The sequence below is a fragment of the Triturus cristatus genome, chromosome 5_2 (assembly GCF_964204655.1).
Source record: "Triturus cristatus chromosome 5_2, aTriCri1.1, whole genome shotgun sequence".
NCBI classification, from domain to species: Eukaryota; Metazoa; Chordata; class Amphibia; order Caudata; family Salamandridae; genus Triturus; species Triturus cristatus.
This window is the reverse complement of record NC_140588.1, coordinates 927,771,941-927,844,029: the sequence shown is the minus strand read 5'-3', so window position 1 is coordinate 927,844,029 and position 72,089 is coordinate 927,771,941. Positions and strand designations below refer to the sequence as shown.

Below are 72,089 nucleotides of genomic sequence, written 5' to 3'. Positions count from 1 at the left end.
TGCCACATTGGTGTGTTTGAGATAAAAATAACGTTTAAAAACATGGTGTGAAGTCAACCAAACCATATGAGTTTAACTTACTCAAAATTGTCAACAACTGAAACTTTATTGAGAATGTCAAATAGTCATGACATAGTATGGAATCTCACTGTTTCACAATCAAAACTTTATTGAAAAAACCAAATAGTCAAGACTCAGTACGAAATCTCACTGTGAAAGTTAAAAATTAACTATGCTAAAAAAAAGTGACTATTTTACTTTTAGGCAATTGAAATTAGCTTTATGCTCGTAACATTGAATTACGAAATATTTAATGTTTTATGTTAACACCATTACAAGTCTGTTTTCTACGGCATTTGTTATCCACAATCACGTAATATGTTATTTAGGCAACAGCAACTGCTGTGTAATTCACTCTTGAACGCGTAGAGAAACGTTTTGGCACAATTAAAGCACGCTTGAAATTGCATTTGGGCCGCGGTGTGTTTTGTGCCTGAATGGACTTTGACACAACTTTTGGATATATAAATATATATGTATACGTGACACTGGTGGCAATAGCACCTTTGTAGTTATAGTAAGGTCTAAGTTACCAGTTATATCTGAGCACTGAGGCCAAGATTCAAAGCAGGGTGCCCAGGTACCAAAGTTGGCAGCTCTAGCCTGTGCCACATCTCCCATCTCCTTTTCTTAACAACATTGGCGCATTCCACTAATCTTTACAAAACATTTTTTAAAAGGTTTACCCACTTTGGGTCCTACACTGTTATTCACAAATTCGGTAAAGTAGGGTCCAAGAAAAAATAGATAGAACGGAACTATACAAAACTTGCCACAAACATAGAACTTTACTCAAGGGTTGTGGTTTATTGGATTGCTGTGAAACTGATCAGTAGTTTTTGAGAAATTAGTGTTCAAAGAGTTGCACGGGTTGGGTATGAAGAAGTTATATTTTAATGATTTCTTGATAGGTGGAAAGTTATATTTTTGATTTGCCCATAACTATAATGATGCTTTAAGAATTTGCACAACATTTAGCAGATGCCTAGTATTATTAGCATGCTCTATGTATTTTTAAATTTTTGCAGATTCGTGCCACAATGGTAGGCTAGCTTACACCTGGAACCGCTAGTCTAAATAAAAAATAAAGAGGGGTAGGCATCTGAATTCGGCCTTGCCCAGCAGGGGTTGGCTGCCTGCAGAAGGCTGGCATTCGTGCAGGCTTGACCGCCCTTTGAGGCATATGTACAGGGCTGGCCAGAGGCCACGACCTGAGACCAACCCCAGCTGCTCATTGACAATGGCCGTGTGCAATGGCAGTTGGCTGCTCATAGAGGGTTGAGCGAAGAACCTGGCCAGTGGGATGGCCATGCGGGCCAAACCCCATTCACAAGCTTAACTGTAACATTACCTTAATCACTTTACCTTTGTTTTTTTTAGTAAATACAAAAACACAAACACACTTGAACATACACAAACAAAACACACACACACCTATATATTTGTTGCCCAGACTGCTTCGAGTGGAGGAGAATCCGAGGCCAAGTATGCCAGTATCTCCCGACTCCAGTACAATACACCGTTATTTTACAAAGCTGCACCCCTTCGGCTACAGTGAGGCATACTCACCAACTCTTGCTACACCCTAAAGTGGGGACCGTAAAAATCCTGTGCATGAAAGCACGCCATCAGTTTTAGATCTCACTGCCGGACTTAGTTCTGCAGTCTTTTCTGAGGTCCTAAGCCCTTAGGTGGGTCGGGGAAGGAGGGCCAGACAGGTCTTTTATTCCACCGGGCATGTCCACGGGGGCTGAAGCCGCTGGAATCTGGTTTTGTAGGTCCAGCTCCTGGTGCCTCTTGCTCCTTCCCTTGCTCCCTGGGTTTAATTACAGCAGGCACAGGGAGGCTTCAAGAGAGAGATGAAGAGAGGGAGGGTTGGCAATGGTAGAGAGAAAGCGACAAGAAAGGGAAGTGAGAGAAAGGAGAGATGGCGAGAGAGAGAGACTGGATAGATAGAAAAAGAGAGATTGCACAAGGAGAATGAGGTAGGGCTGGTCATAGCATTTTAGCCAGGGTTGTTTTTGATTTCCCAGTCTGGCCCTGCAGGGAATGGAGCTAAGAACGGTTCTTCTGTTTGCAAAAACAGTTAGCAAATAATACCACATGTTACAACGAAGGTGAGCAAACCGTGACATAAATGCTGAATGAGAATCATCCCCCCCCGAGCAGTATCTTTTGATTGGTGAGCTCCCTGCTGAGATGGGATCTCTAATATAGTGGTATACTGGGTAGCCTCAAAAATCAGAAAGAGAACATAACAATTCTAATATACTTTTAAGGGGCACTGCGATCCAGCCACTTCAAGTTGCCATGGAAAGAACTTGACATAAAACAACTACATAAGTACCCTTGTCCAAACGTCCCCGTCCCAAACAATGAAAAAACACTATACATTTGTTTGAAAATATCCAGAATAGCAACAATGCTGATCAGTTCCCCATCATATTGAAAACAAGTCATTTTAAATAATTTCTTAATATAAATCTATATACCTATCCACAAAATGAAATATTCCAAATATTTGAGTTAGTCAGACTTTATAACATTGCAAACTGAATACTTGCTACTTGTAGGTATTCAAAAATCATAATGTTTCTCTTATTTCCTAGAAGCATGAGATCTGCCACCTAATAAAAAAACACTTTTAAAAAGGTTCATCCAAAAAAAAAGTTAATTGGTGCTCAGAACCTTTTTCAGATTCTCTTCTATGCAACATTTCAGCTGAAATCTATTATTCATCTATAGCTTTCACCAGGCCATGACTCATAACACATTATTTTTTTTATAATTGACAGCCCTCTCGTATAACACAGTTGGTATTATAACTCTTACTCAATTGAAAATAGACAGAACAACTTATGAAACTGACCTTAAAAGTATCACATTCATTGTTTCAATTTATTAAAACACCAACAGGCACATGCATCAAGCACAAAACCGGTCGCAAACGGGCAGATTCTCAGAATCTGCCCCTTTGCGACCGGTATTTTTGCATTTGGGATGCATCATCCCAAATGCACAAATCGCTATTTATGGAATCTCAAAATAGCGATTCCTTAAATAGCGATAGCATTTAAGGAATCCCTAATTGAGATTCCTTAAATGCAATGCATTACAGTTTTAAAAATAGCGATTTCACTATTAGCGTGAGCACATTACCATGAAGCTGGACTTCATGGTAATTTGCGAAAACTTAGAAAAATGCACTTATTTGCATTTTTCTAAGTTTCATGTTGCGCACACACATGCCCTTAGAGCATGTGTGTATGCAACATATGTGCAGAGTTAACATACATGGGTGCAATAGGGTGTGTATTTTGACACCCTTGCACCATCGAAATTGCGGGAGCAATTTGCGAGTACCTACTGGTACTCGCAAATTGCTCCCGGAGGCCCATAGGAATGAATGGGAAGACATTCCTTAATTGCGACTCGCAATTTGCTAGTCGCAATTAAGGAATTTGTGGGAATCGCTATTTCTTTAGCGATTCCTACATGCATAGGGTTTTGCTATTCCTTAATTGCGATTCCTTAATAATCGCAATTAAGGAATCGCAAAACCCTATGATGATGCATGTGCCTGTTAATGTGTCTAGTCCTTTTACATTCTGTCTCTATTTCATGTTCAAATTAAAAACTGGGCTTTATAGTTTGTTTGCAAGGAATATTAACTGGTGAGTCAGAGTGACTATTCATTGTGTCTTTCTTGTATTCTCTTTCTGCTTCACTTATAAGACCCTGCCACGTCACGTGAACAGAACCACGGTAATTAAAGGTTGAAAATGCCCAAATAGGACAAAACTCATAAACATAAAATTGGAAAAATAATGATAACTTCAATCTCTTGATTATTGAAGCTTAATATGCAAACGCAGACCAATGAAAAAAAAAGCCAACCCGCTTACGTTTACCGCTCCATTTAGTAACAGGAAAGTTGATTTCCTGTACCAGAGAAATGAAGAAAGAGAAAAAATATTCATTATAAAGTAGAAAATATGACGTGAAATAACACACATCTCAAAATGAGCAGACGGAAAACTATGATATTTTCTTGAAGACATCTACATTGCAATCTATTGGAAATCAGGTAAACATGCAATTTTAAAGGATTCAGATTCTCCTATGTACCAAAAATGTATACAAATGCAATACATTTAGTCGGACCAAGGTACACAGCAGTGAGACTCTGTTGTAAGGGAAACTAACTTCCAAATATTGCAGGCAAGAGTAAAAGCTTAAGTCAAGCTTTGTACCTCTCTTTGGGGACAGCCATCCAGTGGATACTAAAAATCTGTTGTCTGACTGGTAATTCATGGAAGATAGTGGTCTATTGTGGTTTTCTCAAGCTAATCATGGTCATCTTTGACGGTGGACAAAATACATCACCTAGCCTTCTAAAGAAACATTGAAAATCAAATGGGGTAACACACCTCTAAGTGTTTGCAGAGAATACAGCCATAATTGTTTGAAACCAGCCTGCCGAGATCCCTCCAGTCTAAGTTGGAGCAAGCTATCAACCGATCTGCGGCTACCACTTATCAGAAGGCTACTCTAACTCGCTACTAATAGGTACAGAAAGTCTGGATCCTGAAGCATACTTGTGCTCTTGAGAACAAATGGTGCTCTTCTACAATGTAGTCTGAAAGACTTCTGATGTCAACTAGTTGGTTGGTATAGACAACACAAGTGAACCCCAGCGCATCTTACTTGTCAATCGATTCAAACTATTTGGTTGTATTATTTGCTGCCACTGAAAAAAGACAGTGAGCTCATCTGCTACCTGCTGCAAGTTGAAGAGAAGGGTGGCAGAGTAAAGCTTGTCTCCAATCTGACGCCCACACAACAGACGGGATACCAGACAGTGTTGAGCCCCACTTGTCCAGCGGTATACATTGAACCCTGAGCCGATACCCGAAATAGACTCTCTGAATAGTTAACTAGGCAAGCCAAACAGTGACAAAATCATCCACAAGACTCGACACAAGGCTTACACAGAAGAGTATAGCGGAGCACAGTGAGAGTCATCCAAGTCATCTAAATAAGCTCCTTGGAACATCACCGAGGTACCAGACCTCAAAGGGGCTAATCAAAGTATGACAGGCCTTGTGAACGCTCTGTACCCATATGAACCCCGGAAATCTACTGCACAGCAAGTATTCATTGCTCCAACCCAGCAATTCAGTGCCTCTTTTAGTCAGTACCATGGCCTATGCCGAAGCACTAAATGTCCTGGGAAGTGCACTCTGCGGGGACGCTGAGTTCTACACTTTGTTCTACGCTGTGTACTATGTTGTGCACTATGTTGAGGGCTTAGTTGTGCATTGCATGTCTGTGCGATTTCTCTTACCTGCTGCTCAACCACCAACCAAGCCAACCAAGTAACCATACCAATCGCTTCCAATTCCTTCCAAGATAATTCTATACTAGTCTAAATCTCTACCATTGCAACTAAATTCCTTCCACCATGGCGGAAAAAGATTTCAAATCTCACTACAAATGCTCAAAAGCTGAACTATCTCCTTCAGACTCTCCCATCAAACCTAAGGCCGACTTCAGCAACACAATGGAAATGATTGTCAAAAAGCTGGCGGATGTACATGACCTGGCAAAATCGACCAAACAAAATACAGATGCTATGCAGTTAGAAATGACCGCTATCAGCGCTGACATCAGCACAATCAACTCTAAAATTTTCGCAGCAGAACAAAGAATTAGTGATGTGGAAGACTTTACCACTCGCTCCAACAAACACATAAATTCCTTACTAAGCGCTACCAATCTTATGAAAAGAGACATTGACGAATTGGAAGACTGCAACAGAAGGGGCAAAACTAGAATATTTGTTGTCACGGAGGGGTCGGCGGATTCAGCCGGAACTTGCATATCCTTTTTGGAGAACTGGATCCCACAATTCACCGGTATAAAATTCAATAAAGTTCTGGAACTAGAACAAGCCCATAAAAAACTGACCTTCAACTCTTCGACAAGGAATAGGACACGGCCAATCATCTGTAAGCCCCTGAGATTTCAACATGCTGAAGACCTCCTAACCTTTGCACGCAAAAACCGTCAGATTATGAGAAATGGTCATAAAATCACTTTCACGCAAAACTGCTCAAAACTAACCGTCGAAACCAGGAAAGGCTTCCTTGCACTCAGAGACAGACTACGAGATCTGAACATCCAATTTTCTTTTGCAGGTCCCGCCAAGTTTAAGATCACAGCAAATGGGAAACTACATATCTTCACTGATCCTCCTGATTTGTCCAGCTTCCTAGACAACCTGAACTTGCAGGACATGGAGCATGCTAATTCCTTTTCCAACAAAAGGAAATCATGATATCCTTTGCCCTCTTATGCGCCTATGCATCTCAGGCCCTCAGGATCTCCGATTTTTCCAGATAATGTTAGTCAAGTTTGTTAACGTCAGCTAGGGCCAGTTAATGATAGTTAAGGTCAGTTAAGACTAGTTAGGACTAATTAAGGCTTGTTAACGCTAGTTAATGCTAGTCAACAATAATTATACCCTCTTTCACTGGTCGCAAGAGGGATATTGTTTATACTAGTCAATGCTAGTATATCATGTTTAGTCTCAGCTATTTTTTCATGTTATTACATGCTACATGTATGTGCATATTATTTCTGTTTATTCACAACTCCTTTAAAATATCCTACAACTGTCATAGGGTATAGAGTCCCCAAAGGATGTAATTTAGTCTGTATGTCCACAAGATATAATAAGATAGTAAGTAATATTCTCTTTATTCCTGTAACTCTTAGGCATACATTTCTACACAAGTGTGGTCACGAACTCTACTAGCCCACTCTATATCACTCTCTAAACTACATACGTCCTTACTCTCAGACTCTCATACACTCTTATACTCTTACTCTCATACCATCATACTCTCATATTCTCATTTTAGCATATTCACATAACTTCGTAATTACATTTATGCTATAAGGTTCATACCTCGTTAGCGTCTATATCCCCCTTACCTCAAACCAACAGGTCGAATGTAGACTCCACTAATCTCTCCATAGGATTATTTTACTCAGGTATTAGTAGGCTGCACTTGGAACTAGCCATACTTCACTGCGTGCTGGCAGACAGACGCTCCTGCCGTCGCACCTCCGATGCTCTATGCCTTCAAAGAAAGAGAAGGGTGGGGGGGGGGATGGAATGGGGCAGTGGTTTTGGGGATTTTGGTTCTTTCTGTTTTCATTATTGTCATATTGATTATTATTCGTAGTATTGTTATCGGTTTTGCTGCCATCCACAGTTTCTTGATCTACACAGTAAACAGCCATCACACCATCTCTCGAAATCATATCTGCACAGTAAACATCCACAATACCAATGTTCGAGCTCATATCTGCACAGTAAACACCCACCACACCAATGTTTGTGCACATAAAAATCTGGGCTTATCTTCTCACCTTCTACTACCCCTTAAACAGAGCTGCTTCCCCTCCTGAGCCACCGCACTAAATGCCTTTTTTCGTGCATGGCAAAGACAATCTTTAATGGTACTAACTCCTATCTTCCTAGGAACAATGGGAGATCACAACAAAATACTCACACACATCTTTTCATGAGAACTCAATCACCTGCACTAAGTAGTGAAATTTGCTGTAGAATATATTCATTTTCTTCTGCCACAAATTTCCGCCCATATGATGACTGACAATTTTACAGACAATTTTAATGCGAAAGGGTTAAACCACCCAATCAAACGTCGGAAAATTATGGACTACCTAGCACAAAATCAATAGGAGACATCATACTCCTCCAAGAGACCAAACTAGCTAACAAAGATGCTGAGTTGCTCAAAAATAACTGGATAGTACATGTGTCTTGCTCTCCAGCAAACCACAAAAGAAAAGATGTAATTACCCTAATAACAAGAAAGTCTGACATCACCCTTGAATCAAACTCACCCGATGAGGAGGGTAGACTACTGACCACTAACCTATGTAGAGGAGAAGATTCCATTCATGTTGTAAATAATTATGGCCCGAATACAGATGATTTTTCCTTCTGGGAAAACGTATCTAATAAAATCGGTCACTTACCTCAGGATGACCTGATCATAATGGGTGGTGACTTTAATCTTACCCTAGACTTCATTCTAGATCTTCAATCCACCTGAAAATACTATACCTCGAGATCTCACAGCATAGTTCAGAAAATGTTCTCAAAATATAATCTTAAAGACACATGGCGACTACAACACCCAGACTCAAGAGACTACACTTTTTACTCAGTGCTACACAACTCATACACAAGGATAGACTACATACTAATATCAGACACTTACACCCATCTAATTGACCAAACTAACGTATCCCCAGCTCTTTTCTAAAACCACTCATGTATCAACACACTATTAGCTGGCAGTCATACAAAACCACTGTTAAAAAGATGGCGCTTCAACAATAAGGTTTTGTTAGACACCAATGATAGGACCAAAATTGAAGACTCAATCACAAATTAATAGAGAGACAATGATCGCCCAGAAACTAATATAAATACACTATGGGACGTGCTTAAAGCTACCGTGAAAGGTGTCCTAATAGAAATGAAAACAAAAATCAATAAGATACTCAATGCAAATTTATTAACATTAGAACAAGAAATAAAACAACGGGAGCTATCACACACCAATTCCCTAGACAACAACACACTCTCTCAGTTTACACAGATGAAATATAAATATAACAAAATCTTGAGTGAAAGAGCTGGTGTGTGGATGAATACATTTTAGGGCCTCAAATTATGCGAAGCTAAGAAATCGGGAAAAATTCTTGCCTCTTACCTCAAACACAAACAAAACTAACTCAGAATCTCATCAATCAAAGATGCCAAAAATCTGAACCACACCAATCCAGAGAAAATATTAGACACCTTTAGAAACATTTATGAACTCTTATACTGGAATGAACAAAACCTCGATCCACAAAAATGCAAGGAGTACCTAATACGTGTTAAAGCCCCTCATCTATCTGAAAAAGAAAGGAAGTCCCTCGGTAAGCCAATAACAGCCTTTTAAGTGGGCAAAGTTATTAAAATGCTAAAAGACAATAAAGCCGCAGGTCCAGAAGGCTTTACCGCCAATTTTTATAAATCATTTTCAGATCTACTACAACCAACCATGCTAAACTTATTCAACTATATTTCCAAATCCAGTAGCGTTACCAGCTCTATGTCTGAAGCAAACATTATTGTGATACCCAAAGGAAAGGAAAGACCCAACGCAACCAAAAAATTACAGACCGATATCTTTGATAAATGTTGACTGTAAAATCTATGCAAAAACACTGGCTACGAGACTTAATGAACACCTCCCTAATCTAATAGGAAATTCCCAAGTAGGATTTCTTAAACACCGTGTGTCGAATGATAACACTCGTCTCCTCTGTCTCGTCCTCGATCAGGAGAAAAATTCCAACTCACCATCGGTCGCTATACCATTAGATGCAGAAAAAGCGTTTGACAGAATATATTGTTTTTTTTTAAAACAGTGCATGGAAGCATTTGATCTTGGCGAATTGTTCATAAAAATGGTCATGGCTCTATAACAAAAAACCTACGCATGCGTCGCAATTAGTGGCTCTCTGTCCCAACCATTCCACTTGCAACAAGGCACGAGACAAGACTGCCCACTCTCCCCTTAATTATTTCTCCAAGCTCTAGAACCCCTCTGTTAGACCTGGTATCCTTGTCATGGTTTTCCCTGACTTTTTGCCTCTGCCTCCTGTATTTTTGATGCTTTTCTGGATTTCGTTTTTGCTGGCTTAGATGCTTTGGGCACTTTGCCACTGCTGATCAGTGTCAAAGTGCAAGTGTTCCCTGTGTAAATTGTGAATGTGATTGGTTCTTCCTGATTGGCATATTTTATTTACTAGTAGGTCCCTAGTAAAGTGCAGTAAGTGTGCCAGGATGGTAAATCAAATGCTACTAGTGGGACTGCAGCACTGATTGTGCCACCGACATGAGTAGCCCTGACTCAGGCCTGCCACCACGGTGCCTGTGCGCAGTTTGTTAACTGCCTTGTCGACTTGGCATGTGCGCCCACTTGCCAGACCCTAACCTTCCCTTCTCTTCCATATTAGCCACCCCTATGGACAGGGTGCAGTGTATGTAAAAGGCAGAACATGTGCTGAAGTGTGTAACATGTCCTGATAGTGAATTACTGCCAATTTCGTTTTTCACTATTGCAAGGCTGCCTGTTACCACAGGATAGAAAGGGGAGTTTGTTTGTAACATCTTATAAACATAACTGCCCCTGGAAACGAGGTAGGAAAATTAAGTTTAGTATGCCTGAACTCAGAATGTTAAAAAGCATCTTTTAGTGAAGGTGATTTTTACATTCTGCGTTTAAAAATACCACTTTTAAAATGTAGGTATTTTCTTGTTTTGTGATCCGGTGTGCCTCTGCTAGGATGTGGATTGCCTGTCTGGGTTTGGAGTGTCAGGGGCTGGGGAGGCGCATAGGCTCCAGAGAGCCTGATGAGTCAGGGCTGGGCTGAATAGACCTGGGCTGCATTTAAAGTAGGGGGAGGAGATTTCCTTTCACCTGAATGGGCCTGGCCTGCTTTCCACAATGCTATCTCCACCTCCTGACAGGAAGCTGCACCAGAGAGGACATAACTGATTTTGACTGGGCACAGGACCTCTCTGCACAAAGAGAACAAATACATTTTGGGGTATAAGTATTTTACCTAAAACCCCTGAACTTTAGACTACTTCTGGAATCAGGAGGAACCATTGCAGAGGAGAAGAGCTGGAGAAAATGAGGAGAATTACTGCCCTTGCTGTGTGTCTAGGGTTGGCCTGCAGTTGCTGTTTCTGCCACGGAAAGGAGAAGGACTTTACTGTGTGCTGTTTCCCCTGCTTGAGGAAAGTCTCCTAGGGCTTGAGTAGAGCTTGCATCCTATTTTGAAGCCTTAGGGACACAAAGACTTCACCCCAGCTCACCTGAACTTCCTTGCTGGGAGTTCTGACCTGCCAAGAGGTGCCTGTTACTGGGTTGGGCCTCTGGAGGTTGTCCTGCTATTGGGAGCTGTAAGAACCCTAAGAGAAGTAAGAAAACCTGTTTCCGACGTCATCAGCAACGTCGCTGTGATGTCGCACCTTGCACCGAGGCCCCGCTCCTAAAGTGAACGATGCACCGCTCGGCCTGCACCGCATCTTCGACGCCCCACGGATGCCTGCAGTTATCGGCTGTGCCGACGCCAGCACTCGCACCAACTCCGTCATCACCAGCGTCTGCAGACTGTTATCATGGTGCTAATAACCGCCGAGGGTGACTGCACGAACTCGCCGACTTCGCCTCGATATCGGCACCAACGCTGCTTCCTCGACACCGTGCAGCATCACAGACTTTGTTTCCAAGGTACTGTTTGTTTCGGGGTCTGTGTGACTTCGTGCCCAACGCTGCGCTCCTCACGGTCGGCGCCGTACTTTGGATTTATTGCTGCCACGATGTCGCCATAGCCCCAGTTGGTGCTATTTGTTTCTACAAGCTTGATTTTTGCAATATCCTTTTGAAAGTCATTTTTCTTAATACTTGTATGTTGGATTTTTGTCATTTTGGTCTTGCTAAGTTTAGATAAAGATCCTTTTGTGGTGTTTTCACTGTGTTACTGTGAGTGTTGGTACAAATACTTTACACATTGCCTTTGGGATAAGCTTGCCTGTTGGTGCCAACGTGAGCAGGGGTTATCTAGAGTGTGTATCCCCCTTACCCTGACTAGAAGCAAGGGTCCCTATTGAGACAAAGGTACCTACCTCTGCCAAATAGAGACCCGCGTTTCTAACACCCTCTACTGGACATAAAACAGAACCTCAAAATTACTGGAATTTGTTCTAATTAGAAATTTGTTAAATTAGCCGCTTATGCGGATGATATCCTGATTATCAGAGAATCCGATCACTTCCATCTAAGCCCTAATGCAATCTATAGAAGTCTACTCTGAACATTCAGGTTATAAACTAAACAGAGACAAATCAGAGGTAAAACCCCTAAACATCCATTGCACAAAAGAGGTACTGGGTACATCCGGACTAACGTGGTAATCTGTCTACATAAAATACCTGGGAATTGAGTTCGGAGCGGACATAGTAGACACCATTAATCATAAAGAAAACGGGGGGAGGAGCCAAGATGGCGACCGGGACGGCAGCGTAGACTCCCGGCTCCGTGAACCTCCGCATCCCGCACGGATATCCTGCACGAGATCCTCAACCTGTGCTACGCGGTCGTGTTTCTGAAGGAGAGTGGCACCCGACTATGTGACTCCGAGGTTTCTGGCTGCGGTATCGCCGGAGAAACGAGCATTTGAACTTTGCGGCCTGTGCGGCCCTGGAGCCGGGACCTCAAGTGGACGCCGTGGCCGGGTGGCAGTTCAACAACAGCGGCCTGTTGTGACTGGGCGGAGGCGGTCCACCGGAGCGGTGCCAAACTCGGCCTACATTTCGTCGTGGTCGTTTCTACTGTCAAGTGTAGCGGTCCGAGTGCATGCCCGTGGGTGCAATTCTCAGATCCTCCGGTGGCTGCCCCTGCCTTTGATGGTGAGCTGCCCGGCTGCCGCCCGTATCCTGCCCTGATCATTGCGGGCCGCCCCCGGCTTTTCACGGGAGCGGGTCCGTAGTGGGGACGACTGTTGCCCGTGACCACGCAACGGATAACTTTTCGCCTGCCCCCGGAACCCGGTCACCAGCGACGTGGCCATCGAGACGCTTGTCCCAGGGTCCCGGCCCCGGTGAGGGTCGGGCATACTTGGCGGCCATCTTGTTGCGATGAAGCCTACCATCCTGTCCGCTGGGTCGCAGCGGGCTTGTGAGAGTGCGACTTTTGGGAGTGTGGCGGCGCGATCGCAGAGAGCTGTGCTGGGGTACGGCGACCTCCTCGAGGCCCTTGGTGCTCTTCACTCCTCCTTGATTCATGGTGTCGGGGTCTTGGGGAGTAAGCTCGACGGTGTGGCGTCGGCGTTGGGGCAATGGCGGCCCGCCTGTCCGCACGTACATAGGGACTACCCACACTGCGCACAGGAGGACACTTTGGCGGCCACCCCTGAGGTTAGTGCACGGCTGGACACTCAGGCCAGTATGCTACAGTGTGTTCGTCCAGCTGAGGGCCCGATCTGTCCCGGAGGCATTGGTCCTGAGTGGGGTGTGGTAGCCTCGTCCCGTACGTGCCCTCCTGCGACCCAGGGACAACTCCAGCAACTATTGTCTGCTTTGGCTGCTTCTGCCTTCCTGGACCTTGAGTGCAGTGCATATCCTGGGGCAGCACTGGGAAGCCTGTTTCTCCACGCTGCGGACTGTGTTGATGCTCAGAGACTTCCACCCCACCTGTGTGCGTCGCTTCTCGGACGTTTTTGGACAATCCTCTACCTTGGAACGTCGGATATGGTGCTGGGTCGAGGGGTAGGCATGGGCAGAATTCCAAAGAGTGGTCAGGGATAAGGCGGATCCTTCAGGGGTGGTCATCTAGTGGACGGGCGGGCTCAGGGGTGGCGTGCTCTCCTGGCATAGCTAACAGCATAATAGGTGCATAGTGCTCCCCATCTTTCTTGAGAAGATCGCTTTTGTGCTGTTTATTGTTCACTTTGGGGGAAACTTACCGTGCGGGAGGGAGAAGCCGGGGGTATGTTTTGAAGGCCCTCCTCCAGTTTATTAATACTTTCTCCACCCCCCCGTCTGGTGGGGTTCTTTTCCTACTTCTTTTTCCCTCTTCTCCTATATTTCGGGTCTGGTTCCAGGGCGACAGGCACACTGCTGGGGGGGGGGCCGTACTCATCTGCAGAGGTGCAGGGTGGGGGGTTGGGGGAGGGGGTTCTTTCGTCTTTTATCTCTTTTTCCATGGCCTCCTTTTTCTTTTCTGATTCTTTTTGTTTTTCTTTTTCTGGGATCAGTGTGATACACCTCCTTTGCTATGACTCGTTGCCGCTCCATGTGTACCACAATTTCCGGGGTGCTCTCCGGGAGTTCTGGCGGGGGACTGCAGGCGCTACTGCTTATGATACTCTTCCTCATCCTGATGTTCTTGTGTTTGCGCCATTGACCTAATAGATTGCTGTAAATCGTTTACGTCTATTACTCTGCATACCTGTAATTGCTGTTTGAAAATAGTCTGGCACCTGATCCTTCTGCCTTGTTTCATTATAAAACGAAAACCTTTTTCTCCTGGTGCCCTACCTACGCTGTTCACAGTATTAGCATCACGATTCTGCTCCCCGATGTGCTGCCTGTGTTTATACTTGCCTGTTTTTGCTCTGATTGCTTAGCGGCCGGCCCCGGGGGGTTGTAGGCCCATACTTGTTCTCTATTGAACTGTCAATAAAGGTTTTCAAAAAAAAAAATCATAAAGAAAACATTACCCATGACAAAATTAAAAAAAACTATTGGACAAGTGGTCCCCTAAATTTACCACCTGGTGGGGCAGGATCGAGACAACAAAAAAGATGATCACCCCAATTGTCAACTACCTCATCGGTATGCTCCCTCTCTTACTATCAGAAGACTTCCAATAAAAACTGATCTCTAAATTCAACTGGCAAGACAAAAAAGCCAGAATAGCCCTAAAAAAACTTAGACTCCATAACTCACTTGGAGGAGTCAACCTGGCCAACTTTAAAGACTAACAAGCGGCTTTTTTGGCTAAACAAAGCTCCTATTGGCTCTACCCCCCCCCCCCACACACACACCCAATAACCACTCCAGTCTGGCTGGAGGTAGAAAAAGCCATTCTTAGCAATCTATGCCCACTAACTCTACTAACCTCCAAAACAACTAAGCTAGTTAGATCAAAATGCATATTTCGGAACACAAAAACAGCTATCCTAAAACAGGACAAGAAACTCCCCTCGAGCATAAAGATCTCAAACCTGGCTTCACTTTGAAACAACCCGAACATTAAATACAAAGGCAAAGCCATATACTACCCCCCATGGATAGACAAGGGCATTTTCTTCCCGCAGCAATTATGGTCCTCGGCATAAACCCTAACTTTCTCCGAACTCCAAGATAAATATCTGCTTAATAATATGGAATTATATAATTTCCTTAAAATCAGAGCGGTTATCACAAAACCCAAACATCTTAGAGAAAATTCCGCTCTCCGGAACCTTATACTGAAAATTAACATATCAGGGCACCAAGTCTCCCACATTTATAAAGTACGCTCCAAAGCCTCACAGCTAAACAAAAACATAACATCTTTCTGGGAACAACACTCATCTAATCCTTTGTCAGAGACCGACTGGTCTCATATTTAGAAATCGGTTACCTCTCAATAAATTTCTCCAGACAAACTAAACTATGGCTCATTCACAAATCATACTGGACCCCAGCACACCTCCAAGCTCAAAAATATGAGATGACCCCACGTGCTAGAACTGCAGGGAGGAGTTAGGTGACCTAGCTCACCTCATCCTTCGCTGCAAATTCATATCCCTCTTCTGGGACAAAGTATTTTCATTAATTTCAACCTTATTTAACTGCAACCTCAGAAAAGTACTTGCATCTCTGATTGCAGGGTTTCTTAGCGCTGATCTAGACAACCCATCTGACAGAGCTTTAGTAGACCTTCTACTTACATCAGTGACAAAAATAGTTCTAAACAACTGGAAAGATACACACAAGGCCTCCTTCAATTGCTGGATTAACTGGATCACTCATATTTGAGGCACAGACAATATCTCCCTCAAACATTCTCCATGGAGGGCCCCAATGAAGCCTATCTGGAGTAAACTGGACAACTACTTTGCCTTAATTAAACCACCTTAAACTCTCCCATATAGAACCCAACACCGCATACAGAATACTTAAACGCTCACCTCTAGCATTATATTAACACAAGACTCTACGGTGTCTCTCCCCTCTGTCCATCCTCACACTCTTCAACTCAACACAATGTATTAACATCCAGCTCTCCCATTTCTAGCATAAATCTGTGCACGGCGACTACACCCTCACACTACAGTTGGTCTCAATGTCTCGACGTACGTGCATAACCCATACCCAAAACAAATGACTGGTTCGCTCCTCCCTCTCCCATATCATCTCACCCCATACGATATCCTCTCTGCCTATTACTATCAAACTGTGTAAAACTCCCTTACCATATCTACACCCAGACTGATAAACCATTTCCCTTATTCTATTATTTTAAGTATTTCCTTTCCTTTACTCTAAGTATTTCTTTCACTTAAGTATCATGTACTTCATGTATTTTATGTAGATTCTTGGTATTTTTAGCTTTTTATAAATCATAATTTTTGAAAATCTCAAAGTTTTGAAGTAAAAAATAATAATACAATTATTGGCTTTTTAGAACTACAAAACAAATTACTATTCAATAAAACAAATGCCAGCGGCATAGAAGAAAAAGGGACAAAATGTTAAAACATGAAATTTACAGCATTCAATAGTAACAGCGACAATATGCCTATTGAGGAAGAATCAGCAGGGTGGGGAGGGAATGAAGGTCCCCAAAATTAGGAATCCTGAATAGCAGCAGTGTCTTAGTGCTACATCTCCATCTTAAGAAAGCCGGGCACTTCCCCAACAGTCATAAGACCCATATCAGAGGAGACAGACAAAGCAAGAACACAGCAAAACCTAAAGGTTTCTAGTGGGAGTTTCCCCAATTCGGACTCGCCGCCTAGTTCTCAGTGGGGGGTAAAGATTCCCTTAAGAGGGGCTTGACTACAACTATAAGGCCCTTGCATCCCACACGGGGACACGCCAAACAGTATAGCATCCCACGCGATCAGAATCGCCACTGCCCTCACCCCCCTAGCCTCCTTCTTGTACATTGCCTCCCTTTCACAGTCTGCTCATTTCACTAACTCCAACCACCATCTGTATACATAAGGACCTCAGATTTCTAACTCATAGTCAGTGGTATGCAGGCCAGGATCAAAGCCAAGTCCAGAAACCTGTCAGTAGTTTTCCTAGCTGCAGTTAGCTTATGTAGTCCTAGAAGGCACAATTGGGGACTAAGGGCCATATGTAGGTACCTCAATACCGGTCGGTAACGGCCGAAAATCGGTAAATATCCCGTTACCGACCGGTATTGAGGCACTTGAGATGTGGGTGGCTGATTTCTGGATTCGGTATTTACCGAATCGGAATTTTAAGAAATCGGTAAAATACCGATTCGGTAAATTACCGAATCCAGAAATACTATGTAGGGGGCACTCAAGTGAGTGCATTATTGGTGTCTGGATTCGTTATTTACCACCAACTACAAGTTGATGGTAAATGACGAATACCTTTCAAAAAGCATTTTTGTGCTATTTGTAAAGTGCCATGTGGCAGACATACATGCCCTTAGGGCATGTATGTGCGCCACATGTGCACACATGCACGAATCAGGGGTGCAACAGGGTGTCAATGTGACACCCTGCCACTCATGATAATGCCTCCCCTATTACCGATTCGGTATTTAGCGATTCGGTAATAGTAACTGGATTCCCATTCATTCCTATGGGCCTCCAGGCCCATAGGAATGAATGGGAAGGGATGCATTATTACCGATTCGGTAAATACCGATTCATAAATACTGATATTTACCGAATCGGTAATAATTACCGATTATTTACCTACATACTATTTACCGATTCATAAATACCGTACCGGTAAAATTCGGTATTTATGAATCGGTAAATAGTATGTTACCTACATATGGCCCTTAGTGTGAAGTCCATGTCTGTTGCCCCCCAAACCACCGGTATGACCTCCGTCCAGTAAGGTAGTAAAAGCAGGCAGAACCAGACTATGTGTAAGAAGCCAGCATCCTCTGCAGCACACCGCAGACACTTCAAGGTCACCACCGCGAACATGGCGTGTATGCAGCGAAAGTCAAATAGACCCGATGTAACTAGAAGAACTGAATACGTTTGAAGCAGGCATTTCTGGACACTTGAAGGCCAGATTCCAATATCTTCCTCCAGGGGGAATCATTTATAAGCACCCCAACTCCTCTTCCCATCGCGACCGTATGGCCATGAGAGCCGTCCTCTCCCCTTCCAACAAGGCCCTATAAAGTAACATGACCAGCTTTGTCCACCCCATAATGAGGAAAAGATGGCTTATACACTCATGTTCCAGGAGTTCCACAACACCAGAGCCCTACCACTCACGTATGTTGCACGTCAAGGCACCATGAACTAGAAAATTACCCATTGGGAGATCATAGGATTCTTGGAGGTCCGAAATAGGACACACTTACCCTCCTGCAAAAAGATCTCCCAGCACAGTAATCCGGGCCGCCGGCCACTCATGGAGTCCCGACCACCCCTCCAGGTGCTCCAGCGTCGAACTACCAGAAGGGGAAGTTCACGGGTATATGGGATCTGTGTCCAGGTCTGCTGCAAGGCTTGGGCTCAGAAATAGCACGTTGTCCTAATCAAGGCATTTAAAGTCTGAACCCTGGAGGTAGGCATTGGCTTCAACAGGATACCAGATAACAAATCTTTAGATGGAGAGCCACGTTCACATTTACCCACACCCTCCCACAGACAAGACTGCCAGTGAGCCACCCACTGGAGCTTTGCCGCCAAATAATACAACTGATGATCGCATGACGCCAAGCTCCTCATAGCCACTGGTAGGCAGAGTTTTGAAAGTGCCACATGATGATGCAACGCGCTCCAGTATAGCGACAGTAACAAGCCATCAAATTCCTCAAAAAAATGGTGTGACAGCTCTAACGAGAGGGCCGCAAACAAATGAAGGAGACAGGGCAGTATAATCATATTCGAGACAGCCACCTGGCCACTCACTGACAACTGTGATGTATTCCAAAAGGCAATCAAACGCCGCAAACACCCAACGGAAGTTCCCTTTATACAATTCAGGGGATCTGTAATAGCCACTCCCAGATACCGAATCGTATGATGCTCCCACCGTAATGTCAGAGCCATGGAAATAGGACTGTGCTTAGGCATATCACTTCATAGAGGATAGACACATGATTTTCCCAATTGACCTCCGGTCCCGAGTAACCACCAAACTCCAAGAATGCCGCCATCACTCCTCTGAGGTCAATGTCCTTCCCCCTCAAATACAGCAACATATCACCTGTATACAGAGAAAGATATGTGTAATCAGACGTAAGCCATAACCCGCAGTTTTGAAGGCCCGGCGGACTGTGCAAGCAAATGGTTCCATTGCCAACTCAAAAACCGCGTTGATAAGGGGCAATCCTGACGGGCGCCCAGTTCACCCACAAAGGCCTCTGATATCAGGGAACCAGTATGGATCCTAGTTAAGAGGCTAGTGTAAAGGAGTTTTGTCCACTTGACAAAGAGGAAGCCCAGGCCAATGCCAAACAGGGTAGCATAAAAAAAGACCCAATGGAGTGAGTCAAATGCTTTCCTAATATCCAGAGAGATGACCAGTGCCTCTACCTCAACCTCTCCTGCCGGCCTAAGTCCAGGAATAATTGACCAATATTATGCATTGTGCTACACGTGGGAATAAAGCCAGACTGGTCAGGATGAACCAGAGAGCACACATGAGGGAGCAAATGGGTCGCTAATATCTTACTCAAGATCTTGTAATCGCATTGAGTATGGAGAGGGAACAGTAAGAATCAAGAAGGAGAGGGTCCATATCCTTCCTCGGTAGTGATACAATATCAGCCTCCCGCAGTGAAGACAAAAGAAGACCACACGGCAGAGAATCATTGAAAAGGGCCACAACTCTAGGGGTGAGGTCCAAAGTGAATGTCACAAAGAATTCAATCGGTAAAGAATCAAGGACAGGCACCTTGCCTCTCGCCATTTCCTTAATGACCTCGTAAATCTTGCTCTGTAACATCTGCACCCAGTTGATCCACCACTGCAGGCTCAAGGGACATTGGTGAAGCATTTGCAATATAATTCAATATATCTACTTCACTACTCTTTGCATCTGAGGAATACAGATCCAATTCCAGATTCAAAAACACTGCATTAATCCCCTCCTATGTAAAAACATCTCATCCTGAGGGATTGTGCAGTTGGAGAATGGTGTGGTCACCCCTATCACCCTGTACAAGCCATGCAAGCATTCTCCCCAACTTATCTCTCTCAGCGTGGGCACTGGCTACATAAGCTTTATTATCAAAATGGCATCGGCACTCAACCATCTCAAACAGCTTCTCCCGCTCCTCAATCAGGCAGCTGCTCCCATTTGGAGTCCCCTGCAGCACGCAGGCAAGACCATCTAACACCGCCTCCTGGCGCTGGATATCCAAAAACAGTTGGGTATGCACCCCCAATATACTGGAAAGGCAATGTCCCTGGATCACCACCTTCATGGCCTCCCATTCCACCCCCATCGATAAGGATGAGCCCGGATTATTGTGCCAGTATTGCAAAATGCACTCCTGCAGCAAGATCCAAAAGGCCTGATCATCCAGCAGCGCAAGATCAAAGCACCAGGTAGGCACACTAGGGATTGGCAAGGACCATTGGAAAGTACCCAAAACGGGAGAATGATCAGAGTACGTCTTCACTAAATACTCCATCCCCACTACCCTGCAGTAGAGCCCCCCAGTAGAGCCCCCTGCTTGTTTAAAGTCTATCAAGCCAAACCTCAAGATCATGTAGGCATTAGCGGTATGACTATACACAAGCCTATTGGTGTCTCACCCACCGACAATCTACTAGATCACACTGTCCCACCCCAGAGCACATGGCCTCTGCCAGCAGGAATGCCACACAGAGGTGGGTGTGACCTATCCAAGCCCAAATCCACTACACAGTTACAATTTCCCCACCACTCTCCAATAGCAGACCATTAGCGACAACAGAGGGACCAATCCAGTGAGGAATGATGGTTGGTCCATATTTTGTGCATAAATATTCAATAGTGCAATATCCCTACCATCCAGAAATCCCAATATCAAGACATAGCGTACCTCAGGATCTGTAACTGCTCTGTATAACCGGAATGGGACCCCAGACCTTATCCAAATAGGAGCACCTCGTGAAAAGGCAGAGTGAGAAGTAGCATAGAGTTGACCCCATCAACGCACTCAAAGGGGTCGGCCCTCAACTACTGTGAGATAGGTCTCCCGGAGGAACGCAATATACACTTCTCTATGTTTCAAATAAGACAGTACATTATAATGCTTAGAGGGGAAAGAAAGGCCCGCACATTCCATGTAAGCAATTTTACTTGTGACGTCATGAGTAACGGGCCAAGAAAAGGTATGGACACTCGGGGACCCTACCATCATCTGCTTCCTATAAAACCAGGCGTGCCCTACCATACCAAGCATACAGTTCCACAGCCTCATACACTCCGCCGACAGCAGAAAAAAAAATGCAAAACAAAGCACAATACAATAAACCAACAAATCCCCCAACATCCCCCAAGGACTGAGACATACAACCATACTGTCCAAACAGCACAGCACACAGGACCCATCTAGGAGCCAACTAAGGGCCAAAAGGTCAAGTAGATCCATAACGGAAATCTATGCGTGGGAAAAGAGCCGCAGGCTACAGGTGAAAAACCGGCACTCTAGAAATAAAATATTTCAAAAGGATGTTTACTGCAAGCTACCCCCCTCCCCCGCTTGAATCCCCCATGGACCACTTAAACAGGAGTAGACAAATCAGCACATGAGCAATGAGTCATATGACCAACCTGCCTTCATAATACAATAAAGAAACAAGACAGAACATCCACAGAATGCCCAGATAGGCGACTCAGACCAAATCGTCCACGGGCCCCGGGTGACCCCGAGTAGAGTATTTTCAAGACCAGGGGATACAGAGTTCTCTGAGTCCTAAGCAGAGGTGAGGCATTCTGGGGACGGGCGCTGAAAGGAGTCCTCGCCAGACCCCAGTTAGGCAGCAGTCTGAACCACACTTGACTGCTCCAGTGCCACCTGCATTTTAGTAGGGTGGGTCGTCCCCCTGCGTTGAGGTCATTGGCGCCCTGGCCCAAATGTCGCTTAAGCTCTGACATCTCAGGTCGTGCAGTGCTCTGGTTGAAACGCTCAATCCAGTCCCATGCCTCCGACAGATCCGTGAAGAAGTGAACCTTATACGCAGTCTGAATATGCAGTGGAGCAGAGAAAAGCAAAGAGTAGAGCAGACCCAGGTCGCATAGCATCTACTTTACTGCCAGGAATGATGCCCTCTGTGTCTGATCCTGAAGGGTAAAGTCAGGGTACAGAGACACTTTGGTATTGTCTACCACAAATGGGCTATGCATTTGGGCCTGCTGCAAGAGATAATCGCTGCCCTGAAAATGCAGGAGGTGGGCCACAATCAGATGCAGTGGGGCTCCAGGGTGAGGCATCTGCGCCGGCACCCTGAGCACACACACCAAGGCATAGAATCTGGAGAGGCCCTCTGGGGCCACCACCTCCTGGAACCAAGCCTCCAGATAAGTGTTGGGTGGGTCCTGATGACGTGCCCCCCAAAATACCCCTCCTACCTCGGACGGAAGTGGCAGCCCATAAAATCAAGCACCGTTCAAGGGACACGTAGGCTAATATATGGTCCGGGCACTCATCCCTTCAGGCAAGTGGAGGCGGTCCAGAAGAAAATAACCAATTGTACAGCCCCCATGATATAGAAAAGGCGGAACAGGAAGGAGGAGGTCATCACGTGGACACCGGAAGGCGGATCCTGAGAGTGTTGCGAAACGCCAAGGAAGAAGGACCAGAGCAGAGGCGACGGGAGGACGAGGGAGCTGTCGAAGTTAAGGACGGTGAAGATGAAGAAGACGAGGAGTGGACCGAAGAGTGGTGGATACCCCCAGGAAGGACGAGAACGCCACCGCAACTCCAGAGAGTTGCGCCATGGACTGTGAGTGACACCGTACAGGAGTCGGGGTTAGGGGGGGAAGTTGCTGGAACTGGGAAGGAGTAAGTGGGAGTGGGGTGGGTGAAGAAAGAAGAAGCAAGAGCCTCTTTTCCGACTACACTTGTGGGTGAAACGTAGGATTGGGATTGCTGCTCGTATTTGTTTTCTACCCATTCCCGCCACAGTATCGTAAACCTTTTTATACGACCATTATCCCTCTCCTTATTGGTAAGTGAAAATCTTTCCTTAATCTACCAACATCTGTAACGGAACAGGCTACTGAGATTAAGCACTCGGGCCATTAGTCTAGAAAATTCTGACCCTATCCTGGGCACTGAGTATTTCCAAAACCTTCTTTTCACAACTGGTGTGATGGTGGAACCCTCCTAAAATTTGTAACAATCAGCCAAACTCCGTGCGGACTACTTACCGTCCTCTCTATTTGTTTTTTGAGCTTCCTGGGGGACCGCAGACTAATCAACGAAGCTCACCCAACAAGAACAGGGAAGGAAGGACCAGGGGACGACAATCAACAACTAGAAGCACGCTCCGACGTCTGTTTTTGTGGCAAGAACTGTAATAAACCCTAATCATTGACAAACCAATCAAACCTCCTAGCTTCTATTTCCGCACATCCCTCCCACAATAATCTAACAGAGAGTGGCCCTCAGAATGTTCACGTAGTCCCACAATGTGGACATTGACGCAATGGGCCCGCCCCTCCTGATCATCCTAGCAAGCAGCCATGAACTTGTGTGTACCTCAAGAGCCGTGATGCGATGGTCCACAGACTGAACAGGTGGTGTTAGGGTCTGTACCATGCCCTCTAGGGTAGCGACCCTCTCCAAAACTTTCTGGGAATCATATCAAATAAGAGCTAGCTCTTGCGGACAGAGAGTCAATCTTGCCCTTCAAGTATTCTCCAGAACATCAATGACGACCAAAGGTTTCTCAAACTTGTCATCCATGTATGCCATGTCCCCAACCCCAGTAGACCAGTCGTGCACCCACAGCCAGTGAGCCTCTAAAATGATAGGGAAGCAAGGCCTCCAAGCCACTATGAGACAGCAAGATTGTAGCAGGAAGCTCCGCCCCCTCTGTCGTTGCAGCCGTCCCGGGGCCCCCAACAAAACTCACCTCAGTGTCCATGATGGGAGAGGGGCATCAGCAGCAGACCGTTGGGCAGGGGCGCAAGGGCTCTCCTGGCCACCGTAATTAGCGCGGGCCGCCAGTATGATCACAGGCAAAGGCCGGGTGCGGGCAACCAGCTCCACTCACCTGCACCACAAATCCTATGCGGGCAAAGTCGCAGGGGCCCACTCAATCAAGATACCCGATTGAAGAGAGCAGGCAGGGGCCAACAACACCGCAAAGTTCACTGCTACGCCCGCATGCCAAATCCAATGTAGCCACCATTTTGGGACCGCTACGGCTCCAATACCAAGACTTTGCGGCGGCCCTAAGCTCCTGTCCTGCCCTATAAGCAGCGTCTGGGTGCTCCTCCAGGGACCCGCATGTCCAATAGTGTCTCCTGTTGGAGTGGGGTGGAGATGGCTGATAGTTGTTGCTGTGGGAGTCACGGGCAGCAAGTAACTCAGCCGTCCATGTCCTCAAGGCATGGTGGCTGTCTCCGCCCTCAACCCCAGAGTTCAAGGTTAACCCTTTGGTCAGATTGTTCCCGCTACTTACCAGCACTTGGCCAATCATGTCTTGTCTGACCTGAGTGGGTGTTGTCTACCTGGACAGTCTTGCTATGTTCAGCAATTCCTCAGGAAGACCATCTGGGCAAGTTGCTGACTGGGATGCAGGGGGCCAAACTGACCATCAAGACCTCTAGGTGTCAAGCTTCGTCAGTCCTCTGTAGTCCACTGCAGGTATCTACTGTGTGTATCAAATGAGAAATTCAATCACTGGAAGTGAATATCTAAGCAGTTAAGGGCACAAAGACCCATTATTCAGACCTAAGAGAGAGCCTTCTTGGGCCTAAATGGGTTTTATAGGAATTTTGTGACCAACTATGGAACCATAATCACCTCATTATCAGCCTTGAAGTAAAGAAGTGTCAGAATTTCTTTGAGAGATGAAGGTTGAACTTTGTTGTGCACCTGGTCTGAAAGTTCCTAAATATTGTCAACCTTCCTTGTCTTGATGGGTGTTTTAAATAAGAGATTTAGGGCAGTTTTTCCACACCTGATCAGGAAAGCGAACGAGCCCTTTCAACAGGGATGGGAAAGTGTCCTTTATCAGCTGTGCACTTCTCCCTGGGGAGCAGTACTGAGCTGCAGTTGAGAAAGAATGCTATGCAGCCCTGAGGGCCCTCTGGAAATCCAAAAAGTACTTGTATGGGACCACAAGCCATATATGGGATCATATGAATCACAAACATCTCAGGTGTCTGATGGCTATGGAGAGCATGCCATTTTCCTACAGGGACTGAACTCCACTCTTGAGTGCAAGGTAGGCTCATAACATTGGATTACAGACAGCATCATCGGGATGGGGCACCTCTTGGGACAAGAATCCTTTGCAGGGCTCTTGATAGCTGTGCTGCTAACTCATTTTTCTGTGTTACACTGTATTTTTACCTCAGTGAACCAGGCAAACATACAGACCATTAACATGCTCTGCCATCAAAATGGCATTCAAGCTCTGCTCTGGTGTCTAACTGACCACCCAAAGTACACACTTCTTTTGGAGTGTGGATACTTTCCTCTCTTCCCAGGCTGTAGAATAATGGTGGTGGTTGTAGTGTAATTAAAAACACAGACCTTATAAAAAATGTGCTTCATTTGAGATATTGCTTACGGCTTTCCCTGGGTAAAGTTTCATTTGGTACTCTTTAACCAGGCCAATGTATTGTGGAATATGGTTGAATATATAAAGGTTCTGGGTATGCTTGGCTAAGTGAAAAGTGGTTTCCACTGGCATCTGGCATCAAAGTCTATACACATTCTCCCTGGAGAAGCTCACACCGGTCCAGAAAAAGTTATTTGAAGATATTTAATTATTAATATTCAATTTGAACATTTATTTACTAACTTTTCCTTTTCTATAGTGGTGCTATAATCTAGAAGATGGTGTACAAGTGCTTTTCAAATAATACATGTGATTCAGGGTTTAAGAGTTCGTTCACCAGCTAGCAAAGCACAAAACACTAAGTTGAGTCAAATAAAGTTTGGTCTATTACTCAGTTTAGCAGTCCAACAAATGAAAGAGTCCTGATTGTTTCTTAAACTCCTATTGAAAGTTTCAATATAAAAAGAAAGGGGGACAAAAACACTATTCATTCACAATCTCACAGTTCGTTTCTGCCATTTCTGTTCCATGACAGCCTTTCGGTGGTATGGCATAGAGAAGGGGCAGGATCCTGATGACACCCTCAGTGGCATAATCACAGTCCAGCTTCTTCACCAGCATATGACCACGCTCCCCTTAAAAGTTAACAACAGGCAAATATTAATTGTGGTGCAAAATAAACAAAAAAGTTAGCCCATAATTTTCTCCCCAAACGTTTAGTTATTTCCTTTTTGGGGATATTCCGAATTCACCTTTTCTTCGGACGTGCTCTCTCTTTCTTTTTTGGGAGGGATTTGAGTATCCTATAGGCCTATAAACCCCTTTCTTGTTCCTTTTCTGGACCACAATCCTCTTTAAGGTATCTCTGTATTATCTCTTCTGTCTGTGGACCCAACTTGATAAACTGCTGCCTGTACTCAGACCTCGACAGGAGTTGGTCTCTCGCTGGTACTCCGTTCAAGGTTAGGAATAGAACAAGATATCCCAGTGCTTGTGTTGTCCGCTTGGAGACAACTTCTAACATCTAGGCACATCATTACATCAGAGCTGTACCTCTAACACAGTTGTTTATTATATAAACAGTGCACTGTATCTTTACAGGTCAGAAGGGCACTCCAGCACGACAGTCCTGGAACGACGGGTGTGTTTGAAATGCAGCTCTGCTTACGCTGATCTTCTATCCTAATCCTACAGAGAGGCATTGCCGATCCTACTCCAGACCAAGTCATCCAGGTTTGGGGTCTCAGGCTAACCTAAGAGATCAGGCAGAGGGTACACCCACCATGCTCTCAGATTAGGGGAAGTAATAGGGAGGGGTATATACATATACACATATAAATCAGACTACAATTGTTGGACTGTTTATTCTTGTTACCATGTTCGTAATGCTTGTTACTTTGCTTTGTTTTATTTGCCTAATAATCGCAGGTCATTCTATCTATGCAGTATTATAATTGTTTCAATAAATTATTGAAAACTTCCATCATATCTTTCTTATGTTTACCAAAGGCATCCATTAGTAGACAAGGAAAAGGGTAAGATCTGTTTCCACGATTCCTTTGGAGATCTGAGTGTCATGTTCGAGGTTGCAAAAACCACCTGCTACCCTGGAAAGGTTAGGGGTTCGGGTGAGGCACTGTGAGGTAGCTAGGGATTGGGCCAACAGTATCTGATGGTGTAGATGGACTCAGCCTCTGCATTCTGATGGATTGTTGTTCTACTACGCAGTCCTACCTTTTCTAGTGGGAACCGCATAACATGGCGCCATTAACGTTCTTAGGTCAGGTACTCCTGAGTAGTTCTTGGGTGTGCTCAAGGTATCCTAGTCACCTTTAAACTGAGACATCTATGGTGTTATGGATAAATCCTCCTCAGCATAATAGGAAGTACCTATTTTTGTCTGTAGGATGTTCAAGCTTGAATGATTAAAAGAATATCCCACTATAGTTATTCCCTCTTTGAATTCCATTCTATATAGTGGCGAATGCACTGAATATTCCTGCTAACTGTAGAGCTGCTTTTCCAGCATATTTAATATTGAATGGGCTATAAAATGCGGGTGGAGATGTTACCTTCGTGGTTGAGGCTCACGAAGCTTATAGAACATAAGTATTCTACTCATGGGTCACTATTCCAACAAGCTAGCACACAAACATTTCATACATACGATGAAGCTGCCTTACCAGGCCAACACAGAGCTTATAACGACTTAGAAATACCATTAACATATCAGAAACATCAACATTTGTTTCAATGAGCCCTACCACATACATTACACAACATTAATTTAATTTATTGTCCCATCAGTAATGATGGGACTACATGGCCAAAATTGGCTGGTTACACACAATTTCCAAATTTAACACTGCTCATTGCAGGCGATCTACGCACTATTTATACTGGTCTAGTTACACTATATAGATGTTTAACGCAGTTTGTTACGCGTACAATAACAACTGCCCCATCGAGGGCTGTTCAAGCTGTTCAACTGTTCAAGCTGGTAGCTGTGCCTGAGATTAGTCCAGTAACTATCAATGCTATTATGGAAAAGATTCTCACAAGATGGAAGGAAATTCCGTTATGGATTACACAAAAAACAAATAAGCTTAAAGCAGTGTTTCCCCCATATGGGACCACAGGATTAACATAGAATTCTCGCTATGTGCTTTCCACTTGGGATAGTTCTCACCATTGACAACTGTGACACTTGGGGAACAGTTTTTGCTGTAGTTTATACCATAATTTATGGTACACCATCACTTGCTGTTTTTTTTTACCGGAAGTGCTAAAATAATTCTAAATGAATAATGGGCTGCCCCTGGCCTAGATTTGGGAATTAAATTAATTGGCCATTTTGCTACAGTATCCTCAATCATATTAAATAATATTAAAAGGGAAGCAGCAGCATTGGCAATATGTCAACGCCTCACGCAGGTTGCAGTAGTGGACCTGGAGCGTGAACTACCAAACATTATTAAAGACACCGATACATCTATAGGTGGATATAATTTGGAAGCAAGACCAAATGAGCCACAGCTTAAAGATAGTTCTGAAAAAAAGGACATTGCCATACAAGCACTGGAATGTTCTAGGAAATGCTGGGACAAACAAAAAAATAAAGAAAAAACAAAATCAAGGGGTGGATCTCCGCAACCGGAGACCTCTGATAGATGTTACAGTTTACTTAATCGTGACACAATAAAACAGCCTGCTAGGTATCAGTGCACTGATACACGTCCTTCATGTTCCTTTCAGGACTTAGCAGACAAATGATCAGAAAGAGGGAGGTGATCAGAGTGCAACCAAGAAGAGTATGTGAAACTGAAAAAGGACTCACAATGCTCATCTGATGTCAGCATAAAAAAGGAAGAGAAACCTCTACACCAAAAACCACAATTCAAACAGATGAAGGTTGCGTAAATTTCGGCTAAATATGCCACACATATTGAGAACTGTCCACAGAACAAGATGTGGGCAGTGACTCTGCTAGCGAGTGTGGCAGAAGTCATGATAGTTCACCAGAATATGCTAGAGTTTCCGGATGCGAAAGCAAATGAGGACTTCATAGAAGTTGAAACACCAGATCAACACTTCAGCCCTCCAGATAGACTTTGGGCCTAATTACAAGTCTGGCGTTCCACAGACCCCCAGACTCATGGGGGCGTGGCAGTCTTCCAACCGCCCTATTACAATTAGGGTGGTCGCACCCCCATTGCCCCATCACAGCCACCAGGGAACTGCTGTTCCCTGGTGGTGTTGCGGCAGTCAGGAGGCCACAATATGAATTCTAATGTTTTTTTCTGCCAAAACATAGCACCTGAAAGCAGAGATTTGACAGCATTCTCCAAGCTCGGCTCACAATGCCGTTTTACCTACTCCCTCAAGGGTGTAAGAACAGTCCAGGATTGTTTGCTGCCCGAATAAAATCAATTCTACGTGATATTAACACAGAAGCATTGTCCTTTGTTGATGATGGATGATGAACTAAACACACACTTAGCCAGAGTAGATCACATTGTATTGGAATTTGCTGTACAAGGCTACACATTCAATTGCAAGAAAAAAAAATTGCCTTGCACAGTGTCCTATGTTTAGGATATGAGCTATTAAGTAAAGGCAGGAGCCTGCCGCCACACTTCCTGGATAAATGTGCTCTTTTACAACCATCAAACTCAATTAAAATATTACAATACTTGTTAGGGTTCTTCAATTTTGGCAGAACATACATACCAGATTATGCACAACGCATAAAACGTTTATACGATTTAATCCACACTGCTTTTTGCAGTACACACTGGACATCAGCACACACACAAATAATCAGATAATTACAGACTGACATGATTGCATTAAGACACCTACACACATGCCAACAAACCTAACTTGATCATCCATATAATTGTGGGTGCCATTGGCTTTGCATATGTCACATTCAATGAGGGTGACACAGTGCCGATTGCATATAAATCATATTTGTATTCTAATGCTGAAATGCGCTATGCAGCCACTAAAAAAATAATAACTGCAGTACAGATGGCTGTCATTAAGGAAAGACCACTGGCTCAAGGGAAACGCCTAATTGTCGTTACTCCCATCCCAGCCTTAGAGGCTGTTACAAAGCAGGGGCGGGTTCTCCATTAGGGCTGTGGGGCTGTGCCCCTCTGAAAATTCCTACATATTTACATGACATATTAAATAGATTTATTTATTTATTTAGAGATACGATCTCTAAGAAAATCGATGTATTTAAGTCTGGTCTGGGCTGCGTGTTTCAGGCTGCCTGCCTCGCCTTGCTCTGAAGCAGGAGACGGAAGCCAGGCAGTAAATCAACTTTTGGAACTGTGATGCAAGACACAGGGCTTTCTGTTTTAAAGACCTTCATTGCCATTGGGTCTATGGTTGCATGCCCTCTGTAGGCCAGTGACACAATTAGAGTCATGGTTTCGGGCATCGGAGACTTCATCCCTGCATGACTTCAGACGTATGTCATTCAAAGGCGTAGATCCCTCCCTATCGTCATACATGAGAGTGGATGCAAGCAAGCCTGATCCGGTGCCTTGTTCTCGGTAATTGTGAGTGTTTGCAAGCTAAAGCTATGTATATTGTGCTAAGACCCTTCATCACGCTAACTTCTCCGACTGTGAGACCCCAGGCCCTGACAGCACGTAGCTGGCCCCGTTAGAAGTGGAGCTGCAGCATTTGTTTCTCCGTGAAATGGGTCCAAATAACGAGCAGAATTCGTTCTTGTTCCCTTGCGCAGTTGATACAAATATCCGAGTCAAGCAAGGCGAGAAATATGTGCTTACAGTGGACAGTTCTCTAATATGTGCCCGTAAGTTAACACTGATGCCAAAAACATAGATTGACTTGCAAACAATGAATGTTAAAAACATTGAGGCAATACATTTCAGTGATTTAGTTCCTCTCTTATTTCTCATCTTGCATTCCCCAAGAGTTAGCTATTTTATAATGTTTTTGTTTATCTGTATTTTATTCTGTGCATACTTTGAGGCTTGAGCTATGCCAGGTGTTTATGAGGGGCTTTGATTGGGCATGCAGGCGCTAAGGCTGAAGCCAAACAAAGTGTATGGCAGTGGGTTGGCCTCTCTGCAGAGCACACAGAACAATGTTTGTGTATTCCATTTGCAACTGAAATTCTGTGGATGTGTGTGTAAAGGGGAACACAGATGTCAAAATATTTGCAAGGCAAAGGCAAGAGAAAATAAAGTGCTTACATTTGGGGAAGTGCAGTGTATGCTTGGGGGCACTGAATTGACAGTGTTGCAAGGAAGTGCATTCAGGGAAGAGTGAAAAGAGAATGTTAAAGAGGAAAGCAAGGTGATTGAAGATGTGCATATCGACAAGATATGCAGAGAAAAAGAGGATACATATCACACATAACTGAAGGCCAAAACTCCTTCCACAGGCCTCAATGCTATTTAATTCACAGACTCACTATTTCAGAATTGAAACATTTCCAATGTTAATTATTTATAACAAATCATTGTTGTTACTCATTTATTTTAAACAGCTAACACCCATTGACAAAGCCAATCGTAGTGAAATGTTTTAGGTGTAGATCAGTTGTTATGTCATTTATTTGGACAGAATTACACCTCAGAGAGAAACCAGTTAACCAAAATACTGATTGGTTGGCACACTATGGGAATCACAGAAATGTATTTGACATATTCCTTTATAGTTAGCCCCTACTTTGTTTTATCCCACTTAAAGACCTGTCTGCACATATTTCTATATGACTGGTTGCAGCCAGCAGCTGTGGGTGCTCCCGAACCCTGGTGGTTAGAGCATTTTTTTCCAAAGTTAATGCTACATGCAGTGCAAGACAGTGGGCAAGCACACATTTTAAAGTGCAAAAGTTGTCACGCTGTACAATGTACACATTACATTAACTGCTCAACATAATAATGCAGTAAGATATGGGGCAGTTTTTAATGTGTTTAATATTTCAAGACTATACTTTCCCACTGCTTTATAAGCCTTGCTTTATCTCTATATTCATTTGCTTTGACATGTACCATTTGGCAATCTTTTTTTCAGTTCTTTCTCAGGAGAGGGACCCCCCCTGGATCCCAGGTTTGTCCATTAAACCTGTTCACGTCACTCGCTATATAAAAGTCATGCCCAAAGTTTACGCCTCACCACTTTCAAATGTCAGCCTATTTGGTTTCTCACTGCTGTGAGGCTGCCCTCTCATAGGTTTGCATTGGGAATTCCATGATATGTACTTCAGTGGTAATTTCTGATATGAAAGGGATAGCCTGGCCATGTTTGGTATGTTTGGAATAGTAACAATAAATCCTGCTTATTGGTGAAAGCAGATTTGTTATTACTATTTTAGAAATGCCACTTTTAGAAGTGGGCATTTCTGTGTGCTTATGACTCTTTGTGCCGTGCCTGGTTGTGTATTCAACGTCTGGTTTAGACTGGCAAGAGAAGGGGATGTGCATTCACTCTAGACAGTCACAAGGGGGGTTGAGGTGTGTCCTTCCTTTCCTGGGTGACTGAGTGGTGGGAGGAGTTGCACCTGCACCTGAATAGAGCTGTGCCTGACATTCACAATGCTGTCTCCTCCCCCCAGTAGTGTGTCTGAAGCCAGGGCTTGGGATTCAATGGGGATGTTGAGCACTTCTGAAAGTTGTTTGAAATGCCCCCAGAAAAAAATACTTTTGGACTAAAAGTACAGAGGATATGACCCCATGATTTTAGATACTGCGTGGGACTTGCAACCAGATGCTGCTGGCTCTGCCTGCTACCAGAGGACTACCAGGAGGAATCACCTTGGGACTTGATGACTATGGAGTGCTGCCTGTTGGGCTTGAATAAGGACTTACACTTTGCTCTGAGGGAACTTGTGTTAGCTCGACTGCCTGCATCCTGCTGTTGTGGCCCCAGTGATCTCCAAGGAGTGCTGTGAGGCTCCTAGTCCCTGCAATCAGTGTGTGGAAAGCACAGAATTTTGGAGTGTGTTAACCCTGCAACGTGGCATGTCCAGAAAGTGCGTGAGGAGCACTTTCCCTGCCACAAAGGAACATGCCACGGTTGCGGCTTGGGGAGCACTTTAGTTTCTGAGCACTGTCCCGGGGCTCTGCCTTATTTTGGAATTCCTGGTGCCGTACCGGTGTGAAGAGCAGAGGATTTCCTAGTGTCCACAGTGGAAGCAGCTTGGCACTGAGGCCTGTATGCGGAAGCTGCAGAGGAAGCCAAAAGAAGGAGGAAGAACCAAGACCGAGAGCGGTGGAGTTCCGCTGATGTTGTGCAGCAGGTGGGTCTGGTGAGAAAAGCCGTCCCCACCCCTCCCTGCCGTGGATACTGGAGCAGCTACCCCGGGATGCGGGCACTGCTCCACAAGCACCGTGAAAGCAGAGAGTAAGTCAGGTTGCGGGCAACGCCCTCTCTGAGTAGTGGCACAGGTGTATTCCCCCTGCTGGGTAGACCAGCTTTGCCGGTAGCTGGGTGATGCTTCCTTGTCTTCCTGCTTGATTGCTCTCCGTGCTGTGGATGTCCCCCCTTCCCCCTTGTGTGCCTATTGGGGGGCACTGGTTCGCTGGTGACCTTGCGGGGTCGAGCCAGGGACGGCCCCCAATTTGCAACTGTCTGGCTTTGGGAGAAACATCACTGGGAGTACCATAATCTCAGTCGTAGGGGCACATATGCTGATGTGCCCGGTATCCCTGTGTAGCATACCGCGTAACATTTAAGACAAGCACAGGATCGCTGTCATAAGTTTCTTTCACATTTCAGGCCCTGATGGTGGTATATGTATTGTCAGGGCTGTTTGTACCATTAGGCAACACTAGGCGGCCACCTAGGGCGGCAAAATGGCTAGGGCGGCAAAAGGGGGAAAAAATTGACTTAATAAATATTTACTTTCTTTGCACTGAAGCTGCCTCTGTGCGCGCGCCCGTGCTTAGCGCAGGTCTTCTGCTCACAGGCCCTTGAGCTTGTGTCCCCGACATTTGTACCACATTATGCTTGTAGAAACCCGTTCCACTGGTCAGATCACCGTGTAACCCAACGGACTTGGGTACGGCTTGTTTTGTTGCTGCCTCCGAGGGCCAGCGCATACAAGTGTCCTGCCTAGCAGGCACTCTCCTCTCCACAAATAATGAGAGAAAGCCCGAGCGCGGACATCATAGTCCACACACCGGGATGGGAGAGGCCGCCATGGCCGCTAGCGCACCAACGGCCCCCGGCGTCCAGCAGCCCTCGGCCTCCCTCTGCACTGCCACTGGGTACTTCCCCGACCCAGATGCTGCTCTCGGTGACGACGCTTCCTGCATCATTTGCTTGGTTGAGTACTTCACAGATCCGGTGACCATAAAGTGAGGGCACACCTACTGCCTCTCATGCCTCACCCGTTACATGAAGCAGCAGGATTTAACCATCTTGTGCCCAAGGTGGTTTGGCCAGAGGAGCAGGCCCAACAAGGAGCTCTCAGCCGTCGTGCAGGCCTTTTGGCAGATCAGGATGGAGGCCTCGGCAGGCCGCAGATGAGTTTTTGTGAAGGCCACTGTCAAATAAAGAAGACAAGTGTATGTCCAGTGTGCTGGGAACCCCAAAATCATAAACGTTACACTGGGGAATCTGAAGAGGAAGGCGGCAAAGAATACAAGGTACAGTAAAGTATGTCATCACTTAGTCAACACTTGTTGAAGTAGTCAAAGCAAGCAAGATAATAGTACAAGAACAAGGTCTTGGGTTGTGGAATTCTTCCCTATGTGCCCAGGTAATGAGGAGGCCTCTGCCACCAGGCCTCCGTAGAACCCTCTGCATAGGTCATCCATGTGCCGCAACCCACTAACTGTGCCCTGAAGCTGCCCCTGCGCGCGCGCTGGTGCCCTCTGTCACCAGGCCCATGGAGAGCCCTCGTCGTGCCATGCACCACACTACCTCCCAGATGGAGACTTCTGTAAAGCACAAATAATTAAATGCTAATCCCCGGGAGAAAGATTGTAATGAAAAATGTACTGCTCCCATCAAAGCGACGGATAATTCTGCTTTCTTTGACCTCGACCCTGCGGTGTTGGTGGTGGGGAGTGGGTGGGAGAAGGGACTGCGCTGCTCAGAATTTTAAGTGCAGTGAAAAGGCTTGTTTCCTTTTACGCACAAAGAAAATCAGCGCCTCTCTTTGAAATTGCACCATCAGTAATACGTGTGCGCCCACATGCGCATCATGTGCAGTGAAGCATAGCGATGATGATGTCATTATAAAGCGCCTACAGCCAAGGACCTGCAGTTTAGAGGCGCACTGGCTCATGGGTTTTTATTTTGATTACCACAGTTATGTGTTACATAAGTTAGCTGCCCAGAACGGCTTATAGTCTGAATAGGCTCTAAATGATCTATTGCTAGTACATTCTAGTTATGTAAGCGCCCTAGCAGCAGGCATTGAAAACACTGGACTATCCTTAGCTGGTGGGTTGGTAGAAGGCTAGAACTATCAAGGTTCTCTTTTTTTGTCATTTTTTACGCATAGCAAACGATTTGTATTTTGGCAAGCGTTACTTTGCGCTTGAGGCCACACTAATGGAACAATATGCATTATGTAAATGACTTCTAGCATACATAAATGGGAGGTGGGGAATCCTTTTATATTTGCCCTCTCAACTAAACAAGCATTTTCAAAGCCAATATGTTTCACCTGCGCAAGAGCTATTGGCTTTGCCAGTGTCTTTTAGCCATGTTGTGCAGCAGCGTGGAATGGAAAGGAGGGGCATAGAGTGGTGTGGCGTGGAGTTGAGTAGAGTGGAATGGAATGACGTGGAGTGGAGTGATGTAGAATGGCGTGGCATAGAGTAGGGTTGAGTGGTGTGGCGTGGCATAGAGTTGAGTTGAGTCAAATGCAGTAGACTAGAGTGGCGTGGAGTGGAGCAGAATATAGTGAGTGAAGTGGCGTGGCATACAGTAAAGTGGAGTGTCATAGAGTACAGTGGCATAGAGGAGGGTGATGTAGTGTGGTTCAGAATACATTAGAGTGGCACTGACGTGGAGTGCAGTGTTGTGGCATAGAGTGCAATGGCCTTAGAAAACACCATTGAAGTTAGAAGAAAGAAATTTAAAAACGAAATAAAATGTCATGAACAGTGCTTATTTAGTTATTTACTGTTTGATGTGTTTTATTGTTTAATGTTGAATACTAGTTCTTTTATATCTAATGCATTAATTCTTCTGCCCTGGATGACATGGGGAGAGAGTGATAGTAGTAAAAGGGAGGGGGTGGCATTTTTCAATTCTCGCCTAGGGTGGCAAAACACCTAGAAACGGCCCTGTGTATTGTTTTATTCCCTAAACAGCTTTATTTAAATGCTCTGGTGGAGAGATGTATGGTGTGGCCAGGCCTCATACAGACAAGAAAACAAATACATTTTCAGGACATGTATAAACGGGCAGTGATGGTGTTTTGTGACATGTGTAATTTGCAAGCATTTACTTGATTGCACTACCTTGTGATTTTATGACAATTGCCAGGTTGGCAAAGTGATTTAAGGATCTACGTGCCGTCATAGCAAGTGCCACATTGATTTATGTGATTATGTTCTAATGTGTTTTATGTGCAATACAAAGGATATTATTATATAACCTTGTGTGGAGTCTCTTTTGTGGTGTGCTAGTGTGACACAGATGTGTGTGTGCGTTGCGCAAACGATTTACATAATGCCTCTGGGATAAGCCTGACTGCGCTGCCAAGCTACCAAGGGGGTAAGCAGGGGTTATCTTATGTGTGTAACTCCCTTGCCCTGACTAGAGTGGTGGGTTCTGCCTGGCCTAGTTGCATACCCTAGCCAATACGAAACCCCATTTCTAACAGTGTTGGAATACACGTTGTATGGAATTCATTGGCTAATGAAGTAGCCAAATCTGCAGTTGAGACTGCTACGGTAGCTGCGATTATTCGTTCTGATATGAGGGTAGATGACATTTTCATGGCTGCCGTTAATGCTTCAGACAATAACACCCCTTTACCTAAATAATTTCCAGCATAATATTCTTACCATTTAAGTGCCCAAAATATTATTATTGCTACCATCTCTGGGGTGGGTGATCGAGTGATTCCAACACAAGACCCACAGGCTAGAATTAATCATAGCTGCCCATGAGGTTGTAGCATCTGCCCATGCTGGTGAGGCAGCCACAATATCTTTACTACAGAAGTGCTATTGGTGGCATGGTCTGTACAAACAGACAAAGCAGTATGGCCTTAGTTGTGACATTTGCCAACAAATAAAAAGCTCCACCGTTGCATGCCCACCGCAGAAACCCCCCCTTAGTTTCAAACAAACGGCTTCAATGTGTGTGCCTGGATTATCACGGTCCTCTAATTTTGGATGGTGAGTTTAAATTCTTTCTCTAGTTACTGTAGATTCTTGCTCCAGTTTCCTATGGTTCTGGTCAAAATGATCGACTGCCACTCGCACTGTTATTAAAGATTTGCAAGTATTCATTGGGAAATATGCTGTAGCTGCATTATATTTGGACCAGGGCCCTGCTTTTGCCTCTAAGGCTGACATGGATACTATCGGAACTCTGGGTGTGGCTGTGCATTATTCGTCAGCATATCATCCTGAGGGAAATTCGATAGTGGAGAGGACAAGCATTGACTTAAAGAAATACTTAATAGCTAGAGTATTAGGTTCAGCTTGTAGTTGGATCCATCACTTGTATAGCGTCCAGAGAGCATTAAATAATATTCCAAGACAATCTCTGGGTGGCTGGACCACATACGAGGTCTTGTTTGGTATTCAGATCTACGTTCCAGGTCTTGGCAGTCCTGAGGCAGTGGTGGTAGATACACCTTTTGACATAAATGAACTTTTTGCTGTCTTAGAGGAATTACAACACTTCAGGGAAGAGCCGTTTAATGACCTTTCTAAAAAGTGTCCCATTGATGGAGTGAAGGAGCAACCAGCACCTTCCAGCTGGATTCCAAAAGTTGGGGGTGTATTTTGAGAGTAGATTGCAGTGAAGAAGGAATTTAGCACATCATACTGTGCACCAGTGCCAGACCTCAGCATTCAAGGTACAAGAACAGTGATTTTGCGTCCACTTGCTGGTTGTAAAGACAAATTACTTGTCTCCATTGGGCAAGTAAATTTTCATCATGTGGCCAGTCCTACACTGTAAGCCACGAGGACTCCATGGTAGTTTCTTGACCGCTCTCACTATCCTATAGGAACTTCCTCTACAAGTTTTAAGCAACATCAATGTTGTTTCTCTCCTGCTGGGGAGGGCAGAGAATGAACTATTGTTGATTCCAGTTACTGCTAATACAAGCCATACATCGGAAGTGAGTATACAGCTTGCTTCTGTGACTTCTAACAACAGAATTGTTTATGATGAACCAACTTTGGAGTTCTCTGCAGCCAACTACAGCCCCTGTTTTCCAACAAACTGCTTCTGGTTACTTTGTCGATGTTTGTTACTTTTCTTCTGATTCTTATAACACTACACTACATGGCGTACTTGATTTTCTTTTTTGGCTGAAACACACTTATCTGATCCCTCATTGGCTTTCAATTTGGGTTGCCATCTGAAGAACCAGAACCTTTTGGGCCTGGCGGCACAGGGTACGCCCAAAGTCTCCTGCTTCGCTACACAGAGACACGGGACACTCTGTCGGCGTTAGAAGATCAGATTTATTTAGCTGCAGCTAGTACAGTTATCCTAGAAGTACACAAAGTAGGTTCTCAGGAGACTGCCACTTCACTCTGTGGCGCATCAAGTTAAATACCATACAATGACACAATTATTAATAAAATGCCCTCCCACAGCATACAAAAAAGAGCCAATAAGGAAAGTTGGAAAACAAGGTGGAACCAATAAGAAAGGTTTGAAAACAGAAGTGTCAGATAACTCGAAGAGACCTCTCCTCCAACTGTGTTTGTGATCCCACCCTCAAGCTAATACATTAACAGATTCATAACTAACTTGCAGGTGGCGAGATACGTTTGTGTGTGTTGGAGGACAGTCGTGAAACGAGAGAATGCTAGCAGGAGACAGTGAAGGCCAGTCGATAAAATAAGGTCAGGAAAGAATAGTGTGAGCCAACAGATAGTTGAGACAGGGATTAGAAAAGCCAGACAGGGATTAGTGTACTCGGCTAGTTCTAACACCAGCTTTGCAAATAGAGGCCAAGGGCGTATTTCGACACCAGGCTACAGAAAAAGCAGAATAGACTTTGTTTGCCGTGCTGCCTGAGTGATGGCAACAAAAAATGGCGGCGGGCCACAAAATGGCGGGTCGATACGATCGTGATCGAAAATCGAAGTTCCTCAGACCCTCCTTTTGCCAGTACTCAGGCAAGATAGACTCATGTTAATCTGAGTCCACGTCAATAGCCATGAGGTCATCGAGCTGTTGCTGTAACATCATTCTTATGTTTTCTGTTACTTGTGGTTTGGGTTTCGGGATGCACACAGTAGCACAGAGATCACAGATAGCGGGACCACAGTGCATACAAAGGCAACAGGAGAAAATAATGGTCAAGATTATACCAAGAAACGTCAATGCTTTCCAACCCCATTTAGACAGTAGTCCCCAAAACCATTCCGTTAAAGACCAATCTCCTTCGTCCTGATGAATAGACTCGGAGATTATGTGCAGCTTGGAGATAGCTTGGTATACTGTCGGAGCGTCATTAGGTATGAAAATACAGCAACTTGACCCGATCAATTTGCATACTCCACCACGATCGGCAAGAACAAAGTCTAAGGCAACTCGATTTTGTAAGGTCATAAGACGATCCGCCTGTAGTTCTGCCGTGATGTTACTTAAGGCTCCTACAGTGATGTCTATTGTAGTCTCTACGACACGGACCAATTGCCTTATATTTCTGCTGTTAGCCATTGGACCCCAGAAGGGAAGAAATCCTTTAAGGAAATCTCCTCCCTCTTGTCCTGCGGTGTCCTTTGAATCAATAATCCCTCTGCCGTATCGGGTTCGGTGATGATTTGCGGAAGCAGTGTAAGTAGGGGGAAGTAGAAAGGCTATATAACAAGTACCAGAGAAACCCGTTGGTAACCAAGTATAAGCTCTATTATAGCAGATGAAATAGGTGCCTTGAGACGGCACTAGAGGAGGCGAGTTCTGAGAGGAATAAACGTACGTATAGGAGCAGTTATTCCTTTGTGAGCGATCATTTATCTGTAAGCAGAGGTTGCCCTGATGTGGTATAGTTCAAATCGGCGAGGACTTTCCTTTTCCAACTTTACTATTAAGACTAGACATATATTGGGTGACGTTCCAATTAGTGTATGCTTTTCTTTCGTCAATGGAGATTTTACTGTTTTCCATGATTTTAGCCATAACTACCATACCCTTAATCAAAGAACTATGACTAAAATCCGGATAATTAATTTGTGAACTAACAGATCGTCTGAATTTGCTTTGATAAGCATTGGAGAAAATGACGAAGTAAGCCCAAGCAGAACCCTCATAAGAAAAAGGAAGAACTAGATATGGCATTCCTTTCTCTGTGGTATGTGGCATAAGACCACACACCCAACAATCAGTTGTATTAACCACTAATTGGTGCTGATGTAATAGTTGGATAAAGGAATTGTTATAGTATTCGGTTCTTCTGACGAGTTCATGTGAAGGAAGAGTATGAAAGAGGTGTGGAGAGACAGTAGAAGAAGACAAAGAAGAAGAAGAAGGGGAGGCATCTTTTGGCTGCAAAGCATAAATTATCCAACTAATAAACGCCAAAACAATACACAATGATATAATAACACATAAAGTTATGCTGAAACGACTGTACATTATTTTACAGGATGCTTTCTTCATTTCATCTTTTCTTTCTTTATTACCTAGTGTAGTTTCCATCTTACTAATGGATGCTCACGGCAATCTTCCTCAATCACTGAAGTCACGATGCTCTACCGTCCTATGACACTGAAGATCCTGCAGACCTATTGTCACTACTCAGGTCGTGACTTAGACTCCTACCATGACCCTGCAACCGGGACAGAATACCACACAAGGGAGAAGAGTCTTAAATGTTCTTTGGTCTGGGCCTTAAACTATATCGTTCTTTCCCCGGATAATTCTGATCTTGAAACAATGTTCGTGGTTCAGTCGTATCCAAGCGACGATGTGAAGGAATTGCTTCCTGTAAAATGTCGTCGTCCTCTTTCTCAGACAGTGTCCCATTCAGGTGTGCATCACTAAAAGGCACGAATCGTGGAGTTCTTTCACTTTCACAGTCACCGATACCACTGCGAACCCACTGATCAAAAGGCAAAGGCAAAGGCACTTTCTTGCAATGCACACCGTGAATCCAATTTTTCTTTCCTTCGACTTTAACTGCTGTTCTCGTGGTCAGCAAGACCATTCGGGGCTCCCGCCATCTGGGCTCCAAATTGCTGGACCTCTGGAAATTCTTCACACATACCCAGTCACCTGGTCGGATGGAGTGACCTGGGTCTGTGGAAGCCTCCGGCAGAGCACTCTGAACCTGTTGATGAAGAACACGCAATTTAGTCGTAAGGTCATGCAGATAGTCAATCAACATTGGATATGGCAAGTCTGAGTATTTCTTAGGGCGAGGGATTCCCCATACGTTAGCCGGACGGCCAAACACCACTTCGTATGGGCTAAGTCCCAAACGAGAGTGTACGGCAAAGCATCGGGTCAATTGAGTCCTGTACTTGCTTGAACCTTTGCTAACTTTAACTTCAAGGTTCCGTTGTAACATTCTACTAATCCCTCTGACTGTTGGTAATTTGCCGTGTGGAACTTTTGCTTGATACCAAGACCTGCACAAACTTTCTGCATGACTTGGCCAACAAATTCGCTCCCATTGTCACTCCAGACAATGCGCGGCAAACCAAATCTGGGGAAGAATTCTTTCAGTAGAATTTTAGCTGTGGATAAGGCTGTGTTATCTTTTAGAGGATATGCTTCTATCCACCTTGAAAAGGCGCATACTACCACCAGAACATATTTGAGGTTGTTGCATCGCTCCATATGAATGTAATCGATTTGCAACACCTCAAATGGATATGTCGGAGGAGCAAAGTGACCTGCTGGAGTTGGGGTTCCCTTTCCCGGATTGTACATTAAACAAACAATACAGTGCTTTACTACATTGTCTGCACATTTTGGGATATTCTCATTCTGCCACACTGGAGCCAGAAGTTTACAAATGCCTTTTGCACTTAAGTGGGCTGGACCATGTGCCATAGTAACCACTGGGAGAACATAGGCATCTGGTAACAGCCAACGTTGATGTTCAGATAATTCCACCCAACAACCCATCTCATCTAACATTCCCGTACTTTCTTTCCACTTGCTCATCTCCCTCTCTGAAGCCTCTTTCTGAATCGCTTTTACACTTTCCACTGTATTCTCATACATTCCTCTCTCTCTGACCCAATTCGCAGGACCTGCCACATACATTCGACTCGTTGAATCTCTCGCTGTCTTCTTTGCTATTTCGTCTGCAAACGCATTTCCTCGACCAACATCATCCGTAATCTTTTTGTGTGCGCTACATTTCACTATCGCTATTTGGGTGGGTAAGGCAAGTGATTCGAGGAGATCAGTCACTAACTGACTATGTTGTATTTTGGTGCCATGTGAAGTGAGAAAACCCCTTTCCCTCCAGAGAAGCCCGAAATTGAACGCTACACCAAAAGCGTATTGGCTGTCAGTGTATACGTTCACTCTTTTCCCTTTCGATAATACACAAGCTCTTGTCAATGCTATCAATTCTGCTGCTTGCGCTGAATTATGTCTAATGCGTGCAGTTTTCACAATCGTATGTAAGGTAGTTACAGCATAGGCTGAAACTGTATCTCCATTAAGCATTTTAAAACAAGAACCATCTACCCATAGAGTTCCATCCGGATTCTCTAGCGGTGTGTCTCTCAGGTCAATTCTTCCTTTTGTCTCTTCCTCAGTACGGAAGAAACAATCATGCTGATCCTCAACACTTTCTTCATTTGGAAGGGGCAACAAGGTAGCTGGATTTAGGGTATTACATCGTTTGATGTGTATGTGACTAGCCAATAGCGTCAGCTCGTAACCAGTTAAACGAGCACTCGGAAGATGCTGTGTTTTCGTTCTGTTTAGTAAAGTATCCACTGCATGTGGCACCATGACAATGAGAGTGTTATCCAACACCACTCCAGCAGACTACCGAATAGAAATTGCTGCTGCTGCTGTCGCTTTGAGACAACTGGGCAGTGCTTTAGCTACGGTATCTAACGTAGCTGAAAAATAGGCACATGGTCGCTGTTTGTCTCCAAATTGTTGCGCTAAAACTGACAATGCACAACCTTCTCTCTCGTGAACATAGAGCGTAAAAGGCTTAGTGTAATCTGGGGTGCCTAGTACAGGAGCAGAACACAGAGCAGTACGTAAGTCAGTGAAACTCTTTTGGCACTCATCAGTCCATGGAAGGGGCTGAGGCGTATCTTTTAAAGTGAGTGCCAACAAAGGTTTGGCTATTAGAGAGAAGTTAGGGATCCACTGTCTGCAATAGGAAGTAATACCCAGAAAGGCACGTACTTCCCTTTGTGTGGATGGTACAGACATTCGCGCAATCGCCTGAATTCGTTCTGGTGTCAATCGTCGTCCCTCCTTTGATAGGAGATGACCCAAGTAGGTAACCTCTCGACAAACATATTGTAGTTTAGAAGGTGAAACCTTGTGATTCAGTTTAAACAAGTGGCGTAACAATGCAACAGTGACATCTTTGCAGATATCTTCTGAATTAGCGGCGACTAACAAGTCGTCCATATATTGAATAAGAGCAGCACCAGACGGCAAATGAAAAGTATCAAGATGACATTTTAAAGCTTGGCTGTAAATGGAGGGACTCTCACAATAGCCTTGGGGTGCACACTTAAACCGGAAGCTTCGGCCTCCAAGAGAGAAGCCAAAAATGTCCCTACTCTCTTCTGCAATGGGAATACTGAAGAAGGCATTCTTTAGATCGATAACGGAAAACCAAGTCGCTGTGGAAGGTATCATTGTCAACAAAGCAGTGATATCTGGAACAACAGGATATTGTGGGATCACAATTTTGTTTACTTCTCGTAGATCAATTACGAAACGGTACACAGGAGGCTGAGAAGGATCAGTGCGTTTAAGAACAGGAAGAATAGGACTATTGCATGTGTTACCTCTTGTTTCTTCAACTACACCCTTCTGAATCAAGTCATGAATGATTCGCAAAAGCGCTTTCTCACCTTCAGCAGAAATTCTATACTGTGGGATACGTGGTAATTCAACATTGGGCTTGAGAGTGACAACATAAGGCGGAATCTCAAGACAACCCACATCGTTCGGACCCGTGACCCAAAGTGCTGTTGGAAGAGAAAGTAATTCAGGTGGAAACTGATCTTTGGACAAATACATTGGGGAGACCAATTTCTGTCCTAAAGTAAGATGTACACCAGAAGGAGAACAATATATTGTAGCATGCATTCTTTTCAATAGGTCTAGACCCAACAGATTTTCACCGCAAGCATTCGTTAACAGAAGTGGAGCTTCCAAATCATAAGGACTAACTGAAATAGGCAAAGGGCAAGAAACTGGATTGCGAACAGGGGCGCCAGAAAATCCTACGGAGACATTCGTTAAGCCAGACAAAGGTGCCCCAGGGAGTTTAGAATGAATGATAGAACTTCTCATTGCTCCAGTATCCAGAAGAAATGGCTCTGAAACACCCATTGTTAGTGACGTTAACATAAGGTCCATTTTAATCTACTGGGATTGGCACAACTCCCTTACTTTGTCCATGGCTGTCCTAGTTGGCATGAAGACTCTCATTCTCGCCTTCGACATAATGGTCTTCATTGTAATACTGAGTAGATCTCACAGTTTGCTGATCAAAGTAGTTCGTGGAATTGGGAGAAGGAAGGGCACACTGTTCTTGAGTCAACATACCCCGACCTCTACCTCTGTTTGCTGACTGGAGGCCAGCACGACCTCGTGGAGCAGATAACGCTCCATTGCGCTGCAATAAAACCGGACAACTATTCTTAAAATGACCTTCCTCTCTACAATAGGCACATTGATTGGGACCTAACAAAGGTCGCGGATTGTATGGCTCAGGTTTTTGATACAACCTCTGAAACTGCGGGGGCTGCTGAATTTGAGGCTGAGCATAACGTGGTGGATAGGCTTGTTGCAAGAGAACCTTCGTCTTTAAATCTTTCGTCTTTTTCTCTTGCTTTTCTTTTTCTTCCTTATCTCTATTCTCATAATATTGCGCAGTAGCCAATATCTGAGCAGAAGAAGAAACAGCCCATGAACTTTCTGAATCTTTTAATTTGTGTGACAGCTCGGGAAGCAAATTGAATACAAATGTGTCCACGAATAATCGCTGTCCACCCTCCGTAGCCATGTCTTGACCACTTTGATCGATAAATGTCTCCTCGAAACGAGTAAAGAAGTCAGAGACACTTTCATCTTTCTTTTGTTTACATGCTGCTAGTTTATCCCAGTTAACTCTCAATGCAGGCATCATAGTTTTCATTAACGTAATGATCCTACCAGGGAGTTCCGAGATCAGAGCGTCAGGCTTTGCGCCACCCACTTGGTCTCTATCTGTATCAGTTATAACATTCCAAGTAGCACCTAGTTCCTGCGCGTGATCCTCTCTACGAATTTTAGCCCATATTGTCTGTGGGACTACATTTCCCATTAGCATGTCAATATCTGCTAGGTTCATAATACAAGCGTCAACTGTCTGCGATAATTCTTTATAGTAACCTGCAGGGTTTTTACGAGGATCTGGTAGAGTCTGCTTAAGGGCCAAAACTTCAGAACTCTTCCAAGGGACATGTACCCATATACGTTGGATATGAGCAGGGATAGGTGCATTACCACCTACTCCCGCAACCTCTTCTTTCCATACTGGAGGAACCTCTCTCATAGGATAGTTTTTCGACGTCAGTTTAACCGACGGATCGGAATCAAGGAAAATCTGAGAAAACAATAAGGATCTGTTGGACCCGGCCTCGTGGCGTGGTCCTGACTTCCCTGGGGTTGGGCCCGTTCCCCGCCCTGGCCTCCACGGGCCACCCGTTCGAGCCGCACGAGGTCGCATACACCTCGGGGCTCCACCATTTTGTTGCCTGCCACGTGACCCTGCACACCAGTCCACCTGACTCCGCTCAACCCGGACTCGGCCCCAGCGAGGCCCAGACATTGAGGCACCAAGAGCTGGCCAGGGGGTATCACGTGAACACCTCATCGCCCTGGCGGAGGGCGGTATCGATGGGACCTCCAACCGTCCCCACACACCGAGGTGCGATCGGCCTCCATCTCTCCTGGGCCCGGCGCCTCTCCTGCTGGGCGTCTGGCCGCTCCCAACCCGGCCTCTCCGCCCCTCCGGGCGCAAGGGTCTGGACTTCAAAGGGCTCCAGGCCTATATCTGGGGCGAGCCCGCAACAGACCGGCAGTTGTATCCCGGAGTCGAGAGCCCTGCTGATTGAATCGCGGCCGACCTTACGGAGAAGAACTCTTGCTTGAAACCACCACGAGCCCTGCAGACTGCGTCGCGGCTCCTTCTTGCTGAAACCTTGAAGCCCCCCGGAACATCGGGGCCCTGCTGACGCTGTCGCGGCCCAACCTCGCTGAAACCTCCCTCGGAGCCCTGCTGACGACGTCGCGGCTCGAGCTGAGCAGAAACCATCTTGAGAGCCCCGCTGACCTGGTCGCGGCTCTCCACGAACTGAACGCCAGAGCCCTGCTGACGCCGTCGCGGCTCGACCCCTCCGAGTTACGGAGGCCCTCCAGCTTGAGGATAAGAACTGGGCCCCAGGTACCCTCGTACCAAGCTCCTGCCAAAGACTGTCCCGCTACCCCTTCCCTTCTAAAGAGACACTGAGACTTTTGTGGATCCCTGAATCCCTTTTCATGTAAATATTGATCCCGTAACCGTTAAGTGCTGATAAAGAATTGCTCGTCTTGAGACAACCTCCTTGAGTCCTGTGTGGTGGTGTTACTGTGCTAGTACATAATAGGAGAAGGATCTCCCAGGAGGCTTCTCTGCAGCGCTCGGCTACTTCGTACAGCGTGGGGGCCCCCCCCTGAGTGGTCTCGCCGACTTCTCGGGGTTCGCCTTCCAACAGGATCTATAAGAGATAAGCGTCCTTACAGCTTCCTCAACCTTAGAACCCACAATAAGTCCTTTTTCAAAATCAGTCTGAACATTTAACAGATCTTGTGAGATCGGACTCGAACTCACATCTTACCTTTCTTTAATGAGAATGTCGCACATTACATTGAAAACATATCTTTGCGTAGGCGCATTCCATTGCAAAAAGGTAGGCATAATATCAAGCACACTGTATTGTGGACCCTTCTTGATCCATTTTCGTGCTAGAGAGTCTAACTTCTCTCGTTCCTCAAAATCTGGGAACTGACTACGGGATTGTCTTCTAACAAAAGCCGGAGACATATTTAAAGCTTCAAAGAAAGGAGATAGAATACTGGTGACAGAGTCTGTGAGACGCTTACGCACAGACGGAGAATTAGACATAAGAATTGGAGACAGAGTATTAGGAGAACTGACAGGAGAAGAATGGATATCTGCAGGAGGAGCAGAAGGCAAAGGCGAGCTAAGATCAGGAGATGAAGGCAAAGAGGTTAAGACTATCGGTAAAACTGGCAAGGGCGGTGATACTGGAGGTAGCAAATGCAGAAGAGCTGGAACAGGCGGAAGTACCACTGGCGGCTGAACAGGCTGTAACGGCTGAGGTACATTGGCACTTTGCGCATAGGGCAGAGGCAACCTTAATAAGTGGGACATTAGGGGATCTTCTTCTATATCTTTCTTATTATTAGAAGGAGAAACAGGCAACACCGGATAGCATTTATCTATCGCCATACGATGTTGTCTTTCTGAAATTTCAGTTGTATTATCAATTTCATCGTCTTTGAACTGTTGGGCAGCCTGCATAATTGTCATACCCTGTGCTTTCCTATCTCGTTTTGCTTGTTTAATTTCTTTCATTTGGCTTCCTTACGCCAAAGGCGGAAAGAGTCAAACATTGACGGCCGGGCTTTTTTTTTTTTTAATAAAACTGCTCCCAAATTATCTAGCACATCGGGATCAAAACTACCATTTTCTGGCCATTTGAGAACACCATCTTTCTTCGTGTATCGGGTCCATATCTCGTTAAAGGCAATGGGGCCGATACCATGTTTCGAATAGAGCTCATGTGTGGGCGTTCCAACCGAAGGAATCGGACAAGAGTCCTCAAGTCGGGAATCCCTATTACAACCAAGACAACAAATTCTTCCAAACTTAGTCAGACCAGGCATCTCGAGATGTCTCCGGACTGTTCACAAACTTCAAGGGAGTAAAACTCAGTTTACGCAGCACAAATGCACTTACCCTCGGCTTTATCTTTTGCAAAGGATAAATCTAAGAAACCAAAGAAATTAATCAAAGAACATCAAAGAACAAACTTGTGGGCGCGACCCACGAAGATACTTAACTAAGGACGTCTTCTTCCACCAAAAGAGGCCCGTCTATCATCTCGCCTTACCATACATCATCAAAGGAAGGGCCAAAGCAGAGTGGCAGTCAGGGCAGCGGTCGTCAGTAGCCGTCAGGAAGGAGTAACCGCACTGCAAAAGACCTTCGGACCACTTTCGACATACAGGGGTCGCTTAGTGTGGCTCGCGAACCCTCCGGAATTTTCTTGCAGGGTTCCTCACAACCTTCGAGCAGAACCGGTACCACTGAAGCCGCCCAACGTTGGGCGCCAGTTGAAGAACCAGAACCTTTTGGGCCTGGCGGCGCAGGGTACGCCCAAAGTCTCCGGAGTTCTCCTGCTTCACTACACAGAGACACGGGACACTCTGTCGGCGTTAGAAGATCAGATTTATTTAGCTGCAGCTAGTACAGTTATCCTAGAAGTACACAAAGTAGGTTCTCAGGAGACTGCCACTTCACTCTGTGGCGCATCAAGTTAAATACCATACAATGACACAATTATTAATAAAATGCCCTCCCACAGCATACAAAAAAGAGCCAATAAGGAAAGTTGGAAAACAAGGTGGAACCAATAAGAAAGGTTTGAAAACAGAAGTGTCAGATAACTCGAAGAGACCTCTCCTCCAACTGTGTTTGTCATCCCACCCTCAAGCTAGTACATTAACAGATTCATAACTAACTTGCAGGTGGCGAGATACGTTTGTGTGTGTTGGAGGACAGTCGTGAAACGAGAGAATGCTAGCAGGAGACAGTGAAGGCCAGTCGATAAGATAAGGTCGGGAAAGAATAGTGTGAGCCAACAGATAGTTGAGACAGGGATTAGAAAAGCCAGACTGAGATTAGTGTACTCGGCTAGTTCTAACACCAGCTTTGCAAATAGAGGCCGAGGGCGTATTTCGACACCAGGCTACAGAAAAAGCAGAATAGACTTTGTTCGCCGTGCTGCCTGAGTGATGGCAACACAAAATGGCAGCAGGCCACAAAATGGCGGGTCGATACGATCGTGATCGAAAATTGAAGTTCTTCACATCTCATTACCTTTTCTGCTTCTTTGGATTGGATTTTTGACTGTTTTCTTCTTCCTAATAAATAGACATTATCTCCCAGAACGCTCTACTGCAGAACTGATAGTTGAGGTGCTGAAACCGCATTCATCTTCATACAAAGTGCGAAGGTAACTGTCCCTTGTGAACATTTCTGCTTTCCCATTACTTGATAGAATTGTGTGAGATAAGGTACTAATGATATTTTTGTTCCTCCACAGACACTGCAGATACCTTACGTGTTTAAGATCACAATGGGTGATGTGATTTCCCCTGGACATGTCTCTAATGACTGGGAAGTAAAAATAGTTACCTCAATGCTCTCAGAGCTTGAATTTTATACTGTTTTTGAAAATGAAAATTTGTATCGTAATCCTAATAATTATGGAGAAATGTTTGTGTCCATCACTATGCACATCATTATTTACACAGAGCTAGCATTCCACACACAGATTTCAATTACACACAATGAAAACATTGACCAACTCCCCCAGTGGGTAGCTCCAAAACATATATAGCCATGTTTGGATATTTTTCGGGACATAATCTTTTAGATACAGTCTCTTTTTATTTTAAACGTACCCCTACACAGGCAAAGAAATATATGCTCACCCAAACAAAATTTGTTCATTCGGATTCATTTATTTCTCAACTGGCCCTAAAAGGCTATAACTATTGGAAGGACACAATTGATTTAAAATTAGTCTGGGGAACAAAACATTGGCAAGTGCAAGGCACAGGCACTTTGGGTAATATTTATAAAATTTGTGGCGCAGGGCAGTGCAGCAAGTCACCTTGCTGCGCAGCCCTGCATTACAGGAAAAGGGCAGGAATGCCCCGTATTTATCAAATACGCTGCATTCCTGTCATTTCCTCTTGCGCTGGCGTCCATTTTGGCAGCCTAGCGCCAACGCAGGCACCATGCCTGTGTTATAGGCAGGATTTTTTTTGTGTAGAAAGGCAAGTGGGAGGTGGCACCATTGCAGGGATTTGAGGAATGGGACCTCAATGGCATAATGCAAGTGGGCTACATATGGTCTGGGGCCCACATGTGTTCCTTTCAAGGCACTTTTGCACTCACCTCCTCACAATTTCACAAATATCTCTAGATACGACACACGCTCTACCCCCAAATTCCACGCGACACCTGTTCCCCTGAATTGAACCCTTTGGAAGCTAAACTACTCATGGGCATGCTGGGTATTGGATGCTTTTTCTAATAATCCATCTGGCACTCGTGTGAACTATATTTATGTTGGTTTTGTCCACTATTATTGTGTTCTGCTTCCTCCCAGTGTTTTGTCTCGAAACACTGTCTCTGAATAAGTAAATTAGGAGAAAATGGGGTTTCCACTTCCAGGTTGGAGGCGCGCACAAATATACTTAGACCTATCAGGTCTACTTCCAGTTCAATACTTTCAATTAAGATTCTTACAAAGTTTCAATCTGATTCAAAATCCATTGTATTTTATTTCATTCTTACTGACGTTCTTTGTTTTTCACAAATTCCTTCTTTGCTGAGACGTCAATATATTACATTTTCACAACAACCCAAAGCATTTCGGGTCAAAAAATGACCCTTCCTCATGGGTCTATAAATGGAAAAGACAAAGAAATATTTTGAGCTACTCAGCCATTTTTTGACATAAAACAAATTAATAAATTTTTTTTTAACATCTATTGTAATTGCATCACTGTCTGTTGAGTAAACTGTGTCACAACAGTCTAATTATCATGCATTCCTAATTCACCTCAGTTCCCATCATAATGTAATACTAAACTATCTAGATCAAATTGGTTCCAACGGTATCACTCTCAAACAAAAATCAAATTGTAAAGGTCACCTGCGATATAACGATTTTAGTTGAAAAAAACAAGTGCTGTTGCTCATGTTTTCTACGGCGGTGATAAAGCCACTATTGATAATCTGGTGCTCATGCAGTGTTTGTTATAAGACAGTGCGCTCAAATCCTTCGTGTTTTACAATGTTTTTCTGACAGCGTTTAGTTGCACATAATGAAACCAGCTTGTGAGCCTATTTTAATCGTAAAAGACTTCCCAGGTTACTACAACAGTAATCTCGTAGCGGTACTCTGATAGTGTTCCGCATTGAGCACTTACTTCCGTGTGAAAAAGTCTCCCGCGTCTCAGTCTTCCAATCAAAATCAGGTTTGTAAACCTCGGCGTAACCTCACTATTTATTTGCTAACTGATTGGTCCAATCGCGGTACCGTGGTTGGTCCCGATCAGTGCAAAAACGATTTAATAAACAATTTAATAAACATTTGTTTGACACTGCTAAGCTTCCTAGATACTTTATAATCGCATCGGTGATTGTCAACGGTAACATTACACCTTATAAACACTCAAATATTCAGAAATCGTTTCATAATGAAAACATAAATTTTAACTAGCGTATATCAAGCACAGTAATATAAAATGATTTTGGAACCCTATATAAACAATATTTTCATGGAAAACCAATCGAGAATATAATTACAAGGTAGTATTACAAGTTCAGCCATTTTGAATTGGGATGATAGTGTGTCATGTTCATGCAGGAGTGCAATATCCCTCTCCTCATTTACTGGTCAAAGAAAACAGGATAATTCTATCCTGTCATTAATTCCTGATGGTTGCATGCTGTCCATTTTTCTGATGCTGTTTCATGTCTTATCAGAGGTAAACCAGAATTCATTTACTAGCAAGCACTCAGTTATTGCCATAAAGTGTTGACGCTCAGGAATATGAACGCCTATTCACATATTTTGGTCTTAATATGAAGATGGCATCTAAGACTGCGATTGTTGATGTGCAAATGTAGTCCTTCCTCTCTTTTTTAATACCGATAACGCTTTATGGCTAGATCCACGAGGGTATACATTGGAAATTCAAGATGGCGCTTCAATTGAACGCTAAACAGGCAACATCACCGATGACTTTGACCTGTCCAGATGAAAGGTATTTTCCTCTGCCATATGCGGTTATGGTAATTTTATTAGAAATGGGTTTGTTTTGCAGTTATAAACAATTTCATAGCATTTGTGAATATGACTTTGCAATTCTACTAAGGACATAAAGGCGAAGGTTATGCATTGTCTTCTTTGCTTTATTTACAACAGCAGCCATGAATAGTTATGCAAACAGAATTAAAAAAAAGAGATGTATGCAAATAACGACAAATCCCAGAGATCCAAATTAACCAAGCATTCCATAGAGACTGTCCAACATCCAATCAGCAATTCCGTGACTGTATAATAATTATTTTTATTGAACAGTTAATAGAGCAATATCCTTAACTCTGCCTCTTCTGCTGCGAGGAAGCCTTGTCTTGGGAATCAAAAATCTCAACATCCATCTTGCTTTTGATCTGAAACTCAAAACAACAAACCTTATTATCTGCTATTCATGTGGATGGATAACGTTACATTCTTTTCAGAATAACAAGAGCAGCGATATCAGTATTAATAACAATTCAGAAGAAATCCATAAAACAGTGTGTCCTTAATAGAATTAAACATTCCTGTTCACAAATCTTATAAAATTTCAATTCTATGTCAGGACTGGAGGCTTCAGAATATACAAGTTTAAAGCTTATCAACCATCATAGAAAAAGGATTACTTACTTGCTTATGATAAACATTCTTTGAGCATGGAATCCGACGTCCAATGCGCCATGCAGATAATCTCTCCCTACTGATCCCCCACTGCAAAAGACTTGAATGTCATGGCTCCCCAGAGAGAGGGAGCACCAAAAATCGAAGTATCAATTCCCACTTTGGAAAGAAGCCATGTTCACATAGAGCCTGATTACAAGTACGGCAGTCCCAAGACAGCCGTACCCATGGTGGCGGTCTGACTGTTGCCTCCTGGGTGGTCCAAACGCATGATTATGAGGATGGCGGTCGGACAACCACAAGCCTGATGCAAGACCACTGCCACCGCCAGGATCCTGGATCCCGACAGAATGGCGGTCGGGAAAGCGGTGATCAATGGCGGCAGTGCTGATGCCAGCACCGCCATGCTGATTCCACCACCGCCGTGCTGATCACAACCTGCCTTTCCACTGACCTTTTCATGGGGGGTTACCCCACCATGAAAGGTTGGTGGAACGGCAGGAAAGGGGACCCAAACAGGTCCCAAGGGTGTATTTGCCCATGGGGGTTGTGCACGGGGGCACATGTTGTGCCCCCCCTCCGCTTGCACTGTCGTGCATAGACTGTGTGCCATGCACTACATGATGCATGGTACACAGTGCACTGACGTTCAAGTGGTGCTGCCATGGCGGCAGTATATACTTTAGGTCTTTCAAAGAGCCAAAGCATGCTGCCATGACACCGCCGACACAACACCGCCAGCTCAGTGATGTATTCATAATATGGTGGTCAGGATACCACCGGCTTGGCGGTGTTCTCCCAAATACTAATGCTGCGGCAAGGTGTTCTGACTGCTAGGTCATAATCAGTGCCTGAGTGATAAAGTAGGGCAAGACACCGGACCATGGGGCTGTAACAAAGAGATTCATAGTTCACCATCAGGGGAGTTTTTTAAAGGAGCTTTCTGTCTGCTGGAATAGCTGGAAATACAATTTTTATTATTGCAGACTTAGTGCATTCGAATATCAGCAATGAAACACCCCCAGGGATGAAAGAGCTACTTGCGAGATCAAGCATCAGAACTGTTTGCAAGAGACAAGACACAATAAGAACGTTAATTTCATAGAGAGTTGTCTCCTGGTTAAAAGGCAGTTGGCAGTCAAGACTGAAGAAATTGAAGGATGATGGAGACATCCCAAAGAGAGGAATATTTTGGTTAGAGGAGGTACGGAAAAAAGTACTTCTCTGAGTAGCTTGGACACCACTTGGTTATCCCCCACTGGTTTATTGGCAACAATAAGGTGACCTGCAGGAATGGCCGATCTGTAAGTATTAATGGTACAGTAAGAAAGGCCGTCTGAGGCAAGGTAAGCCAAAAAAAAGATTTGGCGACATGAATCATATCTGCTGTAACGGGATCTGAACCCCATTCCACGCACCAGCCAGATCATCATGTTCATTCTGCTTGATAGAGTTTATGTGTGGAATATGACCAGGCTTTGTCAATGACGTTGCGAGCCTGTTCTGAAAGTCCTGGCATTTTCCTGCATCTCCGGAAAGTCTCCAAGCCTCTAGTCGCAATTGCTGAGTCATGACTAATGGATGTTGGCACCCGAGAGGGACCATCAGGAGAGTTTAAAAACAAGGAAGTAGGATAGGGCACTCACAAGAGAGTTCCAACAGAATCGGAAACCAACTCTGGATTTCCCAAAGGGGTATAATCAGAATCACCTCTGTAATCTGATGCCTGATCTGAAGGGACATTCTCAATAACATGGAGAAGGGGGGAAAGGCATAGTAGTTAAGTTCAGTCCACTCCAATTCCGCAACAATGCATCCGTCCCAGAGCCAATGATTCCGGTCTTCAACTGAAGAAGGATGGTAACTGGAATGCTAGGGGGGATGCAAACAGGTCCATCTGGCATTTACCCCATCTCTGCAACAGTTTATAAAACAAGTCCTAATCCAACTTTCATTCGCTGGCATCTATGAGGAGCCACGATTTCCAGTTGGCTACCAGATTCTGAGTACCCACTGTGACTGAAATCTGATTGTGCAGGCAATAATGGCAAAAGTCTACCTATTTCTGCAAGGAGCCTGGACTTCAGACACATTGTCCATTGTTAACAGAACACAGCAATAGATATGTTGGGGCAAAAAAGAACGAATCGTACAGGAACTCGCTAGAAGCTCTAGACAGTTGATGTGTAAAGAGAGTTTTTCTTTAGATGAGCATCCCCTGTTGGAATGTCCGCGGAGAGAGCGCCCCAACCCCAACGTCTCGTAATGGATTCCACCACCATATCTGTAACGAGACCAAAAATGGCCTTCCCAATCCAAGCGTACAACGTGGTCTACCCACCACAGTAGCTTGTGCCGCACTTCTGGAGTGAGAGCCACCTGATCTGCATAAGACATGTAGTTGTGTAAATGAGAAATCTTCAGATGCTTCACAGCCTGGTAATGAAGTGTGCCCAGGAAATTGGCTTGGATGGACAATGCCAGAAGGCCCAGCAGACGTGCTAACCAACAAAATGTGTTTGTGGATTGTGACAGAGATTTGGGAATTTCCTTTTTGATTGTTCATATTTTTTTGGGAAGGAAGGGCCAGGGTGGCTGACACAGAATTCATGGCAAATTCCACGAAGGTAATTTGTTGAGCTGGGAGAAGATCAGACTTCTCGTAGTTGATGCCAAATTCCAGAGATTGTAAGAGATCAATGGTGAGACTCAACTGCTGCTTGAGCAAATCAAGATCTTGAGACATTAAGAGGAAGTCATCTAGGTACACAATCAACTGGATCCCACTCTCGCTGTCAAGTACTCCACCACTGGTTTGAGGAGCTTGGTGAAGCACCAAGGTGCTGACGAGTGTCCAAATGGTGTTGCTAAGAATTTGTATGTAAGATTTCGCCATTCAAACTGGAAGAAACAAAAATGTTGTGGAAAGATGAGAACTGTTATATAGGGATCCTTCAGGTCCAAACGGATCATGTAGTCACCTTGTCTCAGCAAATATCTTAACAAATGAATCCCTTTAATTATGAAATGTCTGTAAAGGATCCATGAGTTGAACTCCTTGACGTTGATAACAAGAACAAAACCTCCGTCTTTATGCCTACGAGGAAGATGTTGCTGAGAAACCCCTAGGGATGAAGATTTCTTACTGCTATGACTCGTTTCAGCAAAAAGGAAGACAATTCCTGGCCTATGAGCTTACTCTTATGAAATTGAAAATGGAGTTGATAAGAAATTACCTGTTGTACTGGGGTCTGGTAAAACTCCAGGTGAAAACCCTGAATAGTCTGGAGAACCCACGCATCGTGGGTAATGGATGCCCAGCTGTGAAGAAAATAGCGAATCCTGACCCCTAACTGTACTTGGGAAGAAAGGGGAAGATTCTCCTTCGAAAGAGGTACCAGACAGGGCTCCACGGATGTTCCCACAGTGATATCTGGTTCCATAAACCCCTGCTCGGGTAGGGTAGATGTGGGCTCCCCTCTGCACATCATTCCATCCAAGAAAGCGTTGTTTGTGCTTCCCTCGAAATGAGTAGTCTGGATATTGAAAGCGGCTGGTGGAGCCGCCTCGACCAACCCGGGTAAAAAGGTGGAATTAGAATACCTTTTTTTAATGCTGCTTGCGCTTTATCCAGAGAAGTGAACATATTCACAAATTTTGCCACCTAATTCACAAAAAGGTAACAAAAAAGGAGACCCTATGGCCAAGGGACCGGCCTAACTTGTAGCCAAATCACAGAGTTTAGGGTCGATATGAAGGAGGATAGATCGACAGCATTTAGAGAACAAAGTGCAATTAATGTTGCCTAAAAAACAAACTGCTTGTTGGGCCCAACCAGCTAGCATGTCAGGATTGATAGGAGTACCTTGGTCTTTTGCCAGGAAAGCCATGTCTAAGATTTTTTCCGAAGGACAAGAAATATCCAAGAGCTTGTCCTGGCAAGCTTTAAATGAATAATCAATCCTTTTCTTGGGGTCTTTTATAAATTAACCTAGAAAGGTGGACAGTTTAGGGTCATTGGCAGGAGTCAAAGCCACCTTGCCTGCTAATAAAGGTTGGGGAAACCTGGAGCAAAGGTGGTTTTGAACTACCTTAGGAAAAGACTTGCTAAGTCTGCTCTGGAAGTAGGCAGCAGTCTTGCATGCTCTGTGGAGCATGGATTCACAATAAAGTCAGGATCAAAGGTATCCAATAACAAGTGGGATAGAGAGGAGTTAGAAGGACCTTCGTCGGCGGAAGAATCCAAACTTCTCTTCTTGGGAGCAGGTAACCAGGACTTAGAGCCTTCTTTATCAGAAACATCAGAATCATTCACTGGATGTTCTAAATCCTGTAAAGACGCAATATTGTCTGCAGCATCTTCCTCAAAATCTCCCTATGGAAAGGAGGTCATAGAGATCAAGTAGGCTGATTTAAGTTGTGCAAGGGCATCTGCCTTTGGCAACATTTTCAGCGGAGCAGGTCTCTGCTCTGAAAGCACTGAGGCACTTTGAGGCATCAACCGAGGGATACATTCAAAGAAAGTTTGAAGCTTTTCTGCCAAAGGTCCTAAAGACTTTGTTATGGTCCTCTGGACATAATTGTGCATTGGGATACAGCCTCTTTGTCAGGAACCAAAATGAAATCGGCAACATTCTCTTCTGTTATATCAACAGGTAGCTCAGTAGGATTGGGCTGTGACATTGTTGACTGAAAACAATTAGCAGTCACAATTTAAGTCCCCAATGTCAAATGCCCTGTAGATATGGAGAGCACCTTGCTACTGTTCAAGGCAAGCCTTGTGATGAGAGGGGGGGGGGGTGAACCCTGGCAAGATAACAAATATATCTTCGGTCTAAAAATACCCCAAACTACAGACAAATAAATAGGTGCACAAGCATATATATGTCTATTTATGTGTTAACTAATAGAACAAGAGGGCTGGTTGGAGCACCAAGAATAAGGAAAGAAGGGACAAGGGGAATAAAGGTATCATCCACAAGCTATAGTCGGTATTCAATGATTATTGCAGCCCTTGAAGGCACAAAGGGTTAATATTTTCACTGTGCCAGTGGAGGGCGTCTCATCACCTGAAACAAACAGCCGCCTCCACCAAAAGAACGGCCTACAGGGAGGTCTGGAAGGCGTGGCTGTGATCCATAGGTCACATTGAAAACTGCGCTCAATGGGGCTCCTGTCATGAGAAGTAGGAGGAGCCGGCAGAGAGAATCCACCATGGGCAAAGAGAAGCAAGAGTGTGGCCAACAGGTGAGAGACCACACCAGTGTCAGGAGGATCGCGGTGAGAGGAGAGATCACCCATACTACCGCCTGTGTCTGCCACCTGAGTAAGAATCATAAAATGGCGGCGGGCGGTATGGTGGCCCCCAGCAGAGGACAAAGTTAAGCAAGTCAGCCGCCGGCAAGCAGGCCGTGCGGATGGTATGAATGGGTAAAAACAAACAACCCTAACAATACCAATGTAAGCTAGGAAAAACAAAAACAATATTCAACAAGTAGTTAGCAATAATACAATATTTGGTAGAATAAGGGCATACTTAGCATGGTTGCTGAGCAGCAAACAGTCAGATTTACGGATGCTGCTCTGGTTATACATTGATGGGATTGCTGATTGGATGTTGGACATTCTTTATGGCATATTTTGTTAAGTTGGATCTCTGGGATTTGTTTTTTTGTGCATACATCTCTATGTTTTTTTTCTGTTTATATAACTATTTTTGGCTGCTGTTGTATATAAGTCATTACAAACTAATGGGGTAACCCAAAAGGCCAAAGGACCTGGGTATAGTTCAGTTTATACAACAATTTAGTCCTACTGGCAGAAGTTGAAAGAGAATATACAATATTTATTTACGTTATATGATCAACACAAATTGATCCTGGCGAAAGAGGGGAAAAAACAAAACAACCACACATAGAAATTTGCAAAATAAATCCAATTTATATTTTAGTAATTTGATAGTGCATCCATTTAGTCAATATTATCACGGTTGCTCGCTCCATAGAGTGCATGAGTAAGTGCTCCTAGAAGTGCTCATGTGTAAAGTGACATAAAAGAGAAGGGAGTAATGAATATCAAAAATATAATAGAACAATAGCTACAGCAGCTCAGATCAGCCACTGTGATAATCCTGTTTGAGAACACCTTGTATCACTCAAGATATATCCATAGCTAGCAATAGGTGGCTGGTGAATCAAAGCACGCCTTCCATAAGGATCTGAACATTCAATCCAGCTTTGGAAACATATGTCGACGTTTCGACCCAACTGCTGCATGAAGTTAATTTAACCTTGCATGAGGGTCTTCATCTGGACACAAGAAAAGGGAATGGGCAACCTTAAGCGGTGCATAAACAGCACTGGATAAGGAATCCACAGTTAGTTCAACCATATAAGGGCCCAAGGCTCCTAATCCAGGGCCAGGTTTCTAGAGCCCAGAAACTAATAAATCATGAAGGGTCTCTCGGTGATTCGCAACAGTGTATTTCTCGGCCCGAAAAGCACTGCAATTATTGTTGGTCATAACAAGGCGCAATTAAGACCAGCTTTGATTATCTCCACATATTGAGTTTATTCACCTTTTGATTAATTCAATGCATTACCACAGTGGCTATTAGCTGTGCCAATGAGACGAGAGTTATTTACATGAATTATACATTACAAGCGGGGCTATGGGATAAAGTAATTAAGAAATAGTCCCTGATGTTAAGACTGAGCTGCCAGATTATGGGCATTGTGATTTCATGACATGTATTACAGGGACTAAAGTGTGCTATGCATATGCATCGTAAGATTGTGCAGTGAAACACAACACCAAAGTGTGAGTGGATTTCTTTTGCAGCATTAGTCCAAAATGCTATTGTTCTAGGTGTAATACAGTGAGTGGGGGAGTATTCTGAGGGACAAGTCATCCCCTCTATGATGTTTTAAAATATTAAAGTGTTTTATTTTAGACAGTGATACCCTTCATCGCTATACATCGTGATGTACAATTGAGATGTGCAAGTTCGTTTTTCCTTAACAATTTGTTATATCATCCGTTCCTTCCCTCTCTTAGAATTCAGGTTACTGGGTCAGGAGCCTTGTGTCCTTCCCTATGGATCGGTATCCCTCAGATTTTTTTAGGTCTCGCCTGAGCCAGCGCATGCGTTGCTCTGGTGAGACATTTAGTGAGTGGGCTTTCAAAAGTCCGACCACAGCTTTTGGGGAGGCATAGAGGGTGCAGTTATGCGCACAATGACGAGCAGAGCTGCCATCTGACTTTCCTCTCTCGTCATGGTGCGCGCACATCGCTCGCGATCAGTTTCACTTTTGCCGCGCGCACCACTCTCAGGCTCACCTCCTGCTCCCCCTTTCAGTTAACAGTTAACTTTTGCGGCCGCGGGGCCGCGCCTGTGTTGTAGCTGTTGTTTTTTTAACTTTCGGCGTGCACGCACGCGCACCACTCGCGTCCTTGCCGCCGTCGCCACCCCCAACCCCTTTGCTTGTTTCTTTTAACTTTAGGACTTGTAGTTCTCTGTGTTGTGGTAAATAATTTTCCTTTACCGGGACTGAATTTGATACAGAAACATAATAAAATAGCTCAATAAAATGAGAGGCAGAATCCGTGGTATTAGAGGTTCGGAATGGGCTTTATTCCAATAATCGATTATAATCGGATGCTTCAAGTTCCATCACCCCGGAGGTTCAGGAAGTGAAGTACATACATTATTGACATGAAATGACTTTTATAGTACATATATTACTATGAAGTGAATGCAATAGGCGTAACAATTGATAAGGAAAATGACGAGTTGTCTGCGTAACAAAAAATGGGTGGAACAAGGGGTAAAACGGAACATAATTGGTTATGATGTCACCTATAGGTGGATCTATAAGATAATACTTGGCATAGATGCGCGCGCAGCAGCATGACGTGTAACTAGGGGGTGAAGGGGACTTGACATTTAGCTCTACATGTGGAGACAAGAAGTCTGAGGGGTCAAGTCAACCTAATCCCAAATCATATCTAACATCCTATGTTTAAAGAACTATGTTATCCATAAAGAAGGACTCTCGGACAGAATCTATTCTATACTGACTGTGCGTGCGTGTACAAGCGTCTAGGTGTCTACCCTAAATGCGAAGGCAGGAATCTTCCATAGTAACAGGACTATGAATTACTTGCATGAGGGCAGAGAAGCCGGGCCCTTTGCTTGGTAACTGGAAGAATGTTTACTTAAACTACTAGGCAGGAATGCATCGGCTGAGGGGGAAGCAGATAACTCGAAGGTGAAATACAGTTCTTGGCAGAGAATAGGCTGATGTCAGGCTGTGAGCCGCGCAGAGAATGAGACAAAGTTCATGGTCACAGATGCAGGCTCAGACTGGAGTTTTCAGAGGCAGAAGGCAAGAAGAGTTTGATGACAGAATCAGGGCCTACTTGCCTGGACTGTAAAATGGCATAAGTGAACCATATAAAGCCGGTGGCCTTTTGTACTTAGGAATGGAATATCCGGCCTATTCATGGCGGATCTGACAGAGGACATGTTGACGGTGGACGCACATGTGTTTGCGTCTTTATAACTGGAACTGGAGGGAACATACATGTACTTGTGACATGCACATAGAACCGTTGGGGTCCAAGATAGGGGACATAACTGACCAGAAAAATCCATATTTCCACATTCCCTCCTTGTCCCCTACTTGCCCGTTAAGAGATATCAATCTTCATTAATCCATTGATCTGTTCATATAGCATCATTTGTTCTTCTTTCTTCTTCCGGGATCTTGAATGAAATCTTGGTGGTGGAATACACGATGTGGCACACAGACCACAAATCGCTGGTCCACATTGTAGACATATACAGCAACTGAATAGTATGAGAAGGCCAATACCTAGGAAGGATAGAACTCTCCATCCCCAGGCTGATATCACACTCCAAAACCAACTGGACCAAGTCCAAGTGCCTGGGTTCTGGTGTATCTGGCTTACAATCTTATGAAGGCGAGTTATGGCTTTATATACTGATGGCGAATTTTCTGGTATGAATACGCAGCAGCTGGATCCGATGACCCTACAAGCTCCGCCTCTATCAGCCAAGATGACGTCAAGGACAAGACGATTTTGAAGCACAACAATCCGCATAGCAGACTGCTCTTCTGTTAAATTGCCTAAGGCGGAAATAGTTTCATTCACTACTGCTTCAAGGGTTCTAGTTAATCTACGTATCAGCTTACTATTGGTAACTGTACCTATATAGGGAAAGATGCCTTTATTGAAATCTACATACTTGTCCCATGCCGTCTCAGTATAATCGACAATTGGGAGATCTCTCCGCTCTCTATTGTGTACTAAATGAATATTTCTATAATAATCAGGAGGAGCTAGGAAAACAGGTGGCAAAAGGAATGCAATGTAGCAGGTACCATCCCAATCTAGAGGTAGACGCATATATGCAGTCTGACCACATATAAAGTAGGAGTGGCGATAAGCTCTGAATGAGGATTTGCCTTGATCACTGAATTCTACTGTAGTAGTACACTTACTATGGCCCATATGTATGGAACCAACCTTTCTTACACACAATTCACCCTTCGCTGGGAATACTGACATTGTGGGTAAGACTAGTTCAACTTCGGATACGACATTTAGAATCATGAGATTAGGTGTAAAATTACCTAATCCATATACTTCATTTTCTAGATCAGTTCCTGTTCTTTTGGGGCGACCCTCCTTGTCAGGATAGCAGACCTTGAGTAAAACTAGGTTCAGGTTTCCCCATACCCACTGATCTTGGTAAACTGCTGTGTCTGAGTTTATGGAATTGATTAAACTAAACCATGCTCCACAGGAGCCATTATGTGTAAATGGGTGCGGAAAGAAAGGCAAGACTCCTTCATAATTCTGATAGGGAGGGAGCCGGCCACACACCCAACAATTAGTGGCATTACTAGTCTGATGGGAATAATGTAACATACTAATGAAAGTGTTATTGCGCAGCGCAAGTCTATAAGACAATTCATGCGGAGGTAAGTCACTAAAGGAATGTTCTGCAATAACATTGTGAACATTGCTGGCAATAGGGTAATATATGTGCAACAACATACTTGTAATAATTATTAAAAGACTTAAGGAAAACAAAATTAATAATGTCACTATACAATGGCTACGCAGTGATTTACAATACGCCTGTCGTTTCATCATTTTTCGCGACTGTCCATGATTCAGGTCTAGAGGATACATGTCAGAGACAGATTCAACCGCTTCACCTAGGAGAGGACTTAAACAATCAAACCGTCTGACGTTCTAGGCCTCAACTTAACTTTGTAAAGTTCTGTTTCAGTCTTTTCAACCAAAGGAAGTTTTGAATCAGTCTGTGAGGGAGTGCAGGGCACAATGTCTATATCCGAGTATTGTCCATGAAATTTCTTGATATGACTTGAATGAATCCAACCCTTGCGGCCCTCGATCTTCACGGCTGTTCTTGTGGTCAACAGAACCAACTTGGGTGTCTTCCACCTGGGCTCCAGCTGAGTCTTTCGGTCGAAATTTCTCACAAATACAATATCCCCCGGAACTACGTCATGGGGTTTCACCTCAGTGTTGTCGGGAAATGCTGCAGCTACCTGTGAACGACAAGATTGTAGTGCAGACATCAAGGAAGCCAAATAATCTGTCAGCATATTACAGTCAACATCAGTTATTTTGCGTGGTATGGGCGTCCCCCACATATTTGGTGGTCTGCCGAAGATCACCTCATACGGGGATAGCCCTGTTCTAGAGTGTGCTACCATTCTCATGTAAAAAAGTGCAACTGGTAATGCTACTATCCAGTCGACCCCTTTCTCTCTGCATATTTTGGACAGTCTGATTTTCAGTATCTGATTATGTCTTTCTACGAGACCTGCTGCCTCGGGGTGTCGAACACAGTGGAATTTCCACTGATATCCTAGCAGAAGTGAAACATGTTTCATTAATTCGGATGAGAACGGCTGGCCGTTATCTGAGTAGACAACACGTGGTAAACCGTATCGTGGGAAGAATTCTCGAACTAACTGTTTGGCAGTAGTCGGGGCAGTGTAATCTGAAACCGGGTATGCCTCCGTCCAACGGGACAGAGCGCAGACAACTACAAGAACATATTTGAATCCTCGACATCGTTCCATCTGGATATAATCCATCTGGAGCACTTCAAAAGGGTGATCAGGAGGATGAAATCCACCCTGTTCTACGGGAACACTTTTTCCTGGGTTGAACTGGCAACAGATCATACAGGTACGGACCTTTTGTTTGGCTGCTGCTCGTAAATGTTTATTGAACCAAATGTGTTGAATGCTGTCTAGCATAGCTTTTTCTCCTAGATGTGCTGGACTATGTATAGTGTTAACTATAACTTGGACCATTGAATCAGGAAGGAACCATACAGATTTTTCTTTCATCATCCATCCTTGGTCCGTTTGGATCCCTCCTAATTCAGTCCATTTCTTTATTTCGTCTGGTGTAGCATGTGTCTGTATGTCAATTACGTCAAGAGTAGGATCTTTAACTGTCATACAATGTGTCGGCATCGGGACTATTGTCTTTGTCATGTCGGGAGTTTGAGTTTGAGCAGTCTGTTTAGCTGTTCTGTCGGCTAAATCATTGCCTTGAGAAATGATATCAGTAACTTTCGTATGAGCTTTACATTTCATAATTGATATTGCAGTAGGTAGATGTATTGCATCTAATAAGGCATGAATGAGGGGTCCGTGCTGAATGTGGGCACCGTGGGAAGTTAAATAACCTCTCTCTCGCCACAGCACGCCGAAGTCATGTACAACTCCGAATGCATAACGTGAATCAGTGTATATGTTGACTTTTTTACTTGTGGCTTGAATACAGGCTTGTGTCAGAGCGATGAGCTCTGCGGCTTGAGCTGACAAAGTATTAATACGATTAGTTTTAATGACTTCTGTATCTGTTGTGACTGCATAAGCAGCCACTAACTCTCCTGTATTTGTTCTCATACATGAACCATCTACATACAACGTCAGGTCTGGATCTGACAATGGGACATCTTTCAAGTCTTGTCTGGGTTTTGTCGTTATAGTAATAACTTCAATACAGTCATGAGCTAGTGGGTCTGTTCCGGTTACTGGCAAAAGTGTGGCAGGATTCAATGTGTTACAGCGTCTGATTTCTATATGTGGCTGAAACAATGTAAGTTCATACCCTGTAAGTCGTGCTATAGTCAAGTGTTGTGTTTGCGTTCTATTCACAAGGACTTCTACTGCGTGCGGTACTTGAACTGTCAACGGATGTCCTAACACTATGGCATCGCTTTGTCTGATTGCTAAAGCTGTCGCTGCTACTGATTTCAGACATGCAGGCAAAGCCTGAGCTACGGGATCTAATGTACTAGAAAAATAAGCACATGGTTTGTGTGCTCCTGCTTGTTCCTGTGTGAGTACTGACAAAGCAGTGCCTTCGCGTTCTGTAACAAAGAGTGTAAACTGTTTTCTGTAACATGGCGTTGCTAAAACAGGTGCTTGACATAAAGCTTTCTTTAGGCTTTCAAAAGCTTGTGTATGTTCCTGAGTCCAAGGGAGAACAGTCGATGTGGCTGCCTCCTGTGTTGTCAACTGAATGAGTGGTTTTGCTAGAAATGCATATTGCGGGATCCACTGTCTACAGTATGAAGTGAGGCCTATGAAAGCCCGCACCTCCTTTTGTGTCTTGGGTATTGGCATGTTAGCTATTAACTGAATGCGGTCTGGTGTAAGCTGCCTTCCCTCCTTGGACAGCGAGTGTCCAAGATAAACAACTCGCTGGACACAGAATTGCAGCTTAGAAGGGGACACCTTGTGCCCCTTTTCCGCTAGAAATTTTAAAACTGTCAGTGATGCTTTTTCACATTCTGGTTCGCTTCTTGCGGTGATCAGCAAATCATCGACGTATTGGAGCAGAGCAGTGTTAACTGGCATGTGGATACTGTCAAGTTCTCGTTTCAGTGCTTGGCTATAGATGCTGGGGCTTTCTGTAAATCCTTGAGGTGCGCGTGAGAATTTAAAGCTACGTCCATTTAAACTAAATCCGAATAAATATTGGCTTTCCGGATCTATTGGGACGCTGAAAAAGGCATTCTTGAGGTCGATTACAGTAAAGAATGTCGCTTCGGAATCAATAGCTGTCAGTAATGACGAGATATCTGGGACCACAGGGAATTGTGGCACAATGCATTTGTTTAACTCGCGCAGATCAATAACCAATCGATAGACTGGCGGGGCCTTAGGATCTGTTCGTTTAAGAATCGGAATTATCGGCGAATTACATACATTGGAGTCCGTTTCCACGACTACTCCTTGGGCAATGAGCTCGTCAATGATTTGTAGTAAAGCCACTACAGCATCTGGTGGTAACTTGTATTGTCGCATTCGTGGTAGTACCACTCCTGCCTTTAGTGTAACTCGATATGGTGTAATATTCATGCAACCAACATCAGTAGGGCCTTGTGCCCATAGATGTGTAGGTAAAGTCTGTAGTCGGGGATCCATGTCTCTAGACACATAATGACCTTTAAAATCACGTAAAAACAACCTTACTCCTTCCGGAGAACAACATATTATGGCTCCTAGAGCTTTCAACGTTTTTATTCCTAGCAAGTTTTCTGGACATGATTTAGTAAGCAATAAATCTGTAGTTCGGGTCAGAGGTCCTATCGTAAGTGGCAGAGGTTGTGACACTTCATTAACAATAGGTTTTCCTGAAAAACCAAGGGAAATATTCTGTGAGCCTGAGAGGGGTGCCCCTGGAACTTCACTACGTTTTATAGTTGTTCGACTTGCCCCTGTATCGAGTAGAAATTTTCTATCTTGGCCTAATAATTCACTATGTACATAAGGTCCTTCTTGGTCTACTGGGATTTCAATAAGGGGTAAGTCAACTTCCCTCTCTAGGCTAGTTCATGCGTAACGCTGATACTCAGGATATTCATACTGTGCGGTCTGATACATTTGTCGTGTTGTTGTCTGTGTGGCAGCAACAGGCAACGGTGGTGCAGCTGGCACAAACTGTATTGGCTGTTGTGCGGCTGGCATGGCCTGGGCATGCTGCGGAGCTCCTTGTTCATTCTGCTCTTGTCTAAATGGCCGTGATCTTTCTTGTGTTTTACCTATGCTGATATTATGTTTCAAAACTGGACAATCGTGTACGTAATGACCTGGCTTTTTACAATAATTGCATGTCCCCTTTACAGGTCCTGCTAAATCGGAATGTGTCATACCCTTTTTATGTCCTTCAGCTGGAACTGTCTGGGAAACTAGCATTTCCATTTTCGTGTCTTTCATGCGTCTGTGTTCATGTTCTTGTTCCTCTCTAATTCTATTGTGATGGTACTGTAACATTTGTAACATTTGTGATGGAGTGTTACCTTGCCAGGTACTCTCGAATTTTAATACTCTATTCTTTACTGGTGGCAGGGCATTTTCTACTAGTTTTGTTACAAACAGATGTGGGTATGATTCGCTACTTGCTTTTATGCCACTATTTATACCAAAACATTTTTCAAATCGGGTATAGTAATCACTAGTGTCTTCATCTTGCTTCTGTTTACAGGCTGAAATTGTACCCCAATCTTCCTTTTTCGTAGTTAATAAACGTGGCAGTACCTGTACTAATAAACCTGGCAGTGCTTTAGTTTTATCCCCAAGTCCTGCTCCTGCAGTTCGGGCCTTTTCTTCTGCTTCTAACACTGACCATTCTATCTTTTGGTCTCCTACCTCCCACTCTTTTTCCTTGAGTTTCTCATAAATACCAGCAGGCATTAATACCTTTAATATTGTCATAATGTCGGGATAGGTATACTCTCCCATGAGTAACATGTCTTTAATTTCTCGGTGAAAACCCGCTGGATCTTTATCATGACTGGGTACCACTTTTTTCATTTGTAACAATTCTATTTTCGATATGGGCGTATATACAAATACACGTTTGAACTCGTTGTCCTCGCCTTTTATTGGGTGCACTTCTCGTAAGGGATTCTGTCTATCCATGTGATACGTAGTTCTTTCCTTGACGGGCAATGAGACACGGTCTGAACATACAAAAAGAATATACCGCTTTCTTGATTCTAGAATTTCTTTAATTAATTTAGTACCTGAACCTCTCCATTTATTCATAAGTAATTCAGTCAGTATGTCAGGTAAGGGACCAGGGTCCGAATGCTGACTCCGATATAGTATAATGAGTTGTTGAATCATATAAATCCCAGCTAACCTCTGTTCGTCTGGGGTGAGATTCAAAAATGTGCGTACTACTGTATCATCACTATATTTTCCGGGACTGTCCACCCAATGGACAGCTGCCCTGGCTAAATCTTGTTCATCCATAGAATCGAGAAAATGATAACCCCTTCGTTCTTGGAGTAATTTGTCGGCGGTTTGGAACGAATGCTCGTTAGACCTTATATGGACTATGGGTGTTGGGAAACCCCTGTTATTGTCTGGACATATCGGGCGTATCGGGTCAATGAGACATCTATTACTATTACAAGATCTTCCTCTACCTACATAGGCTATGGTGTCCGACTGTCCTGTGGGCAGTCCTGACCCTTCTTCCTCGCTTTGTTCGAACTCGTCTACCTCTAATCTCTCTTCGTGTAGGCGTTCTATTTCTTTACGGATCTTTCGGCACATGGCTATTATACAATTTTGTTTATCATGTCTCCCCTCTGATATATTCTGGCTCCATCTTGTAAGAATTTTCATTGCTTCCGGGTCTACCCCCGGTCGGTCTTGATTTCTGATCACACAGTTTATGAGGAAACGTAACAGTTCCCCCTGTATCTCTACTTTCTGGTATTCCATAGCTCTGTTAATACATTCTGGATCTCGCCCTGTTTGGACAAAATGATATATTTTATCTAAATGCTCAGTCATTCCTGGTAACTTTCCTAAATACACTGCGGCTCGTCTGATACGCAATGATGCCAGGGTCATTTCGTCCTCTTTACCGGGCACCGGATCATATCTGCAATCTATAAGAAGTTCCTTAAGCGCACGGGCACTTATAAGTTTCGGTGTACGTGGATGTGCTGACTCTTGAAAAGTAAGTTTATTTATTCTGGGTGGCGTAGAAAAAATGTTGCTAGCACCTCCCGCAGCCCCATCTGGGGTGTCGGGCGTGAAAGGATTCGTCGAACGTGACACAGCAACTACAGGTGTGGAAACAGATGTGCTTGCCGGAACTTGTGACTCCATTTGTTGCTGTAGGGATACGGGCACTGGATCTTGGCGTTGAACCTCCCTGGTATGCGGTCTATGTGGGGCGGAATTAGCATACTCGGGAGCTGCGTCATCTAAATATGAGGAAAGAAAAACATCTTCTGCCGTTCTAGGATGCCCCTTAGGATGTACCTTTATTGGGAACAATGGGGGTGGCAAGTCTTTCGGTATCTCTGGAGTAGCCTTAGGTAATCCTTCGGCCAGAAGGGGATACATACCATTCATAAGGGCATTTCTTTGTCTGTCTACTTGTTCTGATTTCACTCGGCTACCTTCCTCAATTAATAGATTCTCTCGAACTTTATTTGAACTTTCTTTATTCTTTTCTTCCTGTCTACGTGCTTTTTCTGTGCGTCTATGAGATTCTTTACGCCATAACTCGACGGCGTCTTTCTGTGACTGTCTGACTTTCCTTTTCCATAACTCTTCTTCTACTTTCATGATGCACTCTGCATCCCAGGTTCCCGCTGTGGGCCACCTCTGACTTTCTGGTAATCCCTTGGTGTAATCTACCCATAAATCAAGAAATAATATAGCGTCTAAACCATGTTTGTGATACATAAAGTGCCCTGGAGTGTCCCTAGGAGGAATAGGAACGGCTTCTTCGAGAACCCCTTTTCTGGTAGTGATCTGTCTTAATTTCGAAAAGAGCGGCATATTGAGAACTGCCCCTATACTTGACTTTGACCAACTGACCTAATACTTGGGTTTGAACAGACTTAATACAATAAACACGATAACGAACAGTCATTCATACCACGATATTCAGAACATACTTAAACACATTAAACATTTAAACATTAAACCTTTAACTGAAACAACAATGATGATCGTCTGCATAACTAATCACCAAGCTTAATTCTTGACAATAACTAGATACTTCGGAATACTTGATATACTGCTAAACAGTACAGATACACTGCTAAAACAGTGCAGACCGGATTTGTGTACCCAAACCCGTCTTGACCGGCACAACCTATGTGCACGTCAGAAATGCCTCCCCAGCAATGGTACTCACCGGGTAGCTTCGGAAACGGAAGGCCTCAGTAACTTGAACTTGAACCGGACTGGACTCGACTCGACTCGTCGGACACTGGGCTTGACTTCGGACTGGTGGGTCTCTGTGTACCTCGGATCTTGCTCTCTCAGCTAGGCTCTGGTCGGGATACTTCGCACTTCTCACCGCCTCGTCTGGGTGTTGATCGCAGTCTCAGTCGCCCCCGCTTGACCGGAGGGAGATACAGGAAATCCTGCTGGTACGCGTTATTGTCCGTCCAGCTGTGGCAGGAGACCGGGCCTGCAACTCACCGCCGGCGCGTGAGATGAGAAAGTGTCCCTATTCGGGCGCCATTCATGTGGTAAATAATTTTCCTTTACCGGGACTGAATTTGATACAGAAACATAATAAAATAGCTCAATAAAATGAGAGGCAGAATCCGTGGTATTAGAGGTTCGGAATGGGCTTTATTCCAATAATCGATTATAATCGGATGCTTCAAGTTCCATCACCCCGGAGGTTCAGGAAGTGAAGTACATACATTATTGACATGAAATGACTTTTATAGTACATATATTACTATGAAGTGAATGCAATAGGCGTAACAATTGATAAGGAAAATGACGAGTTGTCTGCGTAACAAAAAATGGGTGGAACAAGGGGTAAAACGGAACATAATTGGTTATGATGTCACCTATAGGTGGATCTATAAGATAATACTTGGCATAGATGCGCGCGCAGCAGCATGACGTGTAACTAGGGGGTGAAGGGGACTTGACATTTAGCTCTACATGTGGAGACAAGAAGTCTGAGGGGTCAAGTCAACCTAATCCCAAATCATATCTAACATCCTATGTTTAAAGAACTATGTTATCCATAAAGAAGGACTCTCGGACAGAATCTATTCTATACTGACTGTGCGTGCGTGTACAAGCGTCTAGGTGTCTACCCTAAATGCGAAGGCAGGAATCTTCCATAGTAACAGGACTATGAATTACTTGCATGAGGGCAGAGAAGCCGGGCCCTTTGCTTGGTAACTGGAAGAATGTTTACTTAAACTACTAGGCAGGAATGCATCGGCTGAGGGGGAAGCAGATAACTCGAAGGTGAAATACAGTTCTTGGCAGAGAATAGGCTGATGTCAGGCTGTGAGCCGCGCAGAGAATGAGACAAAGTTCATGGTCACAGATGCAGGCTCAGACTGGAGTTTTCAGAGGCAGAAGGCAAGAAGAGTTTGATGACAGAATCAGGGCCTACTTGCCTGGACTGTAAAATGGCATAAGTGAACCATATAAAGCCGGTGGCCTTTTGTACTTAGGAATGGAATATCCGGCCTATTCATGGCGGATCTGACAGAGGACATGTTGACGGTGGACGCACATGTGTTTGCGTCTTTATAACTGGAACTGGAGGGAACATACATGTACTTGTGACATGCACATAGAACCGTTGGGGTCCAAGATAGGGGACATAACTGACCAGAAAAATCCATATTTCCACAGTGTACAAGGGGAAAACTATTAACAAGCA

The 72,089-nt window shown here is 44.3% G+C and overlaps 1 pseudogene; it reads left to right on the top strand.

The window, feature by feature from the left end:
- The first annotated feature begins 30,894 nt into the window (after positions 1–30,894).
- On the top strand, positions 30,895–50,176 carry LOC146829441 (uncharacterized; annotated as a pseudogene).
- The last annotated feature ends 21,913 nt before the right edge of the window (positions 50,177–72,089 follow it).